Source organism: Zea mays, chromosome 7, assembly GCF_902167145.1.
Source record: "Zea mays cultivar B73 chromosome 7, Zm-B73-REFERENCE-NAM-5.0, whole genome shotgun sequence".
Classification (NCBI taxonomy): domain Eukaryota; kingdom Viridiplantae; phylum Streptophyta; class Magnoliopsida; order Poales; family Poaceae; genus Zea; species Zea mays.
The window spans coordinates 179,282,363-179,346,973 of NC_050102.1; the positions used below are offsets into that span (position 1 = coordinate 179,282,363).

General features: G+C 46.3%; 2 protein-coding genes across 2 annotated transcripts; one reads left to right on the plus strand and one right to left on the minus strand.

Annotated features, from left to right (window-relative positions):
- The first annotated feature begins 49,214 nt into the window (after positions 1–49,214).
- Positions 49,215–52,704, plus strand: LOC100273176 (uncharacterized). The gene is given in 2 exon segments (NM_001147621.1): positions 49,215–49,435; positions 51,002–52,704. Coding segments are annotated over 2 exon segments (1,515 nt in total). The 5' UTR covers positions 49,215–49,381; the 3' UTR covers positions 52,463–52,704.
- Positions 52,705–53,620: 916 nt separating this feature from the next.
- Positions 53,621–57,274, minus strand: LOC100382080 (uncharacterized). The gene is made up of 4 exons (NM_001368196.1): positions 56,859–57,274; positions 54,497–54,707; positions 54,234–54,363; positions 53,621–54,115 (listed from the first exon to the last, which is right to left on the minus strand). Exons 1-4 carry the CDS (start codon positions 57,005–57,007, stop codon positions 53,856–53,858), a joined length of 750 nt encoding a protein of 249 aa, NP_001355125.1. The 5' UTR covers positions 57,008–57,274; the 3' UTR covers positions 53,621–53,855.
- Between the last annotated feature and the right edge of the window lie 7,337 nt (positions 57,275–64,611).

Genomic DNA, 64,611 nt, shown 5'->3' on the forward strand with positions numbered 1-64,611 from the left:
AAGGGCACATTTCCCTTTCAACCTCGTCGAACACGCCGAGGGCTTGACGCGGAGGAATAAACGTGGTGCTTGCAACAACTCACGCATGGAGGGTGTTTAGTGGGCTGAAATGGACTCGAATAGGCCACCCAAATTTTTTTCCAATTAGGCTCTACAAATTCATGTCTAATTTATTTTCATCTACATTTGATTAAGAGCGTATTACTAAAATTTAGTGCTTGTATTTGTTAACTGCCTAAGACTTCGATTATTAACCTCACGCATAATTTGGTCTCGTAACACATACGTCACAATTACAACAATTTAAGTATTTAATAGAGACATGTTTATATTTCGATCTTTGTAGCAGAGTTCCAAATCAGTCGTGATCGAATTAACTTTGATCAGTTTCGAACGAGATTCAAATTATTTGGCTCCGTTTATTTTTGCATCTGTAACTTGTGTCGTCGAGTTCTATTAAATTTGTTTGGGACAAAAGTCGCGAGACGAGGTTGAGTTTCCAATTCATTTTACGACGGAGTCGGACATGACTCAGACTTGTTATTTAGTGTAACAAAATAATTCGAATTACACAAGATCTCTGATATCACCTAAATAGACTGAATGGATGTGACTTAGAATTTATTATATTTACTAAATGAATTGCCTATGTTCCAAATTGTTGTTTAGCACATGGCGAACACCTGGGTGTTACAATTGCTCAAATATAACTTGAAGTCGAGGGCACATGTATAGTCACATGCATTTGGGTTCTAGTGTTTAGCTTTAAGTCTTTATATTTCCTATTTTACAAGTATTTTCTATTCTCATATAATTTAAGTGCTTCTATGTGAAAATCTTGTATATTCTAGTACAATATATGTTATGCATGCATACTAACCCTTGGATCAATCAAAATGTCCATATTTGAGCCATTAATCCTATTCTAATTGAATTCAGACTCAAAAAATGGTAAAAACAAGAAATTGTTGGTCAGGTCCTGTTGGGGGCCTTCGGCTTCCGAAGGTCCTCAAAAACATGATTTAACAATGTTTCTGGAGTATGATACATGAACAGGTACCTTCGGACTTAGGTCAAAACCACAGTGTGAAGAAGCATGAAGAATACGAAGGATGGTGCATAGCCGAAGCTATGCGCAGGGGAGCTTCGACATGATAGCAGAAAAGGAAACCGACTTAAAGAGGAAAAGGCTATTTAGACCCCGATGGATTACCATAGAGTTATTAACAAATGTAAAGGGCATGAGTGTAATTGAAAGGGAATTAGGCTTACACCTATTTCCTAATTGATTTTGGTGGTTGAATTGCCCAACACAAATAATTGGACTAACTAGTTCGCTCTAGTATATAAGTTATACAGGTGCCAAAGGTTCACACTGAGCCAATAAAAAGACCAAGAATTGGGTTCAACAAAGAGAGCAAGGGATAACCGAAGGCAGCCCTGGTCTGGCGCACCGGACTGTCCGGTGTGCCACCGGACAGTGTCCGGTGCACCAGGGGACTTCACGCTGAACTCTTCACCTTCGGGAAAATCCAGAGGCGCTCCGCTATAATTCACCGGACTGTCTGGTGTACACCGGACAGTGTCCGGTGCTCCAAGAAAGAGCGCCTCAGGAACTCGCCAGCTTCGGGAATTCGCTCCGCTATAATTCACCGGACATGTCCGGTGTGCACCGGACTGTCCGGTGAGCCAGCGGAGCAACGACTACATCGCGCCAACGGTCACCTACAGAGGCATTAAATGCGCGCCAGAGCGCGCAGAAGTCAGGCATGCACGAAGTGGCGCACCAGACACTCTACGGTGCATGCCCGGTGTGCCACCGGACATCCAGGCGGGCCCAGCAGTCAGGGCTCCAACGGTCGGAACCCAACGGCCTAGTGACGTGGCTGGCGCACCGTACACTGTCCGGTGTGCACCGGACTGTCCGGTGTGCACCGGACTGTCCGGTGCACCATGCGACAGACAGCCCCACCAAACGGCTAGTTTGGTGGTTGGGGCTATAAATACCCCAACCACCCCACATTCAAGTCATCCAAGTTTTCAACCTTCCAACCACTTACAAGAGCTAGGCATTCAATACAAGACACACCCAAGTGATCAAATCCTCTCCCAATTCCACAAAAGCATTAGTGACTAGTGAGAGTGATTTGTCGTGTTCTTTTGAGCTCTTGCGCTTGGATCGCTTGCTTTCTTTCTCATTCTTTCTTGTGATCAAGCACTCACTTGTAACCAAGGCAAGAGACACCAATTGTGTGGTGGTCCTTGCGGGGAAGTTTTGTTCCCGGTTGATTTGAGAAGAGAAAGCTCACTCGGTCCGAGGGACCGTTTGAGAGAGGGAAAGGGTTGAAAGAGACCCGGTCTTTGTGACCACCTCAACGAGGAGTAGGTTTGCGAGAACCGAACCTTGGTAAAACAAATCTGCGTGTCACACTCTTCATTTGCTTGCGATTTGTTTTGCACCCTCTCTTGCGGACTTAATTATATTTCTAACGCTAACCCGGCTTGTAGTTGTGATTAACTTTGTAAATTTCAGTTTTGCCCTATTCACCCCCCCCCTCTAGGCGACTTTCAATTGGTATCAGAGCCAGGTTCTTCATTAGAGCCTAACCGCTCGAAGTGATGTCGGGAGATCACGCCAAGAAGGAGATGGAGACCGGCGAAAAGCCCACTACAAGCCACGGGAAGGCTTCATCGGAAGAGTCCCGCAAAAAGGGAAAGGGGAAGGAGAAGAAAGCTTCTTCCCGCAAGTCGCATCGGAGTGGCGACAAGATAAAGAAGATGAGGAAGGTGGTCTACTACGAGACCGACACTTCATCACCTTCCACCTCTGGCTCCGACGCACCCTCCGTAACTTCTAAGCGTCATGAGCGCAAGAAGTTTAGTAAGATCCCCCTACGCTACCCTCGCATTCCTAAACATACACCTTTACTTTCCGTCCCGTTAGGCAAACCACCAACTTTTGATGGTGAAGATTATGCTAGGTGGAGTGATTTAATGCGATTTCATCTAACCTCACTCCACAAAAGTATATGGGATATCGTTGAGTTTGGTGTACAGGTACCATCCGTAGGGGATGAAGATTATGATATTGATGAAGTGGCACAAATCGAGCACTTCAACTCCCAAGCCACAACCATACTTCTTGCTTCTCTAAGTAGGGAGGAGTACAACAAGGTACAAGGATTAAAGAGCGCCAAGGAAGTTTGGGACGTGCTCAAGACCGCACACGAGGGTGATGAACTCACCAAGATCACCAAGCGAGAGACGATCGAGGGGGAGCTCGGTCGCTTCCGTCTTCGCCAAGGGGAGGAGCCACAAGACATGTACAACCGACTCAAAACCTTGGTGAATCAAGTGCGCAACCTCGGGAGCAAAAAGTGGGATGACCACGAGGTGGTTAAGGTTATTTTAAGATCACTTATTTTCCTTAACCCTACTCAAGCACAATTAATTCGTGCCAATCCAAGATATACACTAATGACTCCCGAGGAAGTAATCGGGAATTTTGTGAGCTTTGAATTTATGATCAAGGGCTCATGGAAGATCAACGAGCTTGACGGTCCTTCTACGTCCGATGCTCAACCGGTCGCATTCAAAGCGACGGAAGAGAAGAAGGAGGATTCTACAGCAAGTAAAACACCCATCGACGCCTCCAAGCTCGACAACGAGGAAATGGCGCTTGCCATCAAAAGCTTCCGCCAAATCCTCAAGCAAAGGAGGGGGAAAGATTACAAGCCCCACTCCAAGAAGGTTTCCTACAAGTGTGGTAAGCCCGGTCACTTTATATCAAAATATCCTATCTCTAGTGACAGTGACAGGGGCGACGACAAGAAGGGGAGAAGAAAGGAGAAGAAGAGGTACTACAAGAAGAAGGGCGGCGATGCCCATGTTTGTCGCGAGTGGGACTCCAACGAAAGCTCTAGCGACTCCTCCGACGACGAGGACGCCGCCAACATCGCCGTCACCAAGGGCCTTCTCTTCCCCAACGTCGGCCACAAGTGCCTCATGGCAAAGGACGGCAAAAAGAAGAAGGTTAAATCTAAATCCTCCACTAGATATGAGTCTTCTAGCGATGATAATGCTAGTGATGAGGAAGATAATTTACGTACTCTTTTTGCCAACTTAAACATACAACAAAAAGAGAAATTAAATGAATTAATTAGTGCCATCCATGAGAAGGATGACCTCTTGGACTCCCAAGAGGACTTCCTAATCAAGGAAAACAAAAAGCATGTTAAAATTAAAAATGATTATTCTCTAGAAGTTGAAAAATGTGAAAAATTATCTAGTGAACTAAGCACTTGCCATGAGACTATAGACAACCTTAGAAATGAGAATGCTAATTTGTTAGCTAAGGTTGATTCTATTGCTTGTAATGTTTCAATTCCCAATCTTAGAAATGATAATGATGATTTACTTGCTAAGATTGAAGAATTAAACATGTCTCTTGCTAGCCTTAGGATTGAAAATGAAAAATTGCTTGCTAAGACTAAAGAATTAGATGTTTGCAATGTTACAATTTCGGACCTTAGAACTAAAAATAATATATTGCATGCTAAGGTTGTAGAATTGAAATCTTGCAAACCCTCTACATCTACCGTTGAGCACACTTCTATTTGTACTAGATGTAGAGATGTTGATATTAATGCTATACATGATCACATGACTTTAATTAAACAACAAAATGATCATATAGCAAAATTAGATGCTAAAATTGCCGAGCATGAACTTAAAAATGAAAAATTTAAATTTGCTCGTAGTATGCTTTATAGTGGGAGACGCCCTGACATCAAGGATGGCATTGACTTCCAAAAGGGGGACAATGTCAAAATTAATGCCCCTCCTAAGAAATTGTCCAACTTTGTTAAGGGCAAGGCTCCCATGCCTCAAGATAACGAGGGTTACATTTTATACCCTGCCGGTTATCCTGAGAGCAAAATTAGGAGAATTCATTCCAGGAAGTCTCACTCTGGCCCTAACCATGCATTTATGTATAAGGGTGAGACATCTAGCTCTAGGCAACCAACCCGTGCTAAGTTGCCTAAGAAGAAAACTCCTAGTGCATCAAATGATCATGACATTTCATTTAAAACTTTTGATGCATCCTATGCTTTAACTAACAAATCCGGCAAGGTAGTTGCCAAGTATGTTGGGGGCAAGCACAAGGGGGTCAAAGACTTGTGTTTGGGTACCCAAAGTTCTTGTATCTAATGCCAAAGGACCCAAAACCATTTGGGTACCTAAAGTCAAGAACTAAACATGTTTTGTAGGTTTATGCATCCGGGGGCTCAAGTTGGATCATCGACAGCGGGTGCACAAACCACATGACAGGGGAGAAGAAGATGTTCTCCTCCTACGAGAAAAACCAAGATCCCCAACGAGCTATCACATTCCGGGATGGAAATCAAGGTTTGGTCAAAGGATTGGGTAAAATTGCTATATCTCCTGACCATTCTATTTCCAATGTTTTTCTTGTAGATTCATTAGATTACAATTTGCTTTCCGTTTCTCAATTATGCAAAATGGGCTACAACTGTCTTTTTACTGATGTAGGTGTCACTGTCTTTAGAAGAAGTGATGATTCAATAGCATTTAAAGGTGTGTTAGAGGGTCAGCTATACTTAGTAGATTTTGATAGAGCTGAACTCGACACATGCTTAATTGCTAAGACTAACATGGGTTGGCTATGGCACCGCCGACTAGCCCATGTTGGAATGAAGAATCTTCATAAGCTTCTAAAGGGAGAGCACATTTTTGGATTAACAAATGTTCATTTTGAGAAAGACAGGATTTGTAGCACTTGCCAAGCGGGGAAGCAAGTTGGTGCTCACCATCCACACAAGAACATCATGACGACCGACAGGCCACTGGAGCTCCTACACATGGATTTATTCGGCCCGATCGCTTACATAAGCATCGGCGGGAGTAAGTACTGTCTAGTTATTGTGGATGATTATTCTCGCTTCACTTGGGTATTCTTTTTGCAGGAAAAATCTCATACCCAAGAGACTTTAAAAGGATTCTTGAGACGGGCTCAAAACGAGTTCGGCTTAAGGATCAAGAAAATTAGAAGCGACAACAGGACAGAGTTCAAGAACTCACAAATCGAAGGCTTCCTTGAGGAGGAGGGCATCAAGCATGAGTTCTCTTCTCCCTACACGCCACAACAAAATGGTGTAGTGGAGAGGAAGAATCGAACTCTATTGGACATGGCAAGAACCATGCTTGATTAGTACAAGACTTCAGATCGGTTTTGGGCCGAGGCGGTCAACACCGCTTGCTACGCCATCAACCGGTTATATCTACACCGAATCCTCAAGAAGACATCATATGAACTCCTAACCGGTAAAAAGCCCAATATTTCATATTTTAGAGCCTTTGGTAGCAAATGTTTCATTCTTGTTAAAAGAGGTAGAAAATCTAAATTTGCTCCTAAGACTGTAGAAGGCTTTTTACTAGGATATGATTCAAACACAAGGGCATATAGAGTCTTTAACAAGTCCTCTGGACAAGTTGAAGTTTCTTGTGACGTTGTGTTTGATGAGACTAACGGCTCTCAAGTAGAGCAAGTTGATCTTGATGAGATAGGTGATGAAGAGGCTCTGTGCATCGCGCTAAGGAACATGTCCATTGGGGATGTGTGTCCTAAGGAATCCGAAGAGCCTCCAAATACACAAGATCAACCATCCTCCTCCACGCAAGCATCTCCACCAACTCAAAATGAGGATGAGGCTCAAGATGATGAAGGAGAAGATCAAGCAATTGAGCCACCTCAAGATGACGGCAATGATCATGGGGGAGATGCAAATGATCAAGACAAGGAGGATGAAGAGCAAAGGCCGCCACACCCAAGAGTCCACCAAGCAATCCAACGAGATCACCCCGTCGACACCATCCTCGGCGACATTCATAAGGGGGTAACCACTAGATCTCGTGTTGCACATTTTTTTGAACATTACTCTTTTGTTTCCTCTATTGAGCCACACAAGGTAGAGGAAGCACTCCAAGATTCGGATTGGGTGGTGGCGATGCAAGAGGAGCTCAACAACTTCACTAGGAATGAGGTATGGCATTTGGTTCCACGTCCTAATCAAAATGTTGTAGGAACCAAGTGGGTTTTCCGCAACAAGCAAGATGAGCATGGTGTGGTGACAAGGAACAAAGCTCGACTTGTGGCCAAAGGATACTCCCAAGTTGAAGGTTTGGATTTTGGTGAAACCTATGCACCCGTAGCTAGGCTCGAGTCAATTCGTATATTATTGGCCTATGCTACTTATCATGGCTTCAAGCTTTATCAAATGGACGTGAAGAGTGCCTTCCTCAACGGACCAATCAAGGAAGAGGTATATGTTGAGCAACCTCCCGGCTTTGAAGATAGTGAGTACCATCATGTGTATAAACTCTCTAAGGCGCTTTATGGGCTCAAGCAAGCCCCAAGAGCATGGTATGAATGCCTTAGAGATTTTCTTATCACTAATGGATTCAAAGTCGGAAAAGTCGATCCTACACTCTTTACCAAGACACTTGAAAATGACTTGTTTGTATGCCAAATTTATGTTGATGATATTATATTTGGGTCTACTAACGAGTCTACATGTGAAGAGTTTAGTAGGATCATGACACAAAAATTCGAGATGTCTATGATGGGGGAGTTGAAGTACTTCTTAGGATTTCAAGTGAAGCAACTCCAAGAGGGCACCTTCCTAAGCCAAATGAAGTATACTCAAGATATCCTAAGTAAGTTTGGGATGAAGGATGCCAAACCCATCAAGACACCCATGGGAACCAATGGGCATCTCGACCTCGACACAGAAGGTAAATCTGTGGATCAAAAGGTATACCGGTCGATGATAGGCTCTTTGCTATATTTATGTGCATAGCGACCGGATATAATGCTTTCCGTATGCATGTGTGCAAGATTCCAAGCCGACCCTAAGGAAGCTCACCTTACGGCCGTAAAACGAATCTTGAGATATTTAGTTTATACTCCTAAGTTTGGGCTTTGGTATCCTAGGGGATCCACTTTTGATTTGATTGGTTATTCGGATGCCGATTGGGCGGGGTGTAAAATTAATAGAAAGAGCACATCGGGGACTTGCCAGTTCTTGGGAAGATCCTTGGTGTCTTGGGCTTCAAAGAAGCAAAATTCCGTAGCTCTTTCTACCGCCGAAGCCGAGTACATTGCCGCAGGCCATTGTTGCGCGCAACTACTTTGGATGAGGCAAACCCTTAGGGACTATGGTTACAAATTAACCAAAGTTCCTCTTCTATGTGATAATGAGAGTGCAATCCGCATGGCGGATAATCCCGTTGAACATAGCCGCACTGAACACATAACCATTCGGTATCATTTTTTAAGGGATCACCAACAAAAGGGAGATATCGAGATTGCATATATTAATACAAAAGATCAATTAGCCGATATCTTTACCAAGCCACTAGATGAACAAACTTTTAACAAACTTAGGCATGAGCTAAATATTCTTGATTCTAGGAACTTCTTTTGTTAATTTGCACACATAGCTCATTTATATACCTTTGATCATATTTCTTTCATATGCTATGACTAATGCGTTTTCAAGTATATTTCAAACCAAGTCATAGGTGTATTGAAAGGAAATTGGAGTCTTCGGCGAAGACAAAGGCTTCCACTCCGTAACTCATCCTTCACCGTCGCTCCGGGCAACTCTCCATCTTTGCGGGAGAGAGCCTAAGCAAAAGGACTCCTACTTTGGTATAATCTTCACTCATATGTTTTATTTGCCAAAGGGGAGAGAATAGTTTAAAAAGGGCTCTAATGACTCCGTTTTTGGCGATTCATGCCAAAGGGAGAGAAAGTATTAGCCCAAAGCAAAAGGACCGCACCACCACCTAATTTTAAAATGATTTTCAATTGGAAATTTCAAATTGGTATCCTATTATGTTCAAAAGGAGGAGAAAGTAGTATTTCAAAATTGATATATCAAAACCCTCTTAAACACTAAAAGGAGATTCCATTTAGGGGGAGTTTTGTTTTAGTCAAAGGAAAAGCATTTGAAACAGGGGGAGAAAATTTCAAATCTTGAAGATGCTTCGCAAAATCTTATTCATTTACCTTTGACTATTTGCAAAAGAACTTTGAAAAGGATTTACAAAAGAATTTGCAAAAACAAAACATGTGGTGCAAGCGTGGTCCAAAATGTCAAAAATTGAAGAAACAATCCATGCGTATTCTATAAGTATTTATATTGGCTCAAATCCAAGCAACCTTTGCACTTACATTATGCAAGCTAGTTCAATTATGCACTTCTATATTTGCTTTGGTTTGTGTTGGCATCAATCACCAAAAAGGGGGAGATTGAAAGGGAATTAGGCTTACACCTATTTCCTAATTGATTTTGGTGGTTGAATTGCCCAACACAAATAATTGGACTAACTAGTTCGCTCTAGTATATAAGTTATACAGGTGCCAAAGGTTCACACTTATCCAATAAAAAGACCAAGAATTGGGTTCAACAAAGAGAGCAAGGGATAACCGAAGGCAGCACTGGTCTGGCGCACCGGACTGTCCGGTGTGCCACCGGACAGTGTCCGGTGCACCAGGGGACTTCACGCTGAACTCTTCACCTTCGGGAAAATCCAGAGGTGCTCCGCTATAATTCACCGGACTGTCCGGTGTACATCGGACAGTGTCCGGTGCTCCAAGAAAGAGCGCCTCAAGAACTCGCCAGCTTCGGGAATTCGCTCCGCTATAATTCACCGGACATGTCCGGTGTGCACCGGACTGTCCGGTGAGCCAGCGGAGCAATGACTACTTCGCGCCAACGGTCACCTGCAGAGCCATTAAATGCGCGCCAGAGTGCGCAGAAGTGAAAGGGAAATGTGCCTTGGGCCATTTCTAAGTATTTTGGTGATTGTGTGCCAACGCAAGTGCTCTTGTGTTAATCTTTGCGACGTGGTGGACAAAGTGCAAATCATGTCAAAAGGTATGTTTCTAGACTTAGTACATTGTTTATGGACTAATGTATTGTGTCTAAGTGCTGGAAACAAGAAAGATTGAATGGGAAATGAGATGGCTCTGTTCTGCCATAAGTCAACTCGGTCTGGGTGCACCAGACTGTCCGGTGCGCCAGGCCGGCTCGGGCGAACTGGCCGCTCTCGGGAAATCGTCGGCGACGTACGGCTATAATTCACCGGACTGTCCGGTGTGCACCGGACTGTCCGGTGAGCCAACGGTCGGCCGGGCCAACGGTCGGCCGCGCGATCTGCGCGGGACACGTGGTCGAGCCAACGGCTAGAAGGGGGCACCGGACTGTCCGGTGTGCACCGGACATGTCCGGTGTGCACCGGACATGTCCGGTGCGCCAACGGCTCTCAGGCTGCCAACGGTCGGCTTTGCTATTTAAGGAAAGAAATCCGCACCGGACAGTGTCCGGTGGTGCAGGAGACAGAAGGCAAGAATTGCCTTCCCAGATTGCTCTCAACGGCTCCTAGCTGCCTTGGGGCTATAAAAGGGACCCCTAGGCGCATGGAGGAGTATACCAAGCATTCTCAAAGCATTCCTAAGCACTAAGACATCGATTTCACGCCTTTGATTCTTTGCGATAGCAATTAGAGCTCTAGTTGAGTTGTGAACTCATTGAGTTGTGTTGTGAGCTCTTGTTGCGACTTGTGTGCGTGGTGTTGCTGTGATTTCTTGTCTTGAGTGTGTTGCTTATCCCTCCCTTACTCTGTGCTTCTTTGTGATCATCTAAGTGTAAGGGCGAGATGCTCCAAGGTGTGGAGATTCCTCGCAAACGGGATATAGTAAAGCAAGCAAAACACCATGGTATTCAAGGGGGTCTTTGGACCGCTTGAGAGGGGTTGATTGCAACCCTCGTCCGTTGGGACGCCACAACGTGGAGTAGGCAAGCGTTGGTCTTGGCCGAACCATGGGATAAACCACTGTGCCATCTCTGTGATTGATCTCTTGTGGTTATTGTGTTTTGTTGAGACTCCTCTCTAGCCACTTGGCATTATTGTGCTAACGTTTAACCAAGTTTTTGTGGCTTAAGTTTAAAGTTTTACAGGATCACCTATTCAACCCCCCCCCTCTAGGTGCTCTCAATTGGTATCAGAGTCGTTCTCTTCAAGAAGGGACTAATCGCCCGAAGAGATGGATCCTAAGGGAAAGGGGATGATGGTCAACAACGAGAAGGAGTCTATCTTGAATGAGTCGAAAGATGACAAGCCTACGGACTCGGGCTCGAGCCACAAAAGAAGAGACGGGAAGAAGAAGAAGACAAGGCGCATCAAGGAGATCATCTACTACGACGACAGCGGCAAATCCACTTCTTCCCAAAAGGACGACGACGACTACGAGAAAAAGAAAACGATCAATTCGAACTTATCTTTTGATTATTCTCGTATTCCGCAAAGCACAAATGCTCATTTACTCTCCATTCCACTTGGTAAATCTCCTTACTTTGATGGAGAAGACTACGGATTTTGGAGTCACAAAATGCGTAGTCATTTGTTCTCTCTCCATCCAAGCATATGGGAGATAGTCGAGAATGGAATGCATTTTGATAGTAGTGATAGTCCCATGTTTATCAATGAGCAAATTCACAAAAATGCACAAGCTACTACTGTTCTTCTAGCATCATTGTGCAGGGATGAATACCATAAAGTGAGCGTCTTGGATAACGCCAAGAAGATTTGGGACACCCTCAAGATCTCACATGAGGGGAACGACATCACCATGCTCACCAAGATGGAGTTGGTGGAGGGCGAACTCGGGAGATTCGCTATGATAAGGGGGGAGGAGCCAACCCAAACATACAACCGGCTCAAGACCCTTGTCAACAAGATAAGGAGCTATGGAAGCACACGATGGACGAATCACGACGTCGTCCGCCTAATGCTAAGATCCTTTACTGTTCTTGATCCTCATCTTGTAAACAATATTCGTGAGAACCCTAGGTACACTAAGATGACGCCCGAGGAGATACTTGGAAAGTTCGTAAGCGGGCGGATGATGATCAAGGAGGCTAGATACGTGGATGATGCATTGAATGACCCAATCCAAGAGCCTCAAACTATCGCTCTCAAAGCAACGAGAAGCAAGGAGGCGCTACCAAGCAAGGTGGCGCAAATTGAGGCAGCCGGGCTTAATGATAAAGAAATGGCCCTCATCATCAAGCGCTTCAAGACGACGCTAAGGGGTCGCAAGGAGCATCCCAACAAGACCAAGACGAAGGGGAAGTGCTCATGCTTCAAATGTGGTAAGATTGGTCACTTTATCGCTAATTTTCCCGATAATGATAGTGACCAGGAAAAGAAGAGTGGAAAATGGGAAAAGAAGAAGAATTACAAGAAGGCAAAGGGCGAGGCACATATTGGAAAGGAGTGGGATTCGGATTGCTCCACGTCCGACTCCGACAACGAAGGACTCGCCGCCACCGCCTTCAACAAGTCATCCTTTTTTCCAAACGAGCATCACACATGCCTCATGGCTAAGGAGAAGAAAGTAAGTACTCGAAACTCTACTTATGCTTCTTCTAGTGATGATGAGTCTAGTGATGATGATGAAATAGACTATTCATGCTTATTCAAGGGATTAGATAGATCTAAAATAGATAAGATTAATGAGTTGATTGATGCTTTGAATGACAAGAATAGATTACTAGAAAAACAAGAGGATCTTTTATATGAGGTGCATGATAAATTTGTTAGTGCACAAAATTCTCTTGCTCTAGAAATTAAAAGGAATGAAATGCTCTCTTGTGAATTATCTACTTGTCATGAATCTATCTCTAATTTAAAAAGTGTTAATGATGATTTGAATGCTAAGTTAGAGATCGCTAGTAAATCTAACTCTTGTGTAGAAAATGTTGTAACTTGCACTAGGTGTAAAGATTTTGACATTGATGCTTGTAGTGAACACATAGCTTCTATTGCAAAATTAAGTGATGAAGTAGCTAGTCTTAGTGCCCAACTTAAGACTAGCAAAAACGAATTTGATAAATTAAAATTTGCAAGGGATGCCTACACAATTGGTAGACACCCCTCAATTAAAGATGGACTTGGTTTCAAGAGGGAAGCCAAGAACTTAACAAGCCATAAGGCTCCCATTCCCGCCAAGGAGAAAGGGAAAGCCCCTATGGCTAGTAGTGCTAAAAGGAACCATGCTTTTATGTACCATGATAGAAGACAGTCTTATAGGAGTTGTAATGCTTATGATGCTTTTGACTCTCATGCCATGTTTGCTTCTAGTTCTTCCTATATGCATGGTAGAGATATGTCTAGGAGATACGTTGTTCATATGCCTAGGAGAAATGTTGTTAATGTTCCTAGGAAAGTTAAGGAACCTTCTACAATATATCATGCTTTAAATGCTTCCTTTGCTATTTGTAGAAATGATAGGAAAATAGTTGCTAGAAAATTAGGGGCAAAATGCAAGGGAGACAAAACTTGCATTTGGGTCCCTAAGGATATTTGTGCTAACCTTGTAGGACCCAACATGAGTTGGGTACCTAAAACCCAAGCCTAATTTGCCTTGCAGGTTTATGCATCCGGGGGTTCAAGCTGGATTATCGACAGCGGATGCACAAACCATATGACGGGGGAGAAGAAGATGTTCACCTCCTACGTCAAAAACAAGGATTCCCAAGATTCAATAATATTCGGTGATGGGAATCAAGGCAAGGTAAAAGGGTTAGGTAAAATTGCAATCTCAAATGAGCACTCTATTTCTAATGTGTTTTTAGTTGAGTCTCTTGGATATAATTTACTATCTGTTAGTCAATTATGCAATATGGGATATAACTGTTTATTCACAAACATAGATGTGTCTGTCTTTAGAAGGTGTGACGGTTCACTAGCTTTTAAGGGTGTACTAGACGACAAACTTTATTTAGTTGATTTTGCAAAAGAGGAGGCCGGTCTAGATGCATGCTTAATTGCTAAGACTTGCATGGGCTGGCTGTGGCATCGCCGTTTAGCACATGTGGGGATGAAGAACCTTCACAAGCTTTTAAAGGGAGAACACATGATAGGTTTAACTAACGTGCATTTCGAAAAAGATAGACCTTGTGCAGCTTGTCAAGCAGGTAAACAAGTGGGAGGAGCGCATCACAGCAAGAATGTGATGACCACATCAAGACCCCTGGAGCTGCTACATATTGACCTCTTCGGACCCGTCGCCTATCTAAGCATAGGAGGAAGTAAGTATGGTTTAGTTATTGTTGATGACTTTTCCCGCTTCACTTGGGTATTCTTTTTGCAGTATAAATCTGAAACCCAAGGGACCCTCAAGCGTTTCCTAAGGAGAGCCAAAACGAGTTTGAGCTCAAGGTGAAGAAGATAAGGAGCGACAATGGGTCCGAATTCAAGAACCTTCAAGTGGAGGAGTGTCTTGAGGAGGAAGGGATCAAGCACGAGTTCTCCGCTCCCTACACACCACAACAAAATGGTGTGGTTGAGAGGAAGAACATGACGCTAATCGATATGGCGAGGACGATGCTTGGAGAGTTCATGACCCCCGAGCGTTTTTGGTCGGAAGCCGTGAACACGGATTGCCACGCCATCAACCGGGTCTACCTTCACCGCCTCCTCAAGAAGACTTCATATGAGCTTCTAACCGGTAACAAACCCAATGTATCTTACTTTCGTGTTTTTGGGAGTAAATGCTACATTCTAGTGAAGAAGGGTAGGAATTCCAAATTTGCTCCCAAAGCCGTAGAAGGGTTTTTGTTAGGTTATGACTCAAATACAAAGGCGTATAGAGTCTTCAACAAATCATCGGGTTTGGTTGAAGTCTCTAGCGACGTTGTATTTGATGAGACTAATGGCTCTCCAAGAGAGCAAGTTGTTGATTGTGATGATGTAGATGAAGAAGAAGTTCCAACGGCCGCAATACACACCATGGCGATTGGAGATGTGCGGCCACAGGAACGAGTTGAACGAGATCAACCTTCTTCCTCAACAATGGTGCATCCCCCAACTCAAGAAGATGCACAGGTTCATCAAAAGGAGGTGTATGATCAAGGGGGAGCACAAGATGATCAAGTAATGGAGGAAGAAGCGCAATCGGCACCTCCAACCCAAGTTCGAGCGATGATTCAAAGGGATCATCCCGTCGACCAAATTTTGGGTGACATTAGCAAGGGAGTAACTACTCGATCTCGATTAGTTAATTTTTGTGAGCATTACTCCTTTGTCACTTCTATTGAGCCTTTCAGGGTAGAAGAGGCCTTGCTAGATCCGGACTCGGTGTTGGCCATGCAGGAGGAGCTCAACAACTTCAAAAGAAATGAAGTTTGGACACTGGTGCCTCGTCCCAAGCAAAATGTTGTGGGAACCAAGTGGGTGTTCCGCAACAAACAAGACGAGCACGGGGTGGTGACAAGGAACAAGGCACGACTTGTGGCAAAAGGTTATGCCCAAGTCGCAGGTTTGGACTTTGAGGAGACTTTTGCTCCTGTGGCTAGGCTAGAGTCCATTCGCATTTTGCTAGCATATGCCACTCACCATTCTTTCAGGTTGTTCCAAATGGATGTGAAGAGCGCTTTCCTCAACGGGCCAATCAAGGAGGAGGTGTACGTGGAGCAACCCCTGGCTTCGAGGATGAACGGTACCCCGACCACGTGTGTAAGCTCTCTAAGGCGCTCTATGGACTTAAGCAAGCCCCAAGAGCATGGTATGAATGCCTTAGAGACTTTTTAATTGCTAATGCTTTCAAGGTTGGGAAAGCCGATCCAACTCTTTTTACTAAGACTTGTGATGGCGATCTTTTTGTGTGCCAAATTTATGTCGATGACATAATATTTGGTTCTACTAATCAAAAGTCTTGTGAAGAGTTTAGCAGGGTAATGACTCAGAAATTCGAGATGTCGATGATGGGCGAGTTAAGCTACTTCCTTGGGTTCCAAGTGAGGCAACTCAAGGATGGAACCTTCATCTCCCAAACGAAGTACACACAAGATTTGATTAAGAGGTTTGGGATGAAGGACGCCAAGCCCGCAAAGACTCCGATGGGAACCGACGGACACACCGACCTCAACAAAGGAGGTAAGTCCGTTGATCAAAAAGCATACCGGTCTATGATAGGGTCTTTACTTTATTTATGTGCTAGTAGACCGGATATTATGCTTAGTGTATGCATGTGTGCTAGATTTCAATCTGATCCAAGGGAGTGCCACTTAGTGGCTGTGAAGCGAATTCTTAGATATTTAGTCGCTACGCCTTGTTTCGGGATCTGGTATTGAGAGCACCTAGAGGGGGGGTGAATAGGTGATCCTGTAAAACTTAAACTTATAGCCACAAAAACTTGTTAAGTGTTAGCACAATTATTGCCAAGTGGCTAGAGAGGAGTCTCAACAAAACACAATACCACAAGAGATCAAACACAGAGATGACACAGTGGTTTATCCCGTGGTTCGGCCAAGACCAACGCTTGCCTACTCCACGTTGTGGCGTCCCTACGGACGAGGGTTGCAATCAACCCCTCTCAAGTGGTCCAAAGACCCACTTGAATACCACGGTGTTTTGCTTGCTTTTTCTCAATCCCGTTTGCGAGGAATCTCCACAACTTGGAGCCTCTCGCCCTTACAATTGAAGTTCACAAAGAAACACAGAGCAAGGGTGGGAATGAGCAACGCACACAAGACTTCAAAAGATCAGAGCAACAACACGCACACAAGCAGCAGCAAGAGCTCGCAACACAACTCAAAGAGTTCACAACTCCACAGGAGCTCTATATGCTATCACAATGAAACGAATGCGTGAGATCGATGTCTTGGTGCTTAGGAATGTTGTAGGAATGCTTGGTGTTCTCCTCCATGCGCCTAGGGGTCCCTTTTATAGCCCCAAGGCAGCTAGGAGCCGTTGAGAACAAATCTGGAAGGCCATCCTTGCCTTCTGTCGTCGGGCGCACCGGACAGTCCGGTGCACACCGGACACTGTCCGGTGCCCGATTTCTTTCCTTAAACGGCGCAGCCGACCGTTGCCGACCGTTGCAGATCTGGCGCACCGGACATGTCCGGTGCACACCGGACAGTCCGGTGCCTCCTTCCGACCGTTGGCCAGACCACGTGTCGCGCGCAGATTCCGCGGCCGACCGTTGGCTCGGCCGACCGTTGGCTCACCGGACAGTCCGGTGCACACCGGACAGTCCGGTGAATTTTAGCCGTACGCCGTCAGCAGATTCCCGAGAGCGGCCTCTTCGCCTGAGGCAGCCTGGCGCACCGGACAGTCCGGTGTGCCAGACTGGACTGAGTCTTGGCTGTACACAGCCAAGTATTTTTCATCTCTCTTCTTTTCTTCTTCTTTCTGTTTCTAACACTTAGACAAGTATATTAGTACACAAAACCAATGTACTAAGGCTTAGAAACATACCTTTACTCGTGATTTGCAACTTGTCCATCCATGGGCATAGATTTACATTTAAGCACTTGTGTTGGCACTCAATCACCAAAATACTTAGAAATGGCCCAAGGGCACATTTCCCTTTCAATCTCCCCCTTTTTGGTGATTTATGCCAACACAACATAAAGCAACTATAACAAGTGCAATATCACTTCAAATAAAAACTCAGTTTTATTTTGATTCAATTTTGGCATATATGGATCATCCTTTGCCACCACTTGGTTTGTTTTTGCAAATCAAACTCAAATCTCTATCTCTAATTCAAACACACATGTTGAAGCATAAAGAGAGTCATTCCAAAAGAGATTGATCACTGATTTCAAAAACTCCCCCTATTTCCCATAATCAACACTTCTCCCCACAAGAAGCCAACTTTTGACAAAAGGGACAAAGAGTTTTGACAAACCAAAAGCTCTATTCTACTATTTTCAAAGTTTCTCAAGTGGTAGCTGATCCATTTATTGCTTTGGCCTTTATTTTCTCCCCCTTTGGCATCAAGCACCAAAACGGAATAAATCTTGGCCCCAGAACCCCATTGCCTCACCAAAATCTTCAATTAAGAGCAAATGGCAATAAGAGTTCATGAGATGGACTTGGAATAAGTTACCCTCTCATCGGAGTGCAGTGGAAGTCTTTCATGGTCCAAGTCCACCTTTTCCCTTTCAATTCTCCTTCGAGACTAAATCAAGCAAACTCAAGCATATGGTTAGTCTCAAAGGTTCAAGTTGTGACACAACTCCCCCTAAACATGTGCGTCACTTTGCAACGGACTTGTGAGGTCCAGGGAGTGTTTGTACAACTTGAGCACCAAAATAAGCAACAAAATGCAGAATGAACATGATCAAAAGCATAAACACATGCATGCTACAATTCAATCCAAGTTCCACGAATCTAAGACATTTAGCTCACTACGCAACCTGCAAAAGGTCTTCTCATCTAGAGGCTTGGTAAAGATATCGGCTAGCTGGTTCTCAGTGCTAACATGAAACACTTCGATATCTCCCTTTTGCTGGTGGTCTCTCAAAAAGTGATGCCGGATGTCAATGTGCTTTGTGCGGCTGTGTTCAACAGGATTTTCCGCCATGCGGATAGCACTCTCATTATCACATAGGAGTGGGACTTTGCTCAAATTGTAGCCAAAGTCCCTGAGGGTTTGCCTCATCCAAAGTAGTTGCGCGCAACACTGTCCTGCGGCAACGTACTCGGCCTCAGCGGTGGATAGGGCAACGGAAGTTTGTTTCTTAGAGTTCCACGACACCAGGGACCTTCCTAAGAATTGGCACGTCCCCGATGTTCATCCTAAGAATTGACATCCGGCATAGTCGGAATCTGAGTATCCAACCAGGTCAAAGGTAGACCCCTTTGGAAACCAGAGCCCAAAGCAAGGCGTAGCAACTAAATATCTCAGAATTCGCTTCACCGCCACTAAGTGACACTCCTTAGGATCGGATTGAAATCTAGCACACATGCATATGCTAAGCATAATATCCGGTCTACTAGCACATAAGTAAAGCAAAGAACCTATCATGGACCGGTATGCTTTTTGATCAACGGACTTACCTCCTTTGTTGAGGTCGGTGTGTCCGTCGGTTCCCATCGGAGTCTTTGCGGGCTTGGCGTCCTTCATCCCAAACCGCTTTAGCAGATCTTGCGTGTACTTCGTTTGGGAGATGAAGGTGTCGTCCTTGAGTTGCTTCACTTGGAACCCAAGGAAGTAGTTCAACTCGCCCATCATCGACATCTCGAATTTCTGCGTCATCACCCTGCTAAACTCTTCACAAGACTTTTGGTTAGTAGAACCAAATATTATGTCATCGACATAAATTTGGCACACAAACAAATCACCATCACATGTCTTTGTAAAAAGAGTTGGATCGACTTTCCCAACCTTGAAAGCATTAACAATTAGAAAGTCTCTAAGGCATTCATACCATGCTCTTGGGGCTTGCTTAAGTCCATAGAGCGCCTTAGAGAGCTTACACACATGGTCGGGGTACCGTTCATCCTCGAAGCCAGGGGGTTGCTCCACGTACACCTCCTCCTTTATTGGCCCATTGAGGAAAGCGCTCTTCACATCCATTTGGAACAACCTGAAAGAATGGTGAGCGGCATATGCTAGCAAAATACGGATTGATTCTAGCCTAGCCACAGGAGCAAACGTCTCCTCAAAGTCCAAACCTGCGACTTGGGCATAACCTTTTGCCACAAGTCGAGCCTTGTTCCTTGTCACCACTCCGTGCTCGTCTTGTTTGTTGCGGAACACCCACTTGGTTCCCACAACGTTTTGCTTAGGACGAGGCACCAGCGTCCAAACTTCATTGCGCTTGAAGTTGTTGAGCTCCTCTTGCATGGCCAACACCGAGTCCGGATCTAGCAAGGCTTCTTCTACCCTGAAAGGCTCAATAGAAGAGACAAAGGAGTAATGTTCACAAAAATTAACTAATCGAGACCGAGTAGTTACTCCCTTGCTAATGTCACCAAGAATTTGGTCGACGGGATGATCCCTTTGAATCATCGCTCGAACTTGGGTTGGAGGTGCCGGTTGCGCTTCTTCCTCCATCACATGATCATCTTGTGCTCCCCCTTGATCACGCGCCTCCTGTTGATGAACCTGTTCATCGTCTTGAGTTGGGGGATGCATCGTTGTTGAGGAAGAAGGTTGATCTTGCTCCAAGTGTTCATGTGGTCGCACATCACCAATCGCCATGGTGCGCATAGCGGCCGTTGGAACATCTTCTTCATCTACATCATCAAGATCAACAACTTGCTCTCTTGGAGAGCCATTAGTCTCATCAAATACAACATCGCTAGAGACTTCAACCAAACCCGATGATTTGTTGAAGACTCTATATGCCTTTGTATTTGAGTCATAACCTAATAAAAACCCTTCTACTGCTTTGGGAGCAAACTTAGAATTTCTACCTTTCTTCACTAGAATGTAGCACTTGCTCCCAAATACACGAAAGTAAGATACATTGGGTTTGTTACCGGTCAGTAGCTCATATGAGGTCTTCTTGAGGAGGCGATGAAGGTAGACCCTGTTGATGGCGTGGCAAGCCGTGTTCACGGCTTCCGACCAAAAGCACTCGGGGGTCTTGAATTCTCCAAGCATCGTCCTCGCCATATCGATTAGCGTCCTGTTCTTCCTCTCTACCACACCATTTTGCTGTGGTGTGTAGGGAGCGGAGAACTCGTGCTTGATCCCTTCCTCCTCAAGGAAACCCTCCACTTGAAGGTTCTTGAACTCGGACCCGTTGTCGCTCCTTATCTTCTTCACCTTAAGCTCAAACTCATTTTGAGCTCTCCTGAGGAAGCGCTTGAGGGTCCCTTGGGTTTCAGACTTATCCTGCAAAAAGAACACCCAAGTGAAGCGGGAAAAATCATCAACAATAACTAGACCATACTTACTCCCTCCTATGCTCAGATAGGCGACGGGTCCGAAGAGGTCCATATGCAGCAGCTCCAGCGGTCTTGAAGTGGTCATCACATTCTTACTGTGATGTGCTCCTCCCACTTGTTTACCTGCTTGACAAGCTGCACAAGGTCTATCTTTTTCGAATTGAACGTTAGTCAAACCTATCACGTGTTCTCCCTTTAGAAGCTTGTGAAGGTTCTTCATCCCCACATGTGCTAAGCGGCGATGCCACAGCCAGCCCATGCTAGTCTTAGCTATTAAGCATGCATCTAGACCGGCTTCTTCTTTTGCAAAATCAACTAAATAAAGTTTGCCGTCTAATACACCCTTAAAAGCTAGTGAACCATCACTTCTTCTAAAGACAGACACATCTACATTTGTAAATAGACAGTTATATCCCATATTGCATAATTGACTAACAGATAGTAAATTATATCCTAGAGACTCTACTAAAAACACATTAGAGATAGAATGCTCATTAGAAATTGCAATTTTACCTAACCCTTTTACCTTGCCTTGATTCCCATCACCGAATATGATTGAATCTTGGGAATCCTTATTCTTGACGTAGGAGGTGAACATCTTCTTCTCCCCCGTCATATGGTTTGTGCATCCGCTGTCAATAATCCAGCTTGAACCCCCGGATGCATAAACCTGCAAGGCAAATTTAGGCTTGGGTTTTAGGTACCCAACTCATGTTGGGTCCTACAAGGTTAGCACAAATATTCTTAGGGACCCAAATGCAAGTTTTGTCTCCCTTGCATCTTGCCCCTAACTTCCTAGCAATTACCTTTCTATCCTTTCTGTAAATTGCAAAGGAAGCATTCAAAGCATGATATATTGTAGAAGGCTCATTAACTTTTCTAGGAATATTAACAACATTTCTCCTAGGCATATTATGAACAACATCCCTTCTACCAACATTTCTATCATGCACATATGAAGAACTAGAAGCAAACATAGCATGAGAAAAATCATCGTACGCATTATAACTCCTATAAGCATTTCTAGTTTGTCTCCTATCATGATACAAAAAGGCATGGTTCCTTTTAGCACTAGTAGCCATAGGGGCCTTCCCTTTCTCCTTAGCGGGGATGGGAGCCTTATGGCTTGTTAAGTTCTTGGCTTCTCTCTTGAAGCCAAGTCCATCCTTAATTGAGGGGTGTCTACCGATCGTGTAGGCATCCCTTGCAAATTTTAGTTTATCAAATTCATTCTTGCTAGACTTAAGTTGGGCATTAAGACTAGCCAATTCCTCAGTTAATTTAGAAATTGAAACTAAATGATCACTACAAGCATCAACATCGAAATCTTTACACCTAGTGCAAATCTCAACATGTTCTACACAAGAGTTGGATTTATTTGCTACTTCTAATTCAGCATTTAAATCATTGTTGACACCTTTCAAAGTAGAAATAGTTTCATGACAAGTAGATAGTTCAAAAGAAAGCATTTCATTTCTTTTAACTTCTAAAGCATAGGATTTTTGTGCCTCTACAACCTTTTCATGTTCTTCATATAAAAGGTCCTCTTGTTTTTCTAATAGTCTATTCTTATCATTCAAGGCATCAATGAGTTCATTTATCTTATCTATCTTAGATCTATCTAAGCCCTTGAATAAGCATGAATAGTCTATGTCATCATCATCACTAGACTCATTATCACTAGAGGAAGCATAACTGGAGTCTCGAGTACTCACCTTCTTCTCTCTTGCCATGAGACAAGTGTGATGCTCGTTGGGGAAGAGAGATGACTTGTTGAAGGCGGTGGCGGCGATTCCTTCATTGTCGGAGTCGGAGGAGGAGCAATCTGAATCCCACTCCTTTCCGATATGTGCTTCGCCCTTGGCCTTCTTGTAATGCTTCTTCTTCTCCCTTTTGTCCCCTTTTTCCTGGTCACTTTCATTATCGGGACAGTTAGCAATGAAATGACCAATCTTACCACATTTGAAGCACGAGCGCTTCTCCTTTGTCTTGGTCTTGCTTGGCTGTCCCTTGCGACCTTTAAGCGCTGTCTTGAAGCGCTTAATGATGAGGGCCATCTCCTCATTATTTAGCCCGGCCGCCTCAACTTGTGCCACCTTCCTTGGTAGTGCCTCCTTGCTCCTCGTTGCCTTGAGAGCAATGGATTGAGGCTCATGAATAGGACCGTTCAACGCGTCGTCCACGTATCTTGCCTCCTTGATCATCATTCGCCCGCTTACGAACTTCCCAAGAACTTCTTCGGGCGACATTTTGGTGTACCTGGGATTTTCACGAATATTATTCACCAAATGAGGATCAAGAATGGTAAAGGACCTTAGTAATAGTCGGACGACGTCATGGTCCGTCCATCGCGTGCTTCCATAGCTCCTTATTTTGTTGATAAGGGTCTTGAGCCGGTTGTATGTTTGGGTTGGCTCCTCGCCCCTTATCATCGCAAATCTTCCAAGCTCGCCCTCCACCAACTCCATTTTAGTGAGCATGGTGATGTTGTTCCCCTCGTGAGAAATCTTGAGGGTGTCCCATATCTGCTTGGCATTGTCCAAGCCGCTCACCTTATTGTACTCGTCCCTGCACAAAGAGGCTAGCAACACAGTAGTAGCTTGTGCATTTTTATGAATCTGTTCATTAATAAACATAGGGCTATCCGAGCTATCAAATTTCATTCCATTCTCTACAATCTCCCATATGCTTGGATGGAGAGAGAATAAATGACTACGCATTTTGTGACTCCAAAATCCGTAGTCCTCCCCATCAAAGTGTGGAGGTTTGCCAAGAGGAATGGAAAGCAAATGCGAATTCGAACTATGTGGAATACGAGAATAATCAAATGAAAAGTTCGAATTGACCATCTTCCTGTAGTCGTTGTCGTCGTCCTTTTGGGAAGAAGAGGATTCGTCGCTGTCGTAGTAGACGATCTCCTTGATGCGCCTTGTCTTCTTCTTCTTCCCTTCTTTGCGCTTGTGGCTTGAGCCAAAATCGGTAGACTTGTCATTCTTCGGCTCGTTGAAGATAGACTCCTTCTCGTTGTTGTCGACCACCATCCCCTTTCCCTTAGGATCCATCTCTTCGGGCGATTAGTCCCTTCTTGAAGAGAACGGCTCCGATACCAATTGAGAGCACCTAGAGGGGGGGGTGAATAGGTGATCCTGTAAAACTTAAACTTATAGCCACAAAAACTTGTTAAGTGTTAGCACAATTATTGCCAAGTGGCTAGAGAGGAGTCTCAACAAAACACAATACCACAAGAGATCAAACACAGAGATGACACAGTGGTTTATCCCGTGGTTCGGCCAAGACCAACGCTTGCCTACTCCATGTTGTGGCGTCCCTACGGACGAGGGTTGCAATCAACCCCTCTCAAGTGGTCCAAAGACCCACTTGAATACCACGGTGTTTTGCTTGCTTTTTCTCAATCCCGTTTGCGAGGAATCTCCACAACTTGGAGCCTCTCGCCCTTACAATTGAAGTTCACAAAGAAACACAGAGCAAGGGTGGGAATGAGCAACGCACACAAGACTTCAAAAGATCAGAGCAACAACACGCACACAAGCAGCAGCAAGAGCTAGCAACACAAGTCAAAGAGTTCACAACTCCACAAGAGCTCTATATGCTATCACAATGAAACGAATGCGTGAGATCGATGTCTTGGTGCTTAGGAATGTTGTAGGAATGCTTGGTGTTCTCCTCCATGCGCCTAGGGGTCCCTTTTATAGCCCCAAGGCAGCTAGGAGCCGTTGAGAACAAATCTGGAAGGCCATCCTTGCCTTCTGTCGTCGGGCGCACCGGACAGTCCGGTGCACACCGGACACTGTCCGGTGCCCGATTTCTTTCCTTAAACGGCGCAGCCGACCGTTGCCGACCGTTGCAGATCTGGCGCACCGGACATGTCCGGTGCACACCGGACAGTCCGGTGCCTCCTTCCGACCGTTGGCCAGACCACGTGTCGCGCGCAGATTCCGCGGCCGACCGTTGGCTCGGCCGACCGTTGGCTCACCGGACAGTCCGGTGCACACCGGACAGTCCGGTGAATTTTAGCCGTACGCCGTCAGCAGATTCCCGAGAGCGGCCTCTTCGCCCGAGGCAGCCTGGCGCACCGGACACTGTCCGGTGCACCACCGGACAGTCCGGTGTGCCAGACTAGACTGAGTCTTGGTTGTACACAGCCAAGTCTTTTTCATCTCTCTTCTTTTCTTCTTCTTTCTGTTTCTAACACTTAGACAAGTATATTAGTACACAAAACCAATGTACTAAGGCTTAGAAACATACCTTTACTCGTGATTTGCAACTTGTCCATCCATGGGCATAGATTTACATTTAAGCACTTGTGTTGGCACTCAATCACCAAAATACTTAGAAATGGCCCAAGGGCACATTTCCCTTTCAGGTATCCAAAGGGGTCTACCTTTGACTTGATTGGATATTCATATTCCGACTATGCTGGATGTAAGGTCGATAGGAAGAGTACATCAGGGACGTGCCAATTCTTAGGAAGGTCCCTGGTGTCATGGAGCTCTAAGAAACAAACCTCCGTTGCCCTATCCACCGCTGAGGCCGAGTACGTTGCCGCAGGACACTGTTGCGCGCAACTACTTTGGATGAGGCAAACCCTCAGGAACTTTGGCTACAATTTGAGCAAAGTCTTACTCCTATGTGATAATGAGAGTGCTATCCGCATGGCGGATAATCCTGTTGAACACAGCCGCACAAAGCACATAGACATCCGGCATCACTTTTTGAGAGACCACCAGCAAAAGGGAGATATCGAAGTGTTTCATGTTAGCTCCGAGAACCAGCTAGCCGATATCTTTACCAAGCCTTTAGATGAACAGACCTTTTGCAAGTTGCGTAGTGAGCTAAATGTCTTAGATTCGCGGAACTTGGATTGATTTATAACATACATGGGTTTATGCCTTTGATCATGTTCCTTATGCATTTTGTTGCTTAATTATGGTGCTCAAGTTGTACAAGCACTCCCCGGACCTCACAAGTCCGTTGCAAAGTGATGCACATATCTAGGGGGAGATGTGTTACAACTTGAACCTTTGAGACTAACTATGTGCTTGAGTTTGCTTGATTTAGTCTCGAAGGAGGATTGAAAGGGAAAAGGTGGACTTGGACCATGCAAGACTTCCACTGCACTCCGATGAACGAGTAACTTATTCCAAGTTCATCTTAGTACTCTTATTGCCTTTTACTCTTAGTTGAAGATTTTGGTGAGGCAATGGTGTTAAAGGGCCAAAATTGATCCCGTTTTGGTGCTTGATGCCAAAGGGGGAGAAAATAAAGGCCAAAGCAATAAATGGATGAGCTACCACTTGAGAATTTTGAAGATAATAGAATAGAGCTTTTGTTTTGTCAAAATACTCTTATTGGCTCTTTTTGTCAAAAGTTGGCTTCTTGTGGGGAGAAGTGTTGATTATGGGAAAAAGGGGGAGTTTTTGAAATCTTGAATCAATTTCTCTTGGAACGACTCTCTTTATGTCTCTACAAGTGTGTTTGACTTAGACATAGGAAATTGAGTTTGATTTGCAAAAACAAACCAAGTGGTGGCAAAGAATGATCCATATATGCCAAATTTGATTCAAAACAAATTTGAGTTTTCATTTGCATTAATATTGCACTTGTTCTAGTTCCTTTATGTTGTGTTGGCATAAATCACCAAAAAGGGGGAGATTGAAAGGGAAATGTGCCTTGGGCCATTTCTAAGTATTTTGGTGATTGAGTGCCAACGCAAGTGCTCTTGTGTTAATCTTTGCGACGTGGTGGACAAAGTGCAAATCATGTCAAAAGGTATGTTTCTAGACTTAGTACATTGTTTATGGACTAATGTATTGTGTCTAAGTGCTGGAAACAGGAAAGATTGAATGGGAAATGAGATGGCTCTGTTCTGCCATAAGTCAGCTCGGTCTGGGTGCACCGGACTGTCCGGTGGTGCACTGGACAGTGTCCGGTGCGCCAGGCCAGCTCGGGCGAACTGGCCGCTCTCGGGAAATCGTCGGCGACGTACGGCTATAATTCACCGGACTGTTCGGTGTGCACCGGACTGTCCGGTGAGCCAACGGTCGGCCGGGCCAACAGTCGGCCGCGCGATTTGCGCGGGACACGTGGCCGAGCCAACGGCTAGAAGGGGGCACCAGACTGTCCGGTGTGCACCGAACATGTCCGGTGCGCCAACGGCTCTCAGGCTGCCAACGGTCGGCTTTGCCATTTAAGGAAAGAAATCTGCACCGGACAGTGTCCGGTGGTGCACCGGACTGTCCGGTGAACCAGGAGACAGAAGGCAAGAATTGTCTTCCCAGATTGCTCTCAACGGCTCCTAGCTGCCTTGGGGCTATAAAAGGGACCCCTAGGCGCATGGAGTATACCAAGCATTCTCAAAGCATTCCTAAGCACTAAGACATCGATTCCGCGCCTTTGATTCTTTGCGATAGCAATTAGAGCTCTAGTTGAGTTGTGAACTCATTGAGTTGTGTTGTGAGCTCTTGTTGCGACTTGTGTGCGTGGTGTTGCTGTGATTTCTTGTCTTGAGTGTGTTGCTTATCCCTCCCTTACTCCGTGCTTCTTTGTGATCATCTAAGTGTAAGGGCGAGAGGCTCCAAGGTGTGGAGATTCCTCGCAAACGGGATATAGTAAAGCAAGCAAAACACCGTGGTATTCAAGGGGGTCTTTGGACCGCTTGAGAGGGGTTGATTGCAACCCTCGTCCGTTGGGACGCCACAACGTGGAGTAGGCAAGCGTTGGTCTTGGCTGAACCACGGGATAAACCACTGTGCCATCTCTGTGATTGATCTCTTGTGGTTATTGTGTTTTGTTGAGACTCCTCTCTAGCCACTTGGCATTATTGTGCTAACGCTTAACCAAGTTTTTGTGGCTTAAGTTTAAAGTTTTACAGGATCACCTATTCACCCCCCTCTAGGTGCTCTCAAGAAGTCAGGCATGCGCGAAGTGGCGCACCGGACACTCTACAGTGCATGTCCGGTGTGCCACCGGACATCCAGGCGGGCCCAGCAGTCAGGGCTCCAACGGTTGGAACCCAACGACCTGGTGACGTGGGTGGCGCACCGGACACTGTCCGGTGTGCACCGGACTGTCCGGTGCACCATGCGACAGACAGGCCCACCAAACGGCTAGTTTGGTGGTTGGGGCTATAAATACCCCAACCACCCCACATTCAAGTCATCCAAGTTTTCAACCTTCCAACCACCTACAAGAGCTAGGCATTCAATACAAGACACACCCAAGTGATCAAATCCTCTCCCAATTCCACAAAAGCATTAGTGACTAGTGAGAGTGATTTGTCGTGTTCTTTTGAGCTCTTGCGCTTGGATCGCTTCCTTTCTTTCTCATTCTTTCTTGCGATCAAACACTCACTTGTAACCAAGGCAAGAGACACCAATTGTGTGGTGGTCCTTGCGGGGAACTTTTGTTCCCGGTTGATTTGAGAAGAGAAAGCTCACTCGGTCCGAGGGACCGTTTGAGAGAGGGAAAGGGTTGAAAGAGACCCGGTCTTTGTGACCACCTCAACGGGGAGTAGGTTTGCGAGAACCGAACCTCGGTAAAACAAATTCGCGTGTCACACTCTTCATTTGCTTGCGATTTGTTTTGCACCCTCTCTTGCGGACTTAATTATATTTCTAACGCTAACCCGGCTTGTAGTTGTGATTAACTTTGTAAATTTCAGTTTCGCCCTATTCACCCCCCCTCTAGGCGACTTTCAGTAATTTTACATGGGTTGTGTCTCATGCCTATAAATAGATGAACAATGCTCCCATACTGTTCAGGCTGACTTGGCATTTGCTTTTGCGTCACGCTTGTACTTTTGCCTTCTCCCAAGCCGAAGGTACATTTGTAATTTGTTATCATTTCTATTTTTCAATAAAGATAAGATAGAAATGAGGTAATAATAATATTCAAGTGCTTATGTTATTTCCTATACCTTATATGAATCCTTCTTCATTATGTGTTGTACTTATGAAGGTATGTACTTCATAACCTTCGTCCGAAACTCATTATATCCCAAGGGAAATAATGCTTCGAAGGACGAAGGACTTTAACGTTAAACAATTTCTGTGTTGCCTTGTTCTTAATTCATAGCATTTAAGGACAAGTCCCCAACATTGGTGCCCACCTCCGGTGAACTCTTATCGACCACCTTCGGAAAGCATTGACCTTCGTCATGCCACCGAAGAAAGCTTCGGCGACAGGGGCTGCTGCTCTATAGCCGCTGGATCCGAACCAGGAGACCCTTTCACTTCGAGAGGCCCGAAGCCAGAAGAGGAAGGCCACCAGTACAACGCCCCAGGAGGATGAGTTGGACCAAGAGATCAGGAATATGGAGATGCTTCATCAGCAAGTGCAAAAGAAGAAGGAAAAAAATGGCTCGACTAGCTGACCTGCAAAGGCAGATTGACGAAGCCACTGAAGAAGTACGCCATCTTGCTCACGATGAGCAAGAACGAAGGCCCCAGCACAGGGAGCTTCATCAAGAAGAATTGTTTGATGATGATGGATGGTATGATGATTCTCATCATGGAAATTTTGCTTTTGATGATGCTTCTCCTCTGTCAACAGAACTGCAGGCTACACCTTGGCCTCCATCTTACAAACCACCTCAGCTTCTGAAAGGGAAATGTGCCCTTGGGCCATTTCTAAGTATTTTGGTGATTGAGTGTCAACACAAGTGCTTAAATGTGAATTTATGCAATGGATGAACAAAGTGCAAATCTAGAGCAAAGGTATGTTTCTAAGTCTTAGTACATTGGTTTTGTGTACTAATATATTTATCTAAGTGTAAGAAACAGAAAGAAGAAGAAAAGAAAAGAAGTGGAGAGTGGCTGTGTGCAGCCAAAGGCTGTTTCGGGCTGGGGCACCGGACTGTCCGGTGTGCACCGGACAGTGTCCGGTGCGCCAGACCAGCGCGGAGCAAACCAGCCGCTCTCGGGTTTTTCTCCGGCGACTTCGGCTAAAATTCACCGGACTGTCCGGTGTGCACCGGACTGTCCGGTGAGCCAACGGTCGGCCGGGCCAACGGTCGGCCGCGCGATCGGCGCGCGACACGTGGCCGAGCCAACGGTTAGAAAGGTACACCGGACTGTCCGGTGTGCACCGGACATGTCCGGTGCGCCAACTGTGCGCAGATCTGCATCAGAAAGCAACGGTCGGATGAGCTTTTTATGGAAACAAATCGGGCACCGGACAGTGTCCGGTGTGCACCGGACTGTCCGGTGCGCCCGACGACAGAAGGCAAAGATGGCCTTCCAGAATTGTTCTCAACGGCTCCTAACTGCCTTGGGGCTATAAAAGGGACCCCTAGGCGCATGGAGGAGGACATCCAAGCATTCCTTGAGCACTCTTGATCACTCACACATCAATCTTGCGCACTTGTTCGACATTCTAGTGATTTGAGCTCCGTTCTAGTGTGCTAGTCTTTTGAGCTCAAGTCTGGGTCTTGTGTGTGCGTATTCGCTGTGATCTTTGTGTTGTGTGTGAGTTGCTAATCCCTCCCTTGCTCCGTGATTCTCTGTGAACATCTTTTTGTAAGGGCGAGAGGCTCCAAGTTGTGGAGATTCCTCGCAAACGGGATTGAGAAAAGAAAAGCAAGAACACCGTGGTATTCAAGTTGATCATTGGATCACTTGAGAGGAGTTGAGTGCAACTCTCGTCCGTTGGCACGCCACAACGTGGAGTAGGCAAGTTTTGTACTTGGCCGAACCACGGGATAACCACTGTGTCATCTCTGTGATTGATTTCTTGTGGTTATTGTGTTTTGACTCCTCTCTAGCCACTTGGCCATAATTGTGCTAACACTTAACAAGTTTTTGTGGCTTAAGTTTTGAAGTTTTACAGGATCACCTATTCACCCCCCCCTCTAGGTGCTCTCAATTGGTATCAGAGCCGTTCTCTTCACAAAGGGACTTACCGCCCGAAGAAATGGATCCTAAGGGGAAGGGAATCGTGATCAACGACAAAGAGAAGGAATCCTTCGTCAACGAGCCGAAGGACGACAAGCCTACCGACTCCGGCTCGGGGCATAGACGGAAGGAAGGGAAGAAGAAGAAGACAAGGCGCATCAAGGAGATCATCTACTACGACGATAGTGATGAGTCTACTTCTTCCCAAAAGGATGATGACAACGACTACAAAAAGACGGTCAATTCGAACTTTTCATTTGATTATTCTCGTATTCAACATAGTTCGAATTCGCATTTGCTTTCCATTCCTCTTGGCAAACCCCCACACTTCGATGGGGAGGACTACGGATTTTGGAGTCACAAAATGCGTAGTCACTTATTCTCTCTCCATCCAAGCATATGGGAGATTGTGGAGAATGGAATGAAATTTGATAGCTCGGATAGCCCTATGCTTATAAATGAACAAATTCATAGAAATGCACAAGCTACTACTGTTCTCTTAGCGTCTTTGTGCAGGGAAGAGTACAATAAGGTGAGCGGATTGGACAATGCCAAGCAGATATGGGACACCCTCAAGATCTCTCACGAGGGGAACGACATCACCATGCTCACCAAGATGGAGTTGGTGGAGGGCGAGCTTGGACGATTCGCTATGATAAGGGGAGAGGAGCCAACTCAAACTTACAACCGGCTCAAGACCCTTATCAACAAAATAAGGAGCTACGGAAGCACACGTTGGACGGATCACGACGTCGTCCGCCTAATGCTCAGGTCCTTTACCGTTCTTGATCCTCATCTCGTGAACAATGTTCGTGAGAATCCCAGGTACACGATGATGACGCCCGAGGAAGTACTTGGAAAATTCGTGAGCGGGCGGATGATGATCAAGGAGGCAAGATACGTCGACGACGCGTTGAACGGTCCACTCCACGAGCCTCAACCCATTGCTCTAAAGGCAACGAGGAGCAAGGAGTCGCTACCTAGCAAGGTTGCGCAAGTTGAGGCGGTCGGGCTCAATGATGAAGAGATGGCTCTCATCATCAAACGCTTCAAGACGGTGCTGAAAGGTCACAAGGGGCAGCCAAGCAAGACCAAGACAAAGGGGAAGCGCTCATGCTTCAAGTGCGGTAAGATTGGTCATTTTATTGCTAACTGCCCCGATAATGATAGTGACCAGGAAAAGGGAAACAAGAGGGAAAAGAAGAAGCATTACAAGAAGGCAAAGGGCGAGGCGCATCTAGGCAAGGAGTGGGACTCGGATTGCTCCTCTTCCGACTCCGACAGTGAAGGACTCGCCGCCACCGCCTTCAACAAATCAACCCTCTTCCCCAACGAGCGTCACACATGCCTTATGGCAAGGGAGAAGAAGGTATGTACTCGCAACTCCACCTATGCTTCTTCAAGTGAGGACGAATCTAGTGATGAGGATGAAGTAGATTATTCATGTTTGTTCAAGGGCTTAGATAGATCTAAGATAGACAAAATTAATGAATTAATTGATGCCTTGAATGAAAAGAATATACTTTTAGAAAAGCAAGAGGATTTGTTATATGAAGAACATGATAAGTTTGTAGAGGCTCAAAAATCCCTTGCATTAGAAATTAAGAGAAATGAAATGCTTGCTTGTGAAGTGTCAACATGCCATGATTCTATTTCTAACTTAAAGAGCATAAACGATGATTTAAATGCTAAACTAGTAGAAGCAAATAAATCCAACTCTTGTGTTGAAAATATTGCAATCTGCACTAGGTGTAAGGATTTTGATATTAATGCTTGTAGTGAACACTTAGTTTCAATTTCAAAACTAAATGATGAAGTGGCAAGTCTTAATGCTCAACTTAAGACTAGCCAAAGTGATTTTGAAAAACTAAAATTTGCTAGGGATGCCTACACTGTTGGTAGACATCCCTCAATTAAGGATGGACTTGGCTTCAAGAGGGAAGCCAAGAACTTAACAAGCCATAAGGCTCCCATTCCCGCCAAGGAGAAAGGGAAGGCCCCTATGGCTACTAGTGATAAAAGGAACCATGCCTTTTTGTATCATGATAGAAGACAAACTAGAAATGTAAATAGAAGTTATGATGCTTTTGATTCATATGTTTATGATTCTCATGCCATGGTTGCTCCTAGTTCTTCTTATGTGTATGATAGAAATGTTACTAGGAGAAATGTTGTTCCTAAAAGAAATGTTGCAAATGCTCATAGAAAAGTAGTGAATGAATCCTCTACAATTTATTGTGCTTTGAATGCTTCCTTTGCAATTTGTAGAAAGGATAAGAAAATTGTTGCTAGGAAGCTAGGGGCAAAATGCAAGGGAGACAAAACTTGCATTTGGGTCCCTAAGGATATTTGCACTAACCTTGTAGGACCCAACATGAGTTGGGTACCTAAGACCCAAGCCTAAATTTGCCTTGCAGGTTTATGCATGCGGGGGTTCAAGCTGGATTATTGATAGCGGATGCACAAATCATATGACGGGGGAGAAGAAGATGTTCACCTCCTACGTCAAAAATAAGGATTCCCAAGATTCAATCATATTCGGTGATGGGAATCAAGGCAAGGTAAAAGGGTTAGGTAAAATTGCAATTTCTAATGAGCACTCTATCTCTAATGTGTTTTTAGTAGAGTCACTAGGATATAATTTACTATCTGTTAGTCAATTATGTCACATGGGGTATAACTGTCTATTTACAAATGTAGATGTGTCTGTCTTTAGAAGAAGTGATGGTTCACTAGCTTTTAAGGGTGTATTAGACGGCAAACTTTATTTAGTTGATTTTGCAAAAGAAGAGGCCGGTCTAGATGCATGCTTAATAGCTAAGACTAGCTTGGGCTGGCTGTGGCATCGCCGCTTAGCACATGTGGGGATGAAGAACCTTCACAAGCTTCTAAAGGGAGAACACGTGATAGGTCTAACTAATGTTCAATTCGAAAAGGATAGACCTTGTGCAGCATGTCAAGCAGGTAAACAGGTGGGAGGAGCACATCACAGCAAGAACGTGATGACCACATCAAGGCCCCTGGAGCTACTGCATATGGATCTCTTCGGACCCGTCGCCTATCTGAGTATAGGAGGGAGTAAGTATGGTCTAGTTATTGTTGATGACTTTTCCCGCTTCACTTGGGTGTTCTTTTTGCAGGATAAGTCTGAAACCCAAGGGACCCTCAAGCGCTTCCTCAGGAGAGCTCAAAATGAGTTTGAGCTCAAGGTGAAGAAGATAAGGAGCGACAACGGGTCCGAGTTCAAGAACCTTCAAGTGGAGGAGTTTCTTGAAGAGGAAGGGATCAAGCACGAGTTCTCCGCTCCCTACACACCACAGCAAAATGGTGTGGTAGAGAGGAAGAACAGGACGCTCATCGACATGGCAAGGACGATGATAGGAGAGTTCAAGACCCCCGAGTGCTTTTGGACGGAAGCCGTGAACACGGCTTGCCACGCCATCAACAGGGTCTACCTTCATCGCCTCCTCAAGAAGACGTCGTATGAGCTACTAACCGGTAACAAACCCAATGTATCTTACTTTCATGTATTTGGGAGCAAGTGCTACATTCTAGTAAAGAAAGGTAGAAATTCTAAGTTTGCTCCCAAAGCTGTAGAAGGGTTTTTGTTAGGTTATGACTCAAATACAAAGGCGTATAGAGTCTTCAACAAATCATCTGGTTTGGTTGAAGTCTCTAGCGACGTTGTATTTGATGAGACTAATGGCTCTCCAAGAGAGCAAGTTGTTGATTGTGATGATGTAGATGAAGAAGATGTTCCGTCAGCCGCTATACGAACCATGGCGATTGGAGACGTTCGGCCACAGGAACAAGATGAACGAGATCAACCTTCTTCCTCAACTATGGTGCATCCCCCAACTCAAGACGATGAACAGGTTCATCAACAGGAGGCATGTGATCAAGGGGGAGCACAAGATAATCATGTGATGGAGGAAGAAGCGGATCCGGCACCTCCAACCCAAGTTCGAGCAATGATTCAAAGGGATCATCCCGTCGACCAAATTCTGGGTGACATTAGCAAGGGAGTAACTACTCGTTCTCGATTAGTTAATTTTTGTGAGCATTACTCTTTTGTCTCTTCTATTGAGCCTTTCAGGGTAGAGGAGGCCTTGCTAGATCCGGACTGGGTGTTGGCCATGCAGGAGGAGCTCAACAACTTCAAAAGGAATGAAGTTTGGACACTAGTGCCTCGTCCAAAGCAAAATGTTGTGGGAACCAAGTGGGTGTTCCGCAACAAACAGGACGAGCACGGGGTGGTGACGAGGAACAAGGCTCGACTTGTGGCAAAAGGTTATGCCCAAGTCGCAGGTTTGGATTTCGAGGAGACTTTTGCTCCTGTGGCTAGGCTAGAGTCAATTCGAATCTTGCTAGCATATGCCGCTCACCATTCTTTCAGGTTGTACCAAATGGATGTGAAGAGCGCTTTCCTCAACGGGCCGATCAAGGAGGAAGTGTATGTGGAGCAACCCCCTGGCTTCGAGGATGATCGGTTCCCCGACCATGTGTGTAAGCTCTCTAAGGCGCTCTATGGACTTAAGCAAGCCCCAAGAGCATGGTATGAATGCCTTAGAGATTTCTTAGTTGTTAATGCTTTCAAGGTTGGGAAAGCCGATCCAACTCTTTTTACTAAGACTTGTAATGGTGATTTGTTTGTGTGCCAAATTTATGTCGATGACATAATATTTGGTTCTACTAACCAAAAGTCTTGTGAAGAGTTTAGCAGGGTGATGACGCAGAAATTCGAGATGTCGATGATGGGCGAGTTGAACTACTTCCTTGGGTTCCAAGTGAAGCAACTCAAGGACGGCACCTTCATCTCCCAAACAAAGTACACGCAAGACTTGCTGAAGCGGTTTGGGATGAAGGACGCCAAGCCCGCAAAGACTCCGATGGGGACCGACGGACACACCGACCTCAACAAAGGAGGTAAGTCCGTTGATCAAAAAGCATACCGGTCCATGATAGGTTCTTTGCTTTACTTATGTGCTAGTAGACCGGATATTATGCTTAGCGTATGCATGTGTGCGAGATTTCAATCCGATCCTAAGGAGTGTCACTTAGTGGCGGTGAAGCGAATTCTTAGATATTTAGTTGCTACGCCTTGCTTCGGGCTCTGGTATCCAAAGGGGTCTACCTTTGACTTGGTTGGATACTCAGATTCCGACTATGCTGGATGTAAGGTCGATAGGAAGAGCACATCGGGGACGTGCCAATTCTTAGGAAGGTCCCTGGTGTCGTGGAACTCTAAGAAACAAACCTCCGTTGCCCTATCCACCGCTGAGGCCGAGTATGTTGCCGCAGGACAGTGTTGCGCGCAACTACTTTGGATGAGGCAAACCCTCAGGGACTTTGGCTACAATCTGAGCAAAGTCCCACTCCTATGTGATAATGAGAGTGCTATCTGCATGGCGGAAAATCCTGTTGAACACAGCCGCACAAAGCACATAGACATCCGGCATCACTTTTTGAGAGACCACCAGCAAAAGGGGGATATCGAAGTGTTTCATGTTAGCACCGAGAACCAGCTAGCCGATATCTTTACCAAGCCTCTAGATGAGAAGACCTTTTGCAGGCTGCGTAGTGAGCTAAATGTCTTAGATTCGCGGAACTTGGATTGAATTGTAGCATACATGTGTTTATGCCTTTGATCATGTTCATTCTGCATTTTGTTGCTTATTGTGGTGCTCAAGTTGTACAAACACTCCCTGGACCTCACAAGTCCGTTGCAAGGTGATGCACATGTTTAGGGGGAGATGTGTTACAACTTGACCCTTTGAGACTAACTATGTGGTTGAGTTTGCTTGATTTAGTCTCGAAGGAGAATTGAAAGGGAAAGGTGGACTTGGACCAATGAAAGACTTCCACTGCACTCCGATGAGAGGGTAACTTATTCCAAGTCCATCTCATGAACTCTTATTGCCATTTGCTCTTCATTGAAGATTTTGGTGAGGCAATGGGGTTAAAGGGCCAAGATTGATCCCGTTTTGGTGCTTGATGCCAAAGGGGGAGAAAATAAAGGCCAAAGCAATAAATGGATCAGCTACCACTTGAGAGATTTTGAAAATCGTAGAATAGAGTATTTGGTTTGTTCAAAACTCTTGCATTGTCTCTTTTGTCAAAAGTTGGCTTCTTGTGGGGAGAAGTATTGATTATGGGAATTAGGGGGAGTTTTTGAAATCTTTGATCAATCTCTTTTGGAATGACTCTCTTTATGCTTCAACATGTGTGTTTGACTTAGAGATAGAGATTTGAGTTTGATTTGCAAAAACAAACCAAGTGGTGGCAAAGGATGATCCATATATGCCAAAATTGAATAAAACCAATTTGAGTTTTTATTTGAAGTGATTTTACACTTGTTCTAGTTGCTTTATGTTGTGTTGGCATAAATCACCAAAAAGGGGGAGATTGAAAGGGAAATGTGCCCTTGGGCCATTTCTAAGTATTTTGGTGATTGAGTGTCAACACAAGTGCTTAAATGTGAATTTATGCAATGGATGAACAAAGTGCAAATCTAGAGCAAAGGTATGTTTCTAAGTCTTAGTACATTGGTTTTGTGTACTAATATATTTATCTAAGTGTAAGAAACAGAAAGAAGAAGAAAAGAAAAGAAGTGGAGAGTGGCTGTGTGCAGCCAAAGGCTGTTTCGGGCTGGGGCACCGGACTGTCCGGTGTGCACCGGACAGTGTCCGGTGCGCCAGACCAGCGCGGAGCAAACCAGCCGCTCTCGGGTTTTTCTCCGGCGACTTCGGCTAAAATTCACCGGACTGTCCGGTGTGCACCGGACTGTCCGGTGAGCCAACGGTCGGCCGGGCCAACGGTCGGCCGCGCGATCGGCGCGCGACACGTGGCCGAGCCAACGGTCAGAAAGGTACACCGGACTGTCCGGTGTGCACCGGACATGTCCGGTGCGCCAACTGTGCGCAGATCTGCATCAGAAAGCAACGGTCGGATGAGCTTTTTATGGAAACAAATCGGGCACCGGACAGTGTCCGGTGTGCACCGGACTGTCCGGTGCGCCCGACGACAGAAGGCAAAGATGGCCTTCCAGAATTGTTCTCAACGGCTCCTAACTGCCTTGGGGCTATAAAAGGGACCCCTAGGCGCATGGAGGAGGACATCCAAGCATTCCTTGAGCACTCTTGATCACTCACACATCAATCTTGCGCACTTGTTCGACATTCTAGTGATTTGAGCTCCGTTCTAGTGTGCTAGTCTTTTGAGCTCAAGTCTGGGTCTTGTGTGTGCGTATTCGCTGTGATCTTTGTGTTGTGTGTGAGTTGCTAATCCCTCCCTTGCTCCGTGATTCTCTGTGAACATCTTTTTGTAAGGGCGAGAGGCTCCAAGTTGTGGAGATTCCTCGCAAACGGGATTGAGAAAAGAAAAGCAAGAACACCGTGGTATTCAAGTTGATCATTGGATCACTTGAGAGGAGTTGAGTGCAACTCTCGTCCGTTGGGACGCCACAACGTGGAGTAGGCAAGTTTTGTACTTGGCCGAACCACGGGATAACCACCGTGTCATCTCTGTGATTGATTTCTTGTGGTTATTGTGTTTTGACTCCTCTCTAGCCACTTGGCCATAATTGTGCTAACACTTAACAAGTTTTTGTGGCTTAAGTTTTGAAGTTTTACAGGATCACCTATTCACCCCCCCCCCCCTCTAGGTGCTCTCAGCTTCCCATGTACGACAGGCACTCAGATCCGAACTAGTTTCTGATGAGCTATGAAGCTACCATATCTTCATATGGAGGCAATACTGCAGTCATGGCAAAATCTTTTGTCATGGCAGTCAAGAATGTTGCACAAACCTGGTACTCCTCTCTTCGGCCAGGAACAATCACATCATGGCAGAAGCTGAAGGACATGCTCATTACCAGTTTCCAAGGGTTTCAGACGAAGCCGGTTACTGCTCAAGCTTTGTTCCAGTGCACGCAGGATCACGAGGAATACCTTCAGGCGTATGTCCGAAGGTTTTTGCGTCTGAGGGCACAAGCACCAACAGTGCCCAATGAAATTGTCATTGAGGCATGATCAAGGGGCTTCGGCTAGGACCTTCGGCCCAATACTTCGCCAGGAAACCCCCTCAGACCTTGGAGAAATTGCTTCAGAAGATGGATGAATACATCCGCGCTGATAATGACTTTCGTCAAAGAAGGGAGGAAGCTTACAGATTCTCCGAGATGACCAGGGGCTTCGGAGGGAGGATTCACCAAGGCACGTCAGATCAATCCACTCTACTCAGAATGACGACAGAGGAGGTCAGCAGCAGAGGCCGCAATATTCCTCCCAGGCTTCGGGGCAGCAACAAAGCTATCCTCGGCCTCCAGCTCCAAGGGGCAGAGGCGCTAGGGGCTTCGGTGGAAGGTTTGGAGATCAACCCAGGAAAATTTATTGCCTATTCTGCGGTGAGGACAAGGGCCATACTACAAGGATGTGCCATGTCACCATCCAGAAACAAAAGGAGATAGCAGAAGTTGTAGCCCAACAGAACCAGCTGAAGCAAGTTATGCATACTGCTTTGTATCATTCACCGTACATACCAGAGTATGTGGGTAACCATCCTGCAGTTTCTGTTGCTTCGGCAAGCCAACCTTAGGCATCTTGACAACAGCCTCCACCTCCACCACCAATGCAACCCGCATATCCCAAAGGCCAGCAGCCAGAAGGGAGTCAGCACACTCACCAGCAGCGAGACTTCAGGGAGCAGTCCGAAGCTCGCACAGTCAACAGTACTGTGCCAGAATCGAAGCACATCTACTAAGAGATATCCTACCTCTGAAACAATTTTTACATTTGTCATTATTTTCCTTTCCAATAAAGAGCAATCATTGAAAGCCTAGTTCTTTTGCTGTTTTCAATTTCTTGTAATAACTTCGTCATTGTCATGATATAATATACCTTCTTCACAGACTCACGAAGTTCCAAAAGTCAGTAAAACACGAAAGTTGTTCTCAAGAGAATGTGGGGTTCACAATTATATTACAAGTTTTGCCGAAGCAACAAAAAGTCGTTCTAAGGAACGCAGTTTAAGTTTTGTCGAAGCAACAAAAAGTCGTTTTAAGGAACGCAGTGTAAGTTTGCCGAAACAAACAAAAAGTCGTTCCTAAGGGAGCGCAGCGTAAGTTTTCTGCTCAAAAGTCGTTCCAAAGGGAATGCAGAGCTTACAGCGAAAAATAAACGCTGATTCCGCCGAAGTATAAGGCGAAGCGCGAAAAGTCAACGCGAATACCGCCGAAATAGAAGGCGAAGAAGCTCCTAAGGGAGGCTTACAGTGAAAAGTCAGTGCTGATACACCGAAAAATAAGTGGTGAAGCCGAAAAATAAACGGCAAAGAGATTGTGTGTTCTACTGTGGGAATGTGTGTGTATCTTCGGCACAAACATCATTCGCATACCATAACATCATTACATCATTCGCATAACATGACATCATACATCATATTGCATCAATGGCACAAGAAGGGGATACAATGTTGATCTTTGGAAATTATTTCGAAGAAGTTGTGCCAAGGCACAAAATAAGTTTTGAAGAAGTACAACTTTATCAACTTCAAGATCAAAGGAGATCTATTGCTTACGAAGCATAATATTTTCACGGAATATGGATATTCTTCACGAAGCATGAAAAGAAGGGAAGGTGTTTTTTCGCCGAAGGCTAAAAAACGGTATGTACGTAAAGTTTTCTGCATCGTAAAGAACTGAATTACAAACAACTTATATATTACATTCAAAATTATAAAATATTACACACTTTGTTCAGCAAATATTACATCAATATTCCGAATGTTCTTATAACAACATATATTCTTCTTTTAAAACTGCTTCCGCAGCTTCGTTTAATAGTTGATTCACAGCTTCGTCCATAATAGCTTCGGCCATCTTAGTAATTTCATCTTCCTTTTTTGCTTCGGGGTCGGCCAATGACTCGAAGGGCTTCGGGGGAGGAGATAGTTCAGCTACGGTACAAAACATAGATAAGTTCGAAGTCACAAAAATAAAAAATAAAGTTAAAAACAATCAGGCAATACCTATCTGTTTCTCGAGTTCCGCAGCTTTCTCAGCCGCCTTCGCTGCTTCTCTCGTATCGTGAGTATCTTTTTCGCTCTTTTTTATTATCTCATGGGCCATCCCCCGACCGCCATTTTCCCAAACATCAGTAAAGAATTTTCCGCCAGCTAAGTTTGCTTCGGCCGAGGGATCCTTCGTGTCGTCAATAGAGAAAGCAGCTTCGGCTTGGACCAAAATCTTCACATGTTCGCATCCTGCTTTCTCCAAAATGGATGCGACTCCTCTTGCACCAAAAAAGGCGCAGACGTCTCCATGGCCATTCAAAATTTCCTCGAAGGCATCGGCTTCGCTGCTGATCCATTCGATTGGGCCCTCGGGATCGCCTCTTACGAAGTTGTCCTCGCTGGAGTATGCGCCGACGCTGGCGAAACTAGTCTTAATTTTTCCCACGCATTCTATGGATTTTTCATAACATCTTTTTTTTGAAGACCGAAGTTCTGCAGTTGTTTTCTCCCAATAATTTTTCCAGTGATCACTGGCGTCTCGGTCAGCTTCGGCAATTGCACATTTTAATTTTGCTTCTGCCAGCTGTTTCCGAAGATCTTCAATTTCGCATTTCTGGGCTTCGGCTTGGGCTTTTGAAGTAGCTTCGTCCTCTTTTATCTTGTTCACCAATGAATTCAAAATTGTATCTTTTTCAAGACCTTCGTTCCTTAGTTCAATTACCTCGGAACGAAGGTTGTTCAAAGCTATAGTGCATCCTTCATCTTCGGCACTTTTTTGCGCCCTAAGGGTGTTGCTAAGAATTAGGCCCTGTGGAAGGATTGCGGTATTAAGTATAAGCAAATAAGAAAATCTTTTGTTTTTACAGTACAAAAAGTTTATTATCGTACCTTTAAGCTATTATATGCTAAGTTGTCGGCTAATTCATCTTTTGATAGCACCGAGAGCCCGTCTTCTAGTGTCGGGAATCCGTAACTTTTGCTCATCTCCCGGCAGACAGAGATCTCCTTGCTGTCTGGGAGACAATACAAGAAGTCTTCTTCTCCGCTACCATTAAATATCAACGCCCCTTTTGGATATTTTAGTCTTTTGCCATAATATTGAGCTTCTCGCTTTTCTTCCGCAGATAACCTTTTTCCCGAAGCATGTCGTACAATATAGTCAAGAGCTTCGGAAAAAGCTTCGGGTGTGGGAGTGGCAGTTTGTTCATACAGAAGTTGTTCTGAAGCTTCTCTTCCCGTTTCTTTATCTCCAATTTCTAGGGATTCCTTTTTGGCGGGCTTTGAGGGCCCAGCTTCGGGTTTGGCATGACTCTTTGCAGCTTCGACTTCAGTTTGCTTTGTTTCAATTTGCGTTTTTGAAACTTCAGATGTTTTCCCTCGAGTAGAGCTTGAAGTCTTTATTTCTTCCAGTACATCTAGTACGTGGACCATCCTTTTCCTCTTAGGGGTAACTGTAAGATCTTTTTGTGCCTTCGGCACTGTCACCTCTGCCGAAGGACTTATAACTTCTGATATCTTTGTTCTCTCGACCTCCGGCTCACCCAATTTGGCCAATGGTGCCTTCGGCGTTGCAGTCGTCTCTCCAGTCTTCTGCATAAGCGCAGTTTCTTTGGCTTCGTTAGCTGAAGAGGTCTCACCGCCAAATTCAGGCACTGTGGCCGTTTCGATGTAGCATGGTCGGTGAGTGAGGACCTTCACTTTTTTCCTCTTCGGCGTAGGCTCACTAGAGACAGCCGAAGCAACATCTTTCACAGGAGCCGCACCTTTCCTTTTCTGACCCCGTAGTGGGTACCGATAGTCAGGGTACACAAATCCTATAGCATCAAAAACTCTGTTTAGTCTCTTCTTTTTTCGGTTCCCAAAGGCCGCAGATAATGTGTTATCTTCTGCTCTGGAGTACGGCCCAAGCAATTCGTCACTTGTAGCTTCGATACATTTTAACCAGTCATCATCCAGCTCAACAAACTTACCTTCATATCTGAATGTGTACTTTAATCGAACTAGCTCTCCTTCGCCAATCTTAGTAATAGTCTCCTTCAGCATTTCCCACTTTTCCACAAGTGGCCATACTCTAAAAGCTATAGGTTCCTGGACTAGATCCCTTGTCCCGATAAAAGAACAAACTGTGCTGAAGGCTCTTTGGCATCCTTCGGCTGCCTCATCAATCTCTACCTTCGGCTTCCGAAGGCCGAAGCACTGCCAGATAGGGCGCATGATTATCTCTTTAATGTCTTCTCGTGCCTTTAAACCATTTTTCACATAGAACCATTCTTTCATCCAGTCTCCAGGCCATCTCTTCCGAAAAGTCGGCACTGGGGAGCTTGACCCAGAGCGGGCAACGAAGCTATAACAGCCAAAATTGTTATGATACTGTTCTTTACCCTAGGGCTTCGTCTCATATAGCAGTCTGTGCATACTGCAGAAACTTTTTGCATTTGGCTCCAAGCCCTGGCTCCTCACGGCCCAAACGAAGATTCCCATTCTTATAATCGCTTTGGGGGTAATTTGATGAAGGTAGACCTGATAGATCTTTAAAACCTCAACCACAAATCTGTTTAAGGGGAACCGAAGCCCATCTTTGAAAAAGCTTCGGAAGATCACGACTTCATTCTCTTCGGGAGTAGGCACAGTCTTCTCTCCGTCATCTGCCCTCACAGTAGACATATCTCGAAAATATCTCCCACTCATATTGTCAAGGTGACTCTGCTTAATAGTTGATTTTCCGAAGACTGTGTGACTTGGTCGCCACGGTCGATCTTCGGAGTCTTCACCTCCACTTTCCATATCATAATTGTCACTTTCACCAGTATCTTCAGATAAACCTTCTAAAATCTCCCTAGTGATCTTCTTTGTATTCGTCTTTGCTATCGATTCAAGAAACCCAAGACTCTTCTCCTTAGAAAGGCTCAGCTTCGTTTCGGCAACAACTTTTTTTATCTTGAGTCATCTTCGGGAATGTTGAAAATGTGCTCTTAAGACCGAAGCTAAAAAATCTAAAAAGCCAGGCAAGCGTTGGTATGCAAGAGCTAAAAATTGGGAAAGCAAGAGCAGATGGCAAGAAAGCGTGCCAAATGTGCTCGCAGTGTGCTCTTATTTATACGCCTAGTGCGTTCCAAGTGGGAGGGCCCCGCTTGTAATTGTCTGTTGCTATTCTAGCAAAGGGAAGGTGTTTTTTCGGACCTTCGGCTTAAGGCCTTCGTCCATATCGCAATCTGAATTTAGTATTCTAACAAATTAATATTGCGAGGGGCTACTGTTGGGGGCCTTCGGCTTCCGAAGGTCCTCAAAAACATGATTTAACAATATTTCTGGAGTATGATACATGAACAGGTACCTTCGGACTTAGGTCAAAACCGCAGTGTGAAGAAGCATGAAGAATACGAAGGATGGTGCATAGCCGAAGCTATGCGCAGGGGAGCTTCGGCATGATAGCAGAAAAGGAAACCGACTTAAAGAGGAAAAGGCTATTTAGACCCCGATGGATTACCATAGAGTTATTAACAAATGTAAAGGGCATGAGTGTAATTTTACATGGGCTGCGTCTCATGCCTATAAATAGATGAACAGTGCTCCCGTACTGTTCAGGCTGACTTGGCATTTGCTTTTGCGTCACGCTTGTACTTTTGCCTTCTCCCAAGCCGAAGGTACATTTGTAATTTGTTATCATTTCTATTTTTCAATAAAGATAAGATAGAAATGAGGTAATAATAATATTCAAGTGCTTATGTTATTTCCTATACCTTATATGAATCCTTCTTCATTATGTGTTGTACTTATGAAGGTATGTCCTTCATATCCTTCGTCCGAAACTCATTATATCCCAAGGGAAATAATGCTTCGAAGGACGAAGGACTTTAACGTTTAACAATTTCTGTGTTGCCTTGTTCTTAATTCATAGCATTTAAAGACAAGTCCCCAACAGGTCCCAGACCGTCCGAACTCTGACCGTGGACCGTCCAAACCATTAGTTTCTGGACAGTGCCTTTGAATAGTCTAAAGCATCAGACCACAGACCATCTGGGTGTGCACCACGAACCATTCGCAATAGGTAGTTAAGTCGACCAGAGACAGCCAACCACCCATTCTCAGCTTTCGAAACCTCTATATCACACAAAGCAACCAAAAGTGCTCTCTTGTCGTTTGTGAGCGGACGAAGGCTTTCTTCCGCGAACTCTCCAGGAGATGCTTGGAACTCATCTCAACATGTATTCCTCTCGGTATTTGCAATCTAGTTGGGTTACCTTAGTTTTCTCAACATATTGGGTTGTCTAGGGTTTGTGTCTCTGATTTGTAATTGGCAAATCGATTCAACAACACTGATGGGGGATTAGATTATGCTATCAGTTGTGACCATGCTACTAAAATTTGTGATTGTTCCATTGGTTATTCTTGTCAATATCAATAAAATTATCAATCGAGTGATCTCTGGATGTCAAGGTCACCTCTACAGACGCGTGGATCGTCCTTCAGGGTTGCGTAGACCGTCCGAGAGTAGCAGCGCGGGTCGTCCCCCCCTAGCGTGAACATTCCGCTAGTGGAAGTTCAGCGTAGCTTGCAAGTCTTAAATTATGGCTTATTTTATTATGTTAATTATTGGATATAGCTTTTGTAATACAATGGTCTAGGCAAACTCAAGAAGATGACAAGGTGCTTCAAGGTTGGTGCTTCAAAGCGCCACAGTGCAAGCGATGATGTGGATTATGATCCTACTGCAGATACAGAATCCCAGCCATCAGTTGGAGAAATGTTTCTCTTGTTGCAAAAGATGCTCCACAAAGGCACCCATGTTTTCCAATTGATGTCTTAGATGGACATTTCCCAAGAGAATATTTTCTTTGGTGGAGTACTATTTTAGAAGGACAACTAATTAGTACTCTCTGCCCAGTGATACCAACATTCAATCTTTCACACTTAGTTGTAGTTCGATGTCTTCTAGGGAAATTTAATGGATACAAACTTTTACAAGCACCATGTGATTGATTGGGAGTACATTCAAAATGAGACATCGATGGAGGGTTTGATTCCGAAGTTCCAAGTATGTTGGTTGTATGACTTTATGGGTCTCAAGACAGATTATAATGAGATGGTAATCAGACATTTCCTTGCAATTGTTGAGATAGATATTGAGGATAAAACTATATCTAGATGACAGGCTTTAAGAGGTGTGATGGGACTTTTGCTGAATTTGCTGCCGCAAATAGTTTGAACTATGATTTGATATCAGCTTGCATTGACCTTTATACTAAGGATAACCTTGAGGAACATGTGCAATGTTATGAGCCTGCAAGGTTAGGGATTGATAGAAGAATTGGTGAAACATGAGGACTCAGACACCATCTTCAATGATCAACAAGATTGCTAGAGTCACCTCCTTCCCAAGAGTGCGGAAAAAACAAGATTAGAGATAAGTTTTAAACATTATTCACCATGTGATGAATGGTGAGGTAATGAATGTGGCCACCTTTATGCCGGGACAACCCAATCACCTCAATATGGACAAGAACCAAAATTTGACCTAAGAACCTTATATCATGGCCTTGATCAAGGCAAAGATAAGGTTTGAGGGCAGATGTGAGGTGGATCACACTTAGTTTAAACCTTTCAAGAATGAGACTGCTTTCCTAATCAGACCTCTAACTCCATTATCAAATGATGGAGAGGCAGCAAGTGATGATGAGCATGATGCTCCTATTCATGAGGAAGCTCAGCAGATGTGTGATATCCTGGCCCCTGGGATGGGATATCCTGGCCCAAGGCTTAATAGAATTAATAGAGTATTCATACCAATAAGGTGCGTCTTCTTTTTTCGGAAGCTTATCTCGAAAGAACCTCCAAGTTAAGCGTGCTTGTCTTGGAGCAATTTGGGATGGGTGACCGACCGGGAAGTTTTCTCGGGTGCACATGAGTGAGGACAAAGTGCGCACAAAAGACTCGTATTGGTCTATGAGGATAATATATGATCTTAGAGAGCTGTCAGGAATAAGTACCGCCGCTCCAGGGATTGGACGAGATGTTACAAGTGGTATCAAAGCCGACCCTTGAGGTTTCACGGGTGTGTGTGGGCTAGGGGGTTCGGGTATATGGCGCACGACGCATGTGGGCCCGGAGTGGTCACATGGCATGGCATAGGACGACACTAGACACACAGACGTGGCTAAGAGGGGGAGGTCCTGGATTGGGGTTTACCGACGAGGACATCAGTCTTCTAAGGGGGTGGATTGTGATATCCTGGCCCCTGGGATGAGATATCCTGGCCCAAGGTTTAATAGAATTAATAGAGTATTCATACCAATAAGGTGCATCTTCTTTTTCGGAAGCCTATCTCGAAAGAACCTCCAAGTTAAGCGTGCTTGGCTTGGAGCAATTTGGGATCGGTGACCGACCGAGAAGTTTTCTCGGGTGCGCATGAGTGAGGACAAAGTGCGCACAAAAGACTCGTGTTGGTCTGTGGGGACAATATATGATCCTAGAGAGCTGCCAGGAGTAAGTACCGCCGGTCCAGGGATTAGACGGGGTGTTACAAGATGCCACAACCTCCACCTCAGCATGGACAATACTGGTAGCCATCTTCAGGTTCATTTGATCCCTACTTCCAGCAGTTGCAGCATGGGTTCTAGACCCACTAGATGGTCAATTCCAGGCTCTACAACATCATATGGGTGGTCGTTTTCAGTCTATGCAGACTCAAGTGGATGCATAGTTTAGGGAGACGTTGGAGGCTACTGATGATCGCTTTGATGACATGAACTCAGAATTATGTGAACTTTGTAGTCACATCCAAGAGCATGTCCATGCCCCATCATGACTCGATGAACAACATGCAATAGAGTTTGGGATTGGAAAAAAATAAGAAATTTTTTGATTTGTTTGAGATTTAAACTCATCCAATACCCTCCAATCCACATGGGTTAAGATGAAAATGGATAAGCTATTATTTTTAATTTTTCCTGATCCGCTCTAATTCATGTGTAATAAGAATAACCGAACAATCCCAATGGAGGAATTTCCCACGGGGAATCGGGATAGGAGCCATTGTCATCTTTAGGGCCTGTTTGTTTACCCCCCAGATTATATAATCTGGATTAAATAATCCTAAGAGGCAAACAAACAGTCCAGCTTATTTGTCGAGATTATATAATCTAACCCCTTGGATTATGATAATCCATAAGCAAGTGAGGAGGTGCTTATTTCAGATTATTTTTCCCCACTTCCCCCACTACCCTTTCAAGTTTCCTAGAAATTACCCACCATTGCCATTATAATCCACCGAATCGTTTTTGCGAGCCCGCCGCCCAACAGAAACACGCCGCCCAGCCCCCACCCTCCGCGCGATCCCGCCCCCCGCCATGTGCAGCCGGAACGACGGGAAGCGGTGGCGCTGCAAGAAGGCGGCCGTGCCGGGGTACCTGTTCTGCGACCACCACATCGCGTGGTCCACACGCAAGCGCAAGCCAAATGTTGTTTGTAGCTTGATTTGTAGCTTGATGTAGATGTGAATGAGGATGAGGAGGAGGACGAGGCTTTTGTAGCTGCGCGAGATCGAGGCCAAATGTTGAAAAGAGTTGGATCTATGCTCGATGCATTTGGTACGTATTATGGTGAAACTTTTCTTAACAAGTCAGTGAGAAGAAAACCTAGTTCAACTGGCTATGATTGGGTGATGACAACAATTAGTAATCCAAACAATTGCTATGATATGTTTCGGATGAGTAGACCTCTTATTGAAAAGTTGCATGACTTGTTGATTTCATCATATGGACTGAATTCTGTTACACCTACCCAGTTATCCTATGGCCAAACAATCCAAAATAATACATGCATGTATGGCTCTTCATAATTTTATTCGTGACAGTTCTTTGGCAGATAAAGAATTTGACCGTTGTGATGAAGATGAAGATTATATGTCAATGCCATCATCTCAGCCTAGTACTAGTCAATTTGGGGATGAAGAAGGTGACATGAATGCCTTCCGTGATAATATTGCTAATGCAATATTTGCCAATGTCAATTGATTTTTTTTTCAAATTATTTATGTAATAAATTATGAATACTCAGAAACGTTTGTTACATTGTTCATCTCATATATGAGTTTCAACCTAGTACAAATATAGAGGGCATTCTTGTCTTTCTCGTACAAAAGAATCTTATTAACAACTCAAATAATCTGGGTAAACAAACAGAACTACTCAGATTATATAATCCAGATTATATAATCCTCCAAAAATAATTCAGATTATATAATCCATAGGGGTAAACAAACATGCCCTTAATCACGGATGTGAATTTAGCGTGAGATTAGGTGACTACTGCGAGTCGTTTGTGATAAGTCTTATCTATTTCCGGTGGAAGATTGTGTTTTAGAGAAGTAAACAAGAGACCGAGATAGAGATTTCACAAAATTAGACCATTAGCTTTTGAACCGCCTAGATCCTTTATTCCCCCCAAATAAAATGAACGCCGATCTGCTCCTCGGTCCAGGCCCAATAACGCGGCGTGGTATCGCTTTCGCGTCTGCGTGCGTGCGTGTGCAGGCAGGCAGGCGGCTGGCCTCCGTCCGCGCATCCTCTTCTGGCGAGGAGCTCCCCCACGCAGCCGCTGCTCTCTCCACGTCCTCTGTTCCTTCCCCTCCCCGATCTCCCCCAATCCGACCAAACCGGCAGAGCCGGGGGGCGGCGATGGCGCTGCGACGGGCGCTCCTCAGATCGGCAGAGATCTCTTTCGAACGCAAGGTCCGACACCCCCCCCCCCCCCCCCCCTTCTCCGTATCCTTGACATTTTGTTCGGTTGGATCCAGTAGCCGGGAGATTCGGAATCCCGCGCGCGAGTTGGGCCTAGCCAGCTGGCGTCGTAGCCGCACTCTGGGAGGCATGTGGGTTCGAGCCGCGGAGGGTAGGGGTAGGGGCGGGTTTCAGTTGTTGGCCTGTTGCTGTATTTCGCGTGGTGATGGAATTTAATCTCTTCCGGCGCGACGGCATGTTAGATTGACAATGTTTGGAAATGGGTGAAAAACTGAGACAGGGGCAGGGTTTCGACTTTCGAGGGGAGATGCGCTTGGAGTGCAACAGTGCACCCCTCCACTCTTTCTGCATGATTAATATGTACCTGTTGTAAGAGTTGTTTCCACTGGAACATGCGAGGTTCAATTGTGAACTGAGAGTCTGAACCTGAACATGCTATTCTTGTGGACAGCATCATTGAAGAAAATCTATACTAATGCTGCTCTTGATCCAAAATCCAAACGAGGGACAAACTTTGTTCTTCTAGCTATGCTTATGTCCTGTGGGTGCATTCCATTGTTAATTGCTACTTTTTGTTTGATTCGGTAAACGTGGTCAGGTATTCAGTAATAGGGAACAAAAGGGACTTCGTATAATTTTTTTTTTTGTGTGTAGACCTTTCGGAATTTGAACATGGTGTTTAGGTGAATTTGAACATGGTGTTTCTGCATCCTTGGATAGGCCACTGGATTTTTGCAGCAAATAACTTTCACCATCTTAAATACTCCACCTATTTTATTCTTGGTATTTCATTCATAACTCTGGGCTATGTCTCAAATAGTCATGTAGCAGATAATGAAGGTTTCCTCTTATCACTCTTATGTGACTAGTAGGATAATCTGAATTGCTTACTTGCTACTGGCTGAGCAGAGTTTTGTATTTGTGGACTAGATTTTAAATATTGTTGAATTGGTTGTCAGGCCTTTGTTGTTAGTTTGTCATCTGGTAGACTGATATGAAAGCTTTAAGCATATGGATTTTTTCAGATATGCTGTGACTTGCACATTCATTTCTTGTATGGAAATATGAACTGATCTGAGATCCTGAAACCATATCATTAATTTTACTGTTTTCTCCTGATTCATGTACAATCCTTATCTTCGTGTCATTCAGTAATTTTTCTGCTACAGCCAGATCTTGTAGAAAACTGTAAAAAAATTGGCTGTGATGTCCTAGTTCTTATCTAGTCACTGTCTCTTCTTTTTCCTTTTTTTCTTTATCAATTTACTCTGTGCTACTTGATATACTGGAGGCAACAGAGTCCATATAAATTCATTGCCATATGTTGATCATGGTATTTGAATCCTATCGATGAAAATTGAAATGTTAGTACCGCTTTACTCACTTGGGAATGAATCTTTCCACCTTTTGCTTCTGAATTTCTGATAGTCACTGCAGTAAACTAACTATGAATATATCAATTTATGAATAGTGTAAAAGCACTTTTTCCTAACAATATGTTATTTCCCAGACTACTATGATTCGTTGGCATGCCCCTCACTTTTAACTTTCTTTCAGGCTGCAATTGAGTACATTCATTCTTTATCAAGGGCACAGCCTGCTCGTTCTCTCAATGGTGCTGGCCTTTGTCCTGCTAGTAGATCACTTAGCACCCAGGCCGCCACTACGTCAAGCACACCACAACCTCCGCCTCCCCCACCCCCTCCAGAGAAGACTCACTTTGGTGGCCTCAAAGACGAGGATCGCATTTTCACCAACCTCTATGGTCTGCATGACCCTTTTCTGAAAGGCGCGATGAAGAGAGGTGACTGGTATAGGACCAAGGATTTGGTGATCAAGGGGGCAGACTGGATAGTTAATGAAATGAAGAAATCAGGTCTTCGGGGTCGTGGAGGTGCAGGTTTTCCTTCTGGTCTCAAATGGTCCTTTATGCCCAAGGTTTCAGATGGACGCCCTTCTTATCTTGTCGTTAATGCTGATGAGAGTGAGCCTGGAACTTGCAAAGATAGAGAAATCATGCGCCATGACCCCCACAAGCTTCTGGAAGGATGCCTTATTGCTGGAGTTGGAATGAGGGCATCAGCTGCTTACATCTACATTAGAGGTGAATACGTGAATGAGCGTCTCAACCTTGAGAAAGCTCGGCAGGAAGCGTATGCAGCTGGACTTCTGGGTAAGAATGCTTGTGGCTCTGGTTATGATTTTGATGTGCATATTCATTTTGGTGCTGGTGCGTACATCTGTGGTGAAGAGACCGCCCTACTAGAGAGCCTTGAAGGGAAGCAGGGCAAACCTAGGCTGAAGCCACCTTTCCCAGCCAATGCTGGGCTCTACGGCTGCCCCACAACTGTGACTAATGTAGAAACTGTGGCTGTATCCCCAACAATTCTTAGGCGCGGTCCAGAATGGTTTGCAAGCTTTGGGCGCAAGAACAACTCTGGAACCAAGCTCTATTGCATCTCAGGGCATGTGAACAAACCTTGCACCGTGGAAGAGGAAATGAGCATACCTCTGAAGGAGTTGCTCGAGAGGCACTGTGGAGGTGTGAGAGGGGGATGGGACAACCTGCTTGCGGTAATTCCTGGCGGTTCATCTGTTCCCCTTTTGCCAAAGCACATATGTGATGATGTGTTGATGGACTATGATGCACTGAAGGCTGTGCAATCTGGATTGGGTACCGCAGCTGTTATCGTGATGGACAAATCTACGGATGTCGTTGACGCGATTGCTAGGCTGTCCTACTTCTACAAGCATGAGAGTTGTGGGCAGTGCACGCCTTGCCGAGAGGGGACACCCTGGCTCTGGATGATCATGGAGAGGCTCAAGGTTGGTGACGCGAAGCTGGAGGAAATTGACATGCTTCATGAGGTCACGAAGCAAATCGAAGGGCATACTATCTGTGCGCTTGGGGATGCTGCGGCATGGCCTGTGCAGGGGCTTATCAGGCACTTCAGGCCAGAGTTGGAGCGGAGGATCCGCGAGCGAGCTGAAAGGGAGCTGTTGGCGGCTTCTGCATAATGTGTCAGCCATGTTGCCCCTGTACTAGTTTCCTGATTTCTTCCTACCGAAATAATACAAACTGATGGAGCTCCTTTCTGTGTAAGGAAATGTAGCCTTCCTGGTTTCTTTAAACCATCATTTATTTGATGCACTCAAGCAGCTGGTGAATTTTGATGGACTAGATAAACTTTCCAAAGTAGAAACAAACTCGAGGGTTGTACCGTGTATGCTACATAATATTATTGTGGATGTGTATGTCTACCTGCATGTGTCTTCAATGCTGAGCTATGTATGGTTTGGGCGTTTGGCTTGAATGATCCCCTAATTCGAGTTAGGTGTTTGAAATCTGTCCAGATCTGTGACTCACTTGCATCTACAGTGACCAGCGCCACCTGCGTGGTATCTGGCAACGTAGGTGGTGTACACCCTTCGGTCGCTAGGGCCATGTTCCTTGTTCTGTCGTTGGAGGATCTCAGGGTTGGTTGTGGCATCAACGTATATCATAGTGCTGTTGGCTGCAGCCTGTGCCCATCAGCTCGTACAGTGCACTGTATTAAGCTGTCAGTGCCAGACAGGCCACTGGGGTAGGGTTTAGCGGTCGATAAATAAAACTGAGTGGATTCTTGCCAGCAGGTATTTGAAAGCAAACTGCTCTGTGAGAAACAAGCTAGGCCCTGCTCGGTTAAATCTTAAGCTTCAACAGTTAAATCTTATTAGAAAAGAAAATGTTGAGGATGATGTAGAAAATAAAGATAGGACGTTAGTTTAGGGTGTAGTTTATTTAGGTCACTTTATGGTGTGTGTAATATTTTTGATAAAAATTTGTAAAATAGGACATTGTTGGAAAGTTTTTTTAATGAATTGATCACTATATTTTAAGATATAGCGCTGATTTAAGGGTAATGTTGGAGATATCGAGAGCTGCCATAGCATGTCTTGAAAAGGATTTTTTTTATTTTGCAAAAGAGTACGATGAATCATTTTTCTATGTAGTTGAAGCCATGAGTACGAGTTACTCGTTCCAATTCAGTTCAACTATTCAAGCACTTACCTTTCGGGCAACCACAACCAGGTGTGAGTGTGATGCAATGTGCAATGCCTTGAACCACAGAGAACGTCCAGCCGAAGTCACTCCGAGCCTGTGGGTAGAACATACGCAAGGTGGTAGTAGTAGGTAAAAGTGAAACCGGGCCAAAAATACGTTGCTTTCCAGTTTCCACTCGTTGGCCACATCTATCGCAGCAGCCACTGCAAACCAGGCACCTTCGGCCTCAAAGCAACCACCACAGGCATATACACAATTCCAAGCAACCCACCCTCCACATCACCCCCAGATAAAAAAAGAAAGAACGCGGCCAAAAGAAACTTTGAGAGAAAAAAACACACACACACACAAAACTACCCTGTTCATTCATTTAGCTCCCCATATCCCCTTTCTCGAGCTCTTCTTGGTCATCTTGACCACTCTGCTGCGCTGCCCGTTCGCGGTGGCCTCGGCGTCATCGGGCTCTCTGGCGTGAGGTACGGCGACGTCGACCCGGACGACGTGATGGTCCGACGTCCCTTTGGAGGAGACGACCGTGTAGGATCCGGGCACGAACTTGTAGGGGCAGTTGGGCGACGCCATGATGTAGTCCACCCTCGTGCCGTACTTGCACGTCCCCTGCACGTCTGGCGAGTTTCCGTCCAAGGCAATGCAATAATGTTTCAGACTTTCTTTCAGTGCAGGTAGCAAAGCGAAACTGACTGGAGGATCTGTAGCCTGTAGGGCATATGGCATGACATGTACCTTGCCCTTTGGCCACGACCACCACCGCCTCGCATTCTCCCGCGAAGTCCTTGGCGTCGACGTACTGCTTCGCCTTGAGGTACTGCATCACCTCCACCTTGGGCGTCGGCTTGCCGATCTCCTCGTAGTACTGCATGCGGCAGAACGATAACGAGGCCGTCCGAAGGTGAGAATCCCACGCGGGCATAGTTGCCGAATGCACGGTCGTCGTCGTCATGCCGGCGGGCGTAGCTCAGCTGCTAGGCACGTACGTACGTACGTACCTTGACGATGTCGGCCCATCGGTCGGCGGAGTAGTCGGTGCCGTCGAGCGCGTTGAGGCCGCCGGCGAGGATGTGCGGGCCGTCGCCGCCGGAGCGCATGATGGCGTCCACCTGCTTCATCCTCCACCCCTCGTCCAGGTGGTCCAGGTGCGTGCAGTGGAAGTTCACCTCGCCGGCGTCCGGCACCTCGATCGTCACGCGCAGCACGTTCCTGCAGCAACGCAGCACGTACGCCTGCTCAGCTCGGTGATCCTTTCATGAACTGTGAGAGCCACCAGTCGCTCGAGAAGCAAACAGACAGCAAGGATGGATCGCGTCACGTCACGCCTTTGGAGACGACAGACGACGACAGGCCATTTATGCGTGGACAGTGCTTTGGAGGAGCTCGATCAGCTCAGCTGCACGGGCTCTGACGGATGACCGTTTCCTGTGACCATAAATCCTGCAGCTAGCGCGTGCCTACGGTCCCTTGAAAACGAATCTTTTTTCATGACACGAAGATAACGCGTACTAGTGTCACAGGGCACCTGCTGATCACCAGCTAACTAAAAGTTAGCTTAAACCAGCTAACTAAGAATTAATATTTAGGCTATACTCCCTCCGTCCCAAAGTTGTAGCAGTGGTTTTATCACTTGAATTTTTATGTCTATATTCAAATAGATGATAATAAATCTAGACACGTATATAAAACACGCACATTAAGTAAAATATTATATGAATCTATTAATTATCTAAAATCAATTTTAATTTAGGACAGATGGAGTATTTTTTAGGCAAATCTTTTGACTAGTTGCTAGCCGACTAGCTAACCAAGCATAGCTTAATTTAAGCGAATTGCCCCCAACTAGTAATTAGGCATATGCCCATATGTGTCCAAGCCGGCCCTGAATATGAGGTTCAGGGGAAAATCATGGATATATAGATTGTTGAAGAACTGTATGCTGGAGACAGGACACCTAGCTACCACGAATCAGAGAGGGGGAAAAGAAAGATATCCCATGCGCTGTGCGCCGGGCCGGTAGGGCCGGATATTTATAACTGACAGAAAAAAAGAGAGATAATGGAAAATAAAAAAAACCAAGCGTGCTGGTGCTGCGCCGCAGTAACGTCGGCTCGGCTGGGCGCTGGCTCCTGTGCATGGGCACGTGGTTCCCGTCCAGAGGCGTTCGCCCAGGGAGTTGTCTCGCCCGGAAAGCCCCTGCCCAGCTACCACTCCTTCCGTCCCTGACGGCGACCACTCGGCAGCAGAGATCATCGCGCGCACGGGATGGGAGGACGGGACGGCAGAGAGAGGTCCCCCTCTCCTCCTCCCACCGATCACAGCCCGCTATCACAATTCACATTCTTCGCGGAGACGACGACGTGCAGTGTGTCTTCTCCTACCTCTCGCATCCGGTCAGTCTCTCTCTCAGCAGTAGCAGCAGCTAGCTAGCGAGACCAGCGAAGCATGCATGTGGGGCGCATTTGGCTTTGGATCACGTACGTACGGGGGGGGGGGGGGGGGGGGGTGCTCTGCAAAGGCTCGGCGGCGGCGGTGTCTGACCGAGAGTTGTTGCGACAGTGGAGCAGCTCAACTAATCCTTTCCTCTCTTTCTTTTTCTCTTTTTGCCCAATAGCCCCGCCGCCCGGTAGCAGCCGAATCAAGCATGCCATACTTACTCCCTAAGCATCTTGCCGCTTGTCTGGAGCTCTTCCTAATCCCATTATACAGTTGACTTTAGGATCGCCAGGCCCAGGCTGCCTGCTGGCTAGGTGACGACATGCATCAGTCCTACTTCATTTGGTCGTGAGCTCTTTCTCTCTCTCTATCTCGCCCCATTGTAGAAAGAAGAAACATTTAATTATTTATTTAATAGAGTTGTAGAGAGAGAGAGAGAGAGAGAAGGCCCGCCAGGGCCCCAGGAGAACCAGTAAAATGCTGACGCTGATGAATCGGTCACAGCTGTCATGTCTGAGCAGAGTATCTCTGAGTGGCGGCAATCAGAGGCAGGCAGCGCCGACGACGACGAGTTGGAGACACTGTCAGGGTGGGGTCTGGGATTGCATGCTCCTCGCGCCGGCTCTGGCATGTGATGTGTCACGGGGGCTGCGGTCGATTCAGGCCGTCACAGGACAACTGAATCCCATGTTGCTGCTCTATATCCTGTTCTTTCGTACGGGAGATTCAACGGATGCTGCGGTCATTACTATCCCGGTGATAAGTTGGTTAAGTTTGTTGCGTGGCGTAAATGGAATTCATTCCATTAGCGCTGAATGAACCCCTTCGAGGCGCACACGGCACGCAGCAGGAGCAGCTAGGGGCGGGTTGGTAGGCAGTGATGATGGGGGAGGGGAAGGGAGGGGAGGGGAGAGGTGGACTGACCGGAAGTCCGACTGGTCGGCGACGCGGTGCGCCTTCCAGCGCTTGATGGGCCAGCGGGAGAGCACGGCGTTGCCGTACTGGGGCGCCCAGCTCTCGGCGAACACGTAGCGCATGCCCAGGCCCTCGGCCAGCTCCGACAGCGGCCGCATCCCGCGCTCCTCCTCGGCGCGCACGTTCTGCAGCCCGATGATGTCGGCGCCGGCCTCGCGCAGCACCTCCTCCACGCTCCGCCTCCGCGGCCCCGCCTGCTGCTGCTGCTGCTGCTGCTGCCTCTTGCCGTTGCCGCCGACGCCGCGCCACAGCCGGGTCCGCTCCAGGGAGATCTCGTTGTCCTGGACGTTGATGGACACGCGCGGCCTGCTCGGCGACCGCGCCAGGCTCGACGCCGCCTGCGCCTTCAGGATGCCCTTGGGCGGCCGCCGCGCGCCGCCGCCCGGGCTGCCGGGGAGCCCTCCCCCGCGCTCCGCCCCCGCCCCCGACGTCCCCTCGCCGGACACCGCGGGCGCCATGGAGAACATGGCCGCGTTGAACGTCGCCACGCGGATCGTCGTCACCTCCCGCCCTCCGCCACCACCGCCGCCGCACGGCGTGGCCTTGCCGGTGCCGAGCCGCCGCACGGCCACGCGCGCCTGCTTGGGCGGCCCCGCGCCGCCGCCGTGCCGCCGCCGCCGCCGCGGGTGCAGGCACTGCAGGCCGTCGAGGACGCGCCGCAGCACGTGCATCGGCGCGCCGTCCTCGGGCATGTCGAAGTTGGAGACAGGCCGGCGACGCGGCGATCGACCCACCGACGGGCAGGTGCAGGTGCAGCGGCAGCAGTTCCCGAGCGTAGGCCGCCCGTCGAGCTCGCGTCGCGTCCGTGCTTGCTATATGCTCCCTCGCGTGCGTACAGCAGCGTGCTCGCGCGCCGCCCAGAGCGTGCCTAGCTAAGCTCTTCCCGGGAGATCGAGGCCGAGGCCGCGCGCGCGCGTAATATATCACGCGACGCGGGCACGGCGGCTTGCTTTTGCTTCGGCTGCGAGCGGCACGACACACCACACAGGGAAGCGCTGTGGGGATTTTCCGGGGCGTATTTGTCTTTTATTATGTGGCGTGCGGCTGTACGCCCGCGCGTCCGCGTCCCCGTCCCCGCGGGCCGCGGCTGCCTGCGGCTGGCGCAACTGAGATCCGTCTTTCTTTGCTTTTGTGGTACACTGGTACGCATGTACTGTCGTTTCTTGTAACCTATGCGATGTGCGTACCTACCTACCTTACCTCTCGCTTGGTAATTGGTATAGGTTGGTACACACACAAAAAAAACTGGTATGAAAATCATATTGCACACTCAGTAGCAAAACAAAAATAAAACGAAATACAGCGCAAAACTTAACGAAGCCGGCCAAACCGGTAATGATACCTCGCCAAGCCAGGCTTTCGAAGTTGGAGAGAAGCCGCCATCAGAAACTGTGTAACGCTAAGTTGGTTTTTTTTTTTTGCTGTATTCTAATTTCCGTCTCCAGCATTTTATCTATATAGTCACCTAAAACATTGTTTTATATTATAAACTATATTTGTCACACATTAAAGTTTAAATATGGGAATAAGTATAAGTAAGCTATTGGTAAAAACCTAAGACGACTCATTTTCAAAACGGTTTTATAGGTAAAACTTGGAGAACACTTTCTAAAGGTGTTTATCTGTTGGAATAAGATTGTCCTATATAAAAAAAAATTAACTACAGTTACGGTTGCTAGTTTGGGAGCAATGTGATTGAAGAGAATCTAGTGTCCTAAAATCTCTTTTTTATTGAAAATTAAATAGGAAGGGAACCCGGCCTTAACCTCTTTTTAATTACCTTGCTCCTAAACTAGCCAGACAGCCTCTAAGCTTCCCCTATTTAAGGCGAGCGCAGAGCTAGGGTGAACCATTGGAACCATCATTACGTCTAGCTGAGTTATGGTTTCCAATCGATTAAAAATAAATCTTCTACGCCATAGTCCAGGGTCTGGTCTGGTTCTCGCCACAAAGGGTGTGTTGTGTTTGCCATCTTGGCACTAGGAGCCTAGCACTCTCAGACTATAACTCCCTTGTTCGCGCTATCTACCCTGGTCAAGAGCCTGGCTCCACATAAACAAGGTCAAAGTCTGTTTCCTTAGGGCACGTCCGGGTCGCAAATATCAGCTCGTCTGGGTCGGACTCATTTGTTACAAGTGAGCAAACAAGGCGAACTGTAGTAGCTAGGACATGCTAGCTTTATAGTGTGTTTGGTTTGGTTTTTTGCTTTGTCTTTTGATTTTAAAAGCTAAAGGCCAAACTAAAGGGGTGAATTGAGGAAGTAGTTTTTTCTAAAAGCTGATTTTTCGCAGTGTAAAACTGAAAGCACCTCGTACATGATTTTAGTGGCTTTTACATGGAATTGTAAAAATATATGCAAGAACTTTTAGCAACTTTTATGATTTCCACCAAATATTTTTTTTTAGTTTTTTAACGACTCATAGCACACAATAACTTTTTTCACAGTCACATGTCAACCAAATAGATCCTTAGCTGGACCAGATGGACCAGGCCGAGGCGACCAGGTTATAGATGTCCAAACGGGTTGGGCTTGCCGGGCGTCCCGAAAATCAGCATGGGTTTAGCCCGGCACGACACGTAGTAAACCGGGCCCATGTCGCCCCGGTCCGGTCACCGGGTCGTGCCTGGGCCGAAGGCGTGGCATGTCGAGCTAGACCCGACACGACCCAATTTTATTTTTTCTCTATTTTTTTCTATAAACACACATATTATACTTGAATATAGAGTATAAAACACAAGAAACATGTGTTTTTGTTGGTTATGTGGGCGTAGATAAATGTTTAAAGCTAATCAATATGGTTAAACCCTAAAAAATGCATACTTTTAGAAAAAAATATCATTTAAACGTTATATGTTGTTATGGGCCTGTTAGACCCGTCGTGCCGTGGGCTGACCCGTCACGATTATTAACCTATCGGGCCGTGCCTGGGCCTCGCTTGGGGCCGTGGGTCGTCACGGCACGGTTCGCTAGCTAATCCGAGCCGGGGCGGTCCTGATCCGTGTTGGGCCTAGCCATTTTCGAGCTGGACTGGCACGGCCCACCTATTTAAACATCTATAGGCCACATACACGGTGGCAAACACGCCAAAAACGGCACGGAGCGTGGCAACGAAGCAGCATTGTCCTCGCTTGCGCAAACAGGATAGTTACAAGGAATCTGCTTGACACGTAGGCCATGAACGGCGTCTTGAGGGACTGCCAAGGCCCGTGTCTTCGTACCGCTTCGTTCGTCCTTTTTTGGCTTCTCACCACACAACTCTCACTTATCCTGTCACCGATGGTTCACAACAAGTCCACCCACCAAAATCATCGTCCATGGCTCGCTGACCCGTTCGCCTTTCAGGAATTCAGGTATCCGAGAGCTAGCGTCAGGGCGCGGACCCCTCTACTACTGCCGGTGCCGGCCGGCCGCCTTTTCTTCGGTCACGGGCTGCTGATGCGGCCATGTGCAGGCCAAGCTAGTAGTGGTAGTAGGAGTACGCAGGCCACGTCCGTACGTCACGAGCTGAAAAGTTTCCTGTGTCTGTGTGTACGTCGTCGTCGGAGGCCGGCCGGACCGACCGGACCTAATATACGTACTGCGGTACTGGGCCAGCCGGGGTGACGGACGAGCTCGCCCGCCTCAACGACGTCGTCGTCGCCGTCGTTTCTGCAGCTGTCTGGTCTCAGCTCACTGGCGATCCTGCTGACGCCGAAGGATCGATCGTGCTGGCTTCTGACAGGTTCGAGCGGAAGAATAACTGAAAACCCGTCGTCACACGTTCACCAAACTGGAACTGCTGTGGCTGCTGTGGCTCGGTTTGGTTTCCTAGAGATTTGACGACGTTGACCGCACCCACCCACCCCAATCCCAAGCACGCAGGCGCAAAGCTTGCCGATGGCATTGCTGCCGTGTTCCGATTCCGACCTCCCTTTGCTTTGCCTTTGGTGTGAAATCTGATCCTCTCCAGCCTCGCATGGATTGGCCAGTAGTTGGAGTAGGTAGGTACCGTGGCGTGGCGTGGCGTGGTCCGGTCTCAGCTCACGCGAGCCCTCTTTTCAGCCTTTCCCGCTGAGCACCGGAGCGTCCGGTGTCAGGCGAGGCAGTTTCCACAAAAGGCTCGCTGCAACAACCCTCGTTGTCCGCGCTTTGTTTCCGAAGAGGTTCTTGGTAAGGCACACTCAAATTACCGTTAAACCATTATTAATGCGTCTTATGTTCAGGATATGATAGGAGGAGTTCGAAAAGTATACAGAAAAAGGAAAGCTTTTGGCCATCACGTTAGATATTTTTCTGTTTTTTTAATTTTCGGATTATTTTATCTATGCCAAAAAAAAAGGAATCAAAGGTTGGGGTCTGTTTGAACTCTTGCCTGCAGGTGGGTGTACCGTAGGTAGCATAGGCATAGCAATCCCCCTTGGAAGAAGAAGGTTCGTTGCCTGCGGCGGCGTCAGTCCTAGAAACCCTCCCAAGGCCCCGCTTTCCAAGCTGGATTGCATCTGAAACGAAACCGATCGAGTAGGTCAATAATAGTGCTGTGCTGTGCATGCAGTAATATAAGCCTGGCCTTTTTGTAGACCGGGCACGATGTCAATAAATATCTCTGGTGCAAAAAGACCCCGACACTAACCAAACCAGGACGACCTCGCTCGCGGCATTGACGAACGAACGAACGAAAGGCAAGCAAGCGCGTCCGATCCATGCATGCGCCGCGTTGGCGCACTACTACTGTCCCGAGGAGGGTACTCGTGGTCATGGCGGGCGAAACGAATCGAACGAACGACAAGGGACAGGAGGAAGGCGACAAGCGGGACGGGACGGGACGGGATTGGAGTGCTGTGAGCGAGCACGTGGAGGGCAGGAGGCGATCGACAACGACGCGGCGGCGGCGTGAGAGAGAGAGAGAAAGGGAGAGCCGCCGCGCACGGCAGGGCAGAGGGCAGTGGCATAAAAGGCAGGAGAGCGGCCGTTCACGTACGCGCGCGCGTCCGAGTGGCCAGGCCTGCTTTGCATGGCCACCGTACCGCCAGGAGGACCGGAGGAGGAGCAGGCAGCCCCCAGCCCCACCGTGTCCACCACCGACACCCGAAGAACGCCGTCGCGCGCGGCAGCACCGCCTTTGGTTCGTCGTCGGGCTCGCTTATAGATGTCCAAACAGTGCGGGCCGCCCGTTTGGCCCGTAGCACGGCACGAATTTAGCCCGGTCCAAACACGGCCCGGCACGGTCGGTTACGGGCCCGGGCCGGCACGGCCCGTTTAGCGGGCCGGGTATGGGCACATACGGCGGCCCGCGTGCTTTGGCCCGGCCCGGCACGATAAATGGGTCGGCACGACGGCGGCCCGCATATTTATGTAAATACTAAATATGTAAATACATTTAATTCTCTCATAGTATGTAAATACTAAATACGCGGCCAAACATATATAAAATGCATACATAAATATAAAATGCATACATGAATATTTTGTTGTCTTAATATATATAAATAATATGTTATTATATATGATTAATTATGTTAAATATATTTATTTATATACCGTTCTACTGTTGGTTCGGGCCAGTGCCCGGCCCGGTCCGTTGAGGCCCACCGGGCCAACGGGCCGGCCCGGCACGATTTTTCCCCGTGCGTGCCGGGTTTGGGCATGTCTCTAGGCACGTGGGCCAGCCCGACCCGGCCCGAAGCATCAACGGGCCGTGCCTGGCCCGACCCTATTCGTACCGGGCCGAAACGGGTTCGGGCCGGGTCCGTGCCGGGTGGCCCGTTTGGACATCTATAGGCTCGCTCCATCGTCCCGGCCCGTTGATCGATCCCTGGCCTTGATCGACCATGGGCCGGTGTGCGTCAGAACGCACTCGGTTTTAGATGGGAGGGGAGATGTACACTGCTGCAGCTTTGGCTACTCGTCAGTCGTCAGACAGTGGAGATACTTGCTGTTTGTGATGCGTGATGATATGGTTCAGGACCAGCATGGCATCCAGGAATGCAGTGCAGCAGTGGCCTACGAGCGCACTGTGTGAACCCCAACACGACCGAGCTCGCCAGGGTAGTGCTGTGAATGAATGAATGAATGAATGAATGAAATCTCGCTAGCTGCCTCATCATCAGCATCACGTCAGCTGCACAGCCGGCCAGAGTTGCGAGACGACGCACGCACGTCACATCACATTGCGGCCACAGTATTATTTATATATAGCATGCGGATCAGGTCTACTTAATCCCCAATTAATCAACGATGCATGATTCCGCCGACCAGGCCTGCCGGAAACACTATCAATGCGTAAGCTCTAACCAAATACTCGATGTTAATTTTACTAAAGACTTGTTTGACTACATACTAACACACTCGAATCCATATGCGTCGTGAGGCATTTAGATGAAATTGATGTACTCCCTGCACTATCCAGCGACTAATAAAAAGAAACGGAGAGAGTACTAAATAAGCCCTAAGGTTTTGGATTAGAGTGGAACCTAAACTATTTTTTTACTTTAATTTACTTTAACGACATGTATAGATTGATGCGGATACATGTGCATCCGCCCAAAACGAGGTCTAGGTCTACCCCAGTATGTAACCACATAAGACGTACGATGTTGGACGAATGAACTAACCGCGTGTTGCTGGGCACAGCACAATCGTACGACGATGCACACCAACTTACTTATATATCGTGATTTACAGACAGCAACTTGTCAGGGCTCTGGCTTCTCCAAAAACGGCTTTGGCTCTGGCTCACGAGGTGAAGCCACTTCTTTAGATGAGCCAAAGCCATTCTGAAAAATCATTTGGCAAAATGGCTTATAGGTTGTTTTTCAGAAAGACCCTTGTATAGTTTTTCTAAAAAATCTCTCCTGTACGTGGCTAGGGATTGAGGGCAGGACCCAAAAAAATAATTTGGACTGGTGGGAGGGCTATTGTGCAAAAATGACGTGAGCTGAAGCCGGGTGAGCCACTTTTTTGGCTCATGCCCTCTAGTTCATTTTGGAAAAGCACTTCACTGGTGAAGCCATTTGAAAAAGAGGTGTTTGGCACAACTTTTGCATGAAGCTGAAAAATAAGCCCTACCAAAGGGGCCCTAAATATACGCCTATGGCAACGCATGAGTCATGCAAACCAACACGTTTACACGACGATCTCGATACACCATGCGATCCTTTCGTGTCTTTTTCCACCAGTCGAGCAGTCAGATCAAGCTGGCTCAAACAGCCGGATCGAACAGCTTCGTGGACCATGCGCTGCAAGCAGATCAGATGAAAGGATTTCAGCGTCAATATGACTGGACGTCAAATAACTGATGCTCCATGGGCTTCACTTTACATGGCTCCTATATGATTTTTTTTTCCTATAGAAAGACCCGCAATTGTACGAATAATACATCGTGATGATTTATGTAATAAAAAATATAAACACGAAAGCAAACAATTTTTTCTAATATTTGTGTAACATTTCTATTCATTTAACATAAAAGTACTAAGTAATTATAAAAGTTCTTAAAACGGACTAGAATTCTAATGGCTAGGTAGTTTTTGAAATTCTAATACCTATGTACCAATCATGTAATTGGCAATTGAACACGATGTACTTGATTATATATGGTGTGGAACTTAGGCTTCAACACCTATGAGAGCGATTTTGGCAACCACACCTAACCCTCTTAGACCTAGTTTGGGTACTCTAGTAATGAGTGGTATTAGAGTGGATTGAGATGTATTAAGAGAGTAT

What these genes read in the sequence shown, in the direction of transcription:
- LOC100382080 (NM_001368196.1), bottom strand. Translation starts at nt 57,007, where the DNA reads ATGCGGCCGCTGTCGGAGCTGGCCGAGGGCCTGGGCATGCGCTACGTG. An exon ending in GCCGACCAGTCGGACTTCCG is followed by an intron (nt 54,708 to 56,858) that starts GTCAGTCCACCT and finishes GCGTTGCTGCAG; the next exon opens with GAACGTGCTGCGCGTGACGA. An exon ending in GGTCGTGGCCAAAGGGCAAG is followed by an intron (nt 54,116 to 54,233) that starts GTACATGTCATG and finishes GAAACTCGCCAG; the next exon opens with ACGTGCAGGGGACGTGCAAG.